Source organism: Anomaloglossus baeobatrachus, chromosome 4 (genome assembly GCF_048569485.1).
Source record: "Anomaloglossus baeobatrachus isolate aAnoBae1 chromosome 4, aAnoBae1.hap1, whole genome shotgun sequence".
Lineage (NCBI taxonomy): Eukaryota > Metazoa > Chordata > Amphibia > Anura > Aromobatidae > Anomaloglossus > Anomaloglossus baeobatrachus.
The window spans coordinates 637,105,745-637,171,530 of record NC_134356.1 but is presented as its reverse complement, the minus strand read 5'-3'; the positions used below and the strand labels follow the sequence as shown (position 1 = coordinate 637,171,530).

Below are 65,786 nucleotides of genomic sequence, written 5' to 3'. Positions count from 1 at the left end.
TTACAGCAGAATTTCTAAACTACTTAAAATTCGAGTGAGCCCTGTTGGGGCCATAACATGTTCAAATCTTATCTCACCACATGTGTGTCCGGCCAGGACACTGCCCACAATTTGTGAATATTCAACAAGGGGTCTACAGTGATACTAGGCCGCCTTTCTCTTTAATTACAGGAATATTCCAATGGGTCCATGTATGCATCTGACCTAATATTTATATAGTTTAGTGTTCAGCAACATTCTAAGTATAATTTTTAAGCACCATTGTGTGACTGTGGAGCTTGAGCCTCAATTCTGAATGTGCCACCTTACACAGTCAAAAGGGATGCCTATAGGGTGAAGGCTGTGGGTTGTGTGTGTTATTTTGGGAGGGAGAGCTTACATAGTGTTCATACTTTCTGCACATTTTTCTCATATAATGTAAGGAATAGTTAATGGTGCAATCAATGCCAAAATAGTTACACAGTGACAGCTATTATATTGTGCAAAAGCTAGGATATTCCACCCGACCTATGCATGGTCTCGTTCTGTATATACAGTGAGTGAAATAAGTATTAAACGCATCACCGATTTTCTAAGTAAATATCTTTCTAAAGGTGCTACCGACATGAATTTCTAACCAGTTGTCGGTAACAACCCATCCAATACACAAAGGCAAACCATTAATGTTCCTAAATTAAGTTATGTGTAATAATTATTATTATTATAGCGCCATTTATTTCAATGCGCTTTATATGTGAAAAGGGGTATACATAATAGGAGGACCCTGCCCCCGAGGGCTCACAGTCTGCAAATGTGGCGCCCTGGACAAGCCAGGTCGTCACAGGTACTGCAACAACACACCCCACACCCCGGCTAGGCACACCAAGGTCAAACACAAAGCCTTATTGCCTCCCTCCAGGCACTGATGTCCACACCAGGGGGTGGGCCAGGTGGTTGGCCCCGCCCACCGAGGAGTTCACAGTCCTGGAGGCGGGAAAAAGGGGTCAGATCAGTTTTGGAGTTAGAGAAGTGAAGTGGTAGTAGAGGAGACTGACCGTGTCCGGGTGCGTGGCCCTGGCACATACAGCAAGGTTTGCAGATGGTGGTGACCGTCTGCAGGAGAGGCTGATTGAAGTGAACCGTAAGGACCGGGGACGGGCGGTGGCCCGCCGGTACCGGATCGGGGAGTGAAGAGAAGCCAGCACCATTCGGCAGGGCCTACGGACCCCAACCAGGCTAGGAGTCGCCATAAAACCGGTCAAATCCGTTAGCGAAGGGAACCTCCGGGGTTTCCCAGCGGTCAAGACCCGATTAAAGGCAACCGCTCAAACCGTGAAGGGAAATACAGTCACCGCCAAGGCTACAGTTCCCAGGGCCAGAGCCTGCGGGCAAAAGGGGCTCCCTCAGCATCCATCCAAGCTGGGGAGCGGGTTACCGGTGGGAAGCCATTGGAACCGTGAACATAACACAGGTGCAGGGAAAGGCAGTCACCACCAACCTACCGGGAGAGCTACCGCAGCCGTCTGTGGGACCCGTCCATCCAGCCGTTTGTTTTACCGGAGACTTTGCATTCATCATTGGCTGAGTGAGTACCACCGTGCCGTGCGGCACAGCGCTGCCCCCGCGACCCTGCACCTCACCAGGCCCCGTAGCCCGCCTGCCATCCCTCCCTCACCGGACCCCGGGACAACCAACCCCCCTACCCACGGAGGGGAGAAACAACATCCAAGCTGCTCCCTATCATCGCTCCCGGGATCCCCGTCCAGAGCAGCGGTGGTGTCACAACCTCACCACAACCGTGGGTGGCGTCACGCACAATATCCCTAAACCAAACTACCCCCTTTCACTCACGGGCGAGTAGCGCCGCTCGAGTCCCCGGGATCCGGCCCACCGCTCGAGCCACCACCGAGCAGCAGCAGCCGGACCCGAGCAGTGGGTGAGCGCAGCGTCCCCTCCTCTGCCCGCGACAACTTGGCGTCACGAACAGGATCCCTAAACCAAACTACCCCCTTTCACTCACGGGCGAGGAGCGCCGCTCGAGTCCCCGGGATCCGGCCCACCGCTCGAGCCACCACCGAGCAGCAGCAGCCGGACCCGAGCAGTGGGTGAGCGCAGCGACCCCTCCTCCGCCCGCGACACAAGCGATGAGTGATTATACTGTAGGGGAGGGTAGAGATGGTCATGCAGCGGTAAAATAGGGTTACTGCAGGTTGTAGGTGTTGCGGGCGGAGGGGACGCGCTCGCCACGCTCGGGTCCGGGGCTTCTGCTGCTGCTGCTCGGTGGCTCGAGCGGTGGGCCGGACCCGGGGACTCGAGCAGCGCTCATCACCTGTGAGTGAAAAGGGATGGTTTGTTTGGGGAGAGAGTTTGTGGCGCCACCCACGGGACGTGGTGATGAGGGCACCACCGCTGCTGGTGACGGGGATTCCGGGAGAGATGGTAGGGAGCAGCAAGGATGTTGTCCCTTCATGGGTAGGGGTTGGTGATCCCAGGGCCCGGTGGTGTAACGGGGAGGCTGGATGGCTGGGATGCAGGGTTGCAGGGGCAGCGCGGCGCCGGATGGCACTGGTGTACTCACTCAGACAGTCAATGACAGAGTCTCTGGTAAACCAAACGGCCGGATGGACGGGTCCCGCAGCCGGCTGCAGTGTTGTTGTGCTCTCCCCGGACGGTTGATGGTGGCTGTCTTTCCCTGCACCTGTTAGAATGTTCTGACTCCTGTGGTTGCCCACCGGTAGTCCGCTCCCCGGCGTATAGGTGCCGTAGGAGCCCGTTTTGCCCGCAGGCGCTGGCCGTTGGATCTCTAGCCTGTGGTGGTGGCTGTATATATACATCGCTAGCGATGTCGCTTGCGAAAGCACCCGTCCCTGTCGTTTGTGCGCCACGGGCAAATCGTTGCCCGTGCTGAACAATATCGCTAGGACGCGTAAAACAGACTTACCTTCATAGCGAAATCGCTGTGGGCGGCGAACAACCTCTTTTTTAAGGGGGAGGTTCGTGCGCCGTCACAGCGACGTCACACAGCGGCCCTCCAATAGAAGCGGAGGGGAGGAGACCAGCCGCATTAACAACACGCCCACCTCATTGCCGGAGGACGCAGGTACGTTGTTGTTCGTCGTTCCTGGGGTGTCACACGTAGCGATGTGTGCTGCCTCAGGAATGACGAACAACCTGCGTCCAGCACCAGCAACGATCTTTTGAAAATGAATGACGTGTCAACGATCAACGATTAGGTGAGTATTTTTAATCGTTAGCGGTCGCTCGTAGGTGTTACACGCAACAACGTCGCTAACTATGCCGGATGTGCGTCACGAATTCCGTGACCCCGCGACGACATATCGTTAGATACGTTGTTGCATGTAAAGCGGCCTTTATTCTCATCTAGAGTCGCTTTGGTATCAGCAGATGAACCCAGACAATATAAACTAACTGCTATACTGCATATATATTTTATTTTTTATTTTATTTTTTTTGCATGATGGTCATTGCCTGACAAAGCCGTTTTATAGACTTAACAGTGACATGTTTTAGAGGCATACACTGGTGAACATGCATGAATCTGATGTATACATGTTATACCCTCTTAACAAATATCACAAACTATGGCTGTGTGAGCCCTGACTCTATGTGTTGAATTATCTCCAATTTTGCTAACACCACATTAATTCTAAGATCTGTTATAGTTATTACAATATTTTATCCAATCCAATGTGTTTATATATGTGCACTCCCCACTCCCTATGTGTGTGTATAGGTAGAGACCTGTCAGTCTAGCTGAGCAGGTGAGGAGAAGAAGATGAGAATTTGCCTCTTGGACTAGTCAACTCAACCGGGCTCGCCTAGAAACAGGAGAATTCCCCGGTGGACCCCTGTGTGGGAGTAGCGCCTGCCCCCGCAAGTCAGAAGTTACGTCACAAGAGCTCAATACAAGTCTATGAGAGCCAAAAGAAGGCTCTCATAGACTTTATTGAGTTGTGGCCTCCATAAAACACTGGCGGCGGCAATGATAGAAGATAAAGCTGCCGTAGGGTGAGTATAAGACAAGGGACTTAGATTTAAAGCACCACTCCAGAGGTGGAAAAAAATGCTGGAGTGGTGCTTTAACAGAAAGAAGAGACTGACTTCCTGTTTACACAGGAAAGCTTATACTGAAGCGGTGGTCAGACTGGAGATCACATGACACAGCCGCCTAGAAAGAAGAGTGGGGGAGGAAAATGAGACGGGATAAAATAAATTACACTGTTGGAATATTACTGCTGAGTTAGTATTATTTGTAAAAATTGTTAGAGTGCACTTTAATAATCCTATTTGTCACTAGCAAGAAATATGTGAAGAAATGTCATAATAAACACTCTGATACTAAGAATTTTTAAATATGCCTGAGGCAAACCCAGCCCATGTAAGTGTCACGATAGTTTTACGCATGCACCAAGAAGCCCATAATGATCGTGAATATAGGTGTATATCAGAAAAATGGGTGCTGCACCAGAAGAATCACTATGATAAGTAGAAGAGACAAGGGGGTCAACCAGTAATTAAGATTCAGACTAGAGAGGGGGTACTGCACCCAGAGGCTCATGATAATCCGAGGTAAAGATACACAATAGAGGCAGGGTGCTGCACCAGGGACTCAGGATGGTCAGGGGTGTACTGTAGATCCAAATTGGTGAGGGGGTTCTGCACTAGGAGGTTCATAATGATCAGGCATTTAAAGCCAAACTAACAAGGAAGCTCCTGATGATCCATACTGTAGATCCAAACTAACGAGGGGGTTCTGCACCAGGATGCTCATGATGGTCAGGTGTGTAGAACCAAACTGTAGCACCCAGGGATATGGGGTACTCGGTTCCAATCAGTGTGTCTTGGGAATTTCACGATGGTGGCCGTTACCCGGTTCCGTGCCCTGGGCCCTTTTTGTAATGGGAATATTTACAGGGGATTGGTGAATAAAGTTTATTCATGACGCCACTTGCAGTGTTGTGGCTATATGTAGGGAGCCACCGCTGCAGAATATCTCTACTGGGGCTGATGGTATTAGCAGCTAGTATGGTAGTCCCTCCGCAAGTAGGGCATTGCCCCAGCGGGTGTATGGTGCAGTGGGCGTCGGAAGAAGGAGTCCAGACAGGTATTCAGTGCAACTGGTTTACTCACTTAGGATGTTAACTGGTTGCCTGAGGCCGGCTGGTTTCGCCTCCAGGTCCCCTTCGTCCCAGTGCCAGTCTGGTTTCTCTGGTACCTTCTTCCCCTGCACCTGTCTCTGGTAAGTGGGTCCCCATGGTATGGAACACTGGGGGTCCCCGGTCTGTGGTTTCTCCACTTCTGTCCGCCTGACGGTAGCGTGAACCCTGTGGGGTTGGAGTCTCTGGTACTGTCCCCTACTGAGTCTTCGGATTCTTTAGGGTCAGCAAGGTACTTGATGGTCCCCTTTGCTGTGCAGGTGTTAACAGGTCGGCTTGAAGCTCTTTCCTGTCCTAGGGTCCTGTACCCCTTTGGTGCGTAGTTCCGGGAGTACTCCACCGTACTCCACCGGCAAACACCTCTCCTGGGTACAAGGTCACCGTCAACCCGAGTCAGGACGTTGCTAAGTCACACCTTCACATTTCCATTGTCAACTCTTGTCTCATTACTCTCCACAGTCTGCCCATCCCACCTGGTCAACTAGTGGACTGGAGTGGTTCCACCTCTAGGCAGCCATCCATTGGTCCCACCCTAGCTGGGTACCATTGTATGGGGGAATGTTGGGGAGAACTGGGATTACCTAGGTTTTTGGTGTTACCGGCACTGGGGTTCTGGGTCCCTAAGGGGGTAGGCCCTGCATCCTGGTGGGGATGCAGAACCTTGTAGCACCCTGAGGGCTTCAGGGGCGCAACAAAACTAGCAAAGGGGTTCTGCACCAGGAGACTCATGATGGTCGGGGTGTAGATGTAGACTAGCGAAGGAGTTCTGCACCAGGCAGCTCATGATGGTCAGGGGTGTAGATCCAAACCAGTGAAGGGGTTCTGCACCAGGAGATTCATGATGGTCAGGGGTGTAGATCCAAACTGGCGAGGGGGTTCTGCACCTGGAAGCTCATGATGATCAGGAGTGTAGATCTGGACTGGAGAGGGGGTTTTGCACCAAGAGGCTCATAATGATCATGGATATACAGCCAAACCAATGAGGTGGCTCCTGATGATCCAGAGTATAGATTCAGACTAGAGAGGGACTGCTGCACCAGGAGGCACATGATGGTCAGTAATATAGATTTAGACTGATGAGGTTGTGCTGCACTAGGAGGTTCATAATGATCAGGGATATAGAGACAAACTAATGAGGCAGTGATGTGTCGCGGGCGGAGGAGGGGATGCTGTGCTCTCCCACTGCTCGGGTCTGGCTGCCGCTGCTGCTGCGGCCTGCTGCTGCTCGGTGGCTCGAGCGATGGGCCGGATCCCGGGGACTCGAGCGGCGCTCCTCGCCCGTGAGTGAAAGGGGTTTGGTTTTTGGGATAGTTTATTGTCCGTGACGCCACCCACGGTTGTGGTGATTGTAGGAACACCACCGCTGCTCTGTATGGGGATCCCGGGAGCGGTGACAGGGAGCAGCAAAGTTGTTGTTTCTCCCCTCCGTGGGTAGGGGGTAGTTGTCCCGGAGCCCAGTGATGAGTTGGAGGATGAGGGATGGCGGGGCCGATGCAGGGCTTGGTGGGGTGCAGGGACGCAGGGTCAGCGCTGTGCCGCACGGCACGGTGGTACTCACTCAGCCAGAAATCAGGACACAGTTCTTGGTAAAACACTCGGCTGGATGGACGGGTCCCACAGACGCTGCGGTGTTTTCCCCTGACCCAGTTTGGTGGTGTAAGTCCTTTCCTGCACCCTCCGTACACTCCTCCTGTGCTCCGGCTTCCAGCTGGCTCCCCGATTCAGTACCGGTGGGCCACCGCCCAGCCCCGGCTACCTACGGTTCCACCAGCTGTCTCCCCGGCTCCCTGCAGACGGCCACTACCGTCTGCCGGACTCTCTGTACGAGGCCCTAGGCTCCAACCTAGGCCCCTGGCTATGTCTGCCTCTTTGCAGACCTTCTCTCTTCCTCTGCCTAAACTTGACTGGGCTTGTTTCCTGCCTCAGGCCAGCCAAACCCATGGGTGGGCGTCTCAATCTCCTGACTCCGCCCACCTGGTATGTCAGTCTGAGCCCGAGGCAGAAAGCAGGTCACTTTGGGGATGTCTGCTGTGAACTGCTGGGGGTGGGGGTGTGTGTGTGTTGTGATCGGTGGCCCCTGGCTTGTCCAGGGCGCCACATTCCCCCTTAGCAAAATGCAGACCATCCTCGGGCTGCCCGTCCATCACCGGTTTTATTTTTCTTTTAACCGCAAAAAGAATAAAACATCAAAACACAAGCATTCCCTTGCAAACCTCCCACAACGGGATGCACATTACTTCAACGTTGCAACAAAAATAAACACTGTTAATAATGGCAACGGAACGGGTCCTTTAGTCACCCACCCAAACAACCTGGCCCTAATGCTGCCCCTAAGAAATGGGCAGCACCCCTTGACCCCAGTCCAGAACCAGGCTGCCCAGATAGTTAACGGGGTGGGTGCTTCGCTGCCGTTGCGGCCGGGCGGACTGCCGGAGCCGTCGTCATCTCCGTCGCGGCCAGGCGGACTGCCAGGGCCGTCGTCATCGGCGGTGCCACTGGGATGGAAGCCGGGACCGGTGGCAGGGCGTTGACAAAGGTAAGACCTGGGGACCCCAGGTCTGGGCCCTCCCTCGCAGACGCTGCGAGCTCCGCTACCGATGATAGGGGTAACGGGTCGGTCGGGGCGTTGGCCGCGGGCACGGGCACCGAGGTTTCAGCGGTGCCGGACGGACGGGACATCTTGTGCAGCGGTGTTCCAGGAACCAAACACTGGCAGAGTCCTGGCGTCCCTGCTTCCACAGCCGCGGTTCACATGCGGCCGGACGCCATCCCGTCCCCCTTAGCCTCTTTTTAGCACTTCCTTCTTCAGGGAACGGGGCTCCACTTTCGCGCCTTTCCTGCTCGGGGAAGACGCTCGAGCGGGAAATTTTTCGCGCCCAAGATGGCGGCTTTGCAAAACTTTCGGCCGGACACCTCCGGCGGTAACAAGGCGCACCTCTACCAAACGGCAGAGCGGTAGGATCCTGTTCGTGACGCCAAGTTGTCGCGGGCAGAGGAGGGGACGCTGCGCTCTCCCACTGCTCGGGTCCGGCTGCCACTGCTGCTGCGGCCTGCTGCTGCTCGGTGGCTCGAGCGATGGGCCGGATCCCGGGGACTCGAGCGGCGCTCCTCGCCCGTGAGTGAAAGGGGTTTGGTTTTTGGGATAGTTTATTGTCCGTGACGCCACCCACGGTTGTGGTGATTGTAGGAACACCACCGCTGCTCTGTATGGGGATCCCGGGAGCGGTGACAGGGAGCAGCAAAGTTGTTGTTTCTCCCCTCTGTGGGTAGGGGGTAGTTGTCCCGGGGCCCAGTGATGAGTTGGAGGATGAGGGATGGCGGGGCCGATGCAGGGCTTGGTGGGGTGCAGGGACGCAGGGGCAGCGCTGTGCCACACGGCACGGTGGTACTCACTCAGCCAGAAATCAGGACACAGTTCTTGGTAAAACACTCGGCTGGATGGACGTGTCCCACAGACGCTGCAGTGTTTTCCCCTGACCCAGTTTGGTGGTGAAAGTCCGTTCCTGCACCCTCCGTACACTCCTCCTGCGCTCCGGCTTCCAGCTGGCTCCCCGATTCAGTACCGGTGGGCCACCGCCCAGCCCCGGCTACCTACGGTTCCACCAGCTGTCTCCCCGGCTCCCTGCAGACGGCCACTACCGTCTGCCGGACTCTCTGTACGAGGCCCTAGGCTCCAACCTAGGCCCCTGGCTATGTCTGCCTCTTTGCAGACCTTCTCTCTTCCTCTGCCTGAACTTGACTGGGCTTGTTTCCTGCCTCAGGCCAGCCAAACCCATGGGTGGGCGTCTCCATCTCCTGACTCCGCCCACCTGGTGTGTCAGTCTGAGCCCGAGGCAGAAAGCAGGTCACTTTGGGGATGTCTGCTGTGAACTGCTGGGGGTGGGGGTGTGTGTGTGTTGTGATCTGTGGCCCCTGGCTTGTCCAGGGCGCCACAGATGCACCAGGAGGCTCATGATGATCCAGACTATGGAGGAGGTGCTGCACAAACTACCTCATGATGATCAGAGGAATAGATTCAGACTAGAGAGGGGGTGCTGCACCAGGAGGATCATGATGATCAGTGGTGTAAATTCAGATTAGCGAGAGGGTTCTGCACCAGATACCTCATAAGAGGCAGACATTTCATTGGTGCAACCTGTGCAGCTGCACTGGGGCCCAAGAGGTAAGGTGACCCATTTCTTCCTCCAAAGCAGGAGGAATTACACATCACGATGAGCTCGTGAGCTGTAAAGGGTCCATATATTGTTCTTGCACAGGGGCCCCTTTCTGTCCGTGATCAGGCATACTGATCCAGACTAATCAGTGGGTGCTGTACCAGAAGGCTCTTCATGTTGATCTTTGGTAGATTTCCAGACCAGAAAGTTGGTGCTGCCGCTCTTTCACTTATATTTCTTTCATGTGCTCATGTTCATACAGACTCCATTATGCAAACTGAAACAGAAGAAGGAATTTGCTAGAGATTTTATAAAAATGAAAGTGCCCACAACCAAATTCTTCTGCTTGGCTAAACGCCTGGTAGCACTGATGCATTCACAAGCAAATCTCGACATTTCTGCAGTGTCCTGATTATTTACGACGTGTAAAGTCTAAAGGCTACTTTACACACTGCGATATCGGTCCTGATATCGCTAGTGTGGGTACCCGCCCCCATCTGTTGCGCGACACGGGCAAATCGCTGCCCGTGTCGCACAACAGCCGTCACACATACTTACCTGTCCAGCGACGTCGCTGTGACGGGCGAACCGCCTCCTTTCTAAGGGGGCGGTCCGTGCGGCGTCACAGCGACGTCACTGAAGCGTCACTGAACCGCCGCCCAATAGCAGCGGAGGGGCGGAGATGGGCGGGACGTAACATCCCGCCCACCTCCTTCCTTCCGCATAGCGGCCGGGAGGCAGGTAAGGGGAGCTTCCTCGTTCCTGCGGCGTCACACGCAGCGATGTGTGCTGCCGCAGGAACGAGGAACAACTTCGTTACTGCTGCAGTAACGATTTTTGAGAATGGACCCCCGTGTCGCCGATTAGCGATTTTGCACGTTTTTGCAACGATGCAAAATCGCTCATCGGTGTCACACGCAACGGCATCGCTAATGCGGCCGGATGTGCGTCACAAATTCCGTGACCCCAACGACTCCGCATTAGCGATGTCGCAGCGTGTAAAGCCCGCTTAAGGCTATGTTCACACTAGAAAAATGATTTTTCTTAAGAAATTTCTCAAGAGTGAAGGATTAGTGCACCTGCGTTAAAAACGCACCAAAAACGCACCTGCGGTTTTGCCGCGTTTTTGACGCGTTTTCGGTGCGTTTTTGGTGCGTTTTTACCGCTGGTTGCTCCCTGCGTTATTGTGCCAATTATCTATGGCAAATAACGCAGTTAGCTGCAGAAAAGAAGTGACATGCTCATTCTTTTTCTTAAGAAAATCTACTGAAAGAATTTTCTTAAGAAAAAAATGCAGTGTGCGCACAGCTAATTTTTTTTGCTGGGGAATGTCTGCAGAAAGGTTACAAGAATTTCTCAAGAAATTTCTGCAGCAAAAACGGACCACAAACGCAGGTAAAAAACGCAGTGTGTGAACATAGCCTAAGATTTGGAAAAAGGAATTATCATGCACCACATCCTCCTTATAAGAAAGTTCAAGTCCCTGCAAACTTTTCTCAATCTCCATTTACTAAGCAGATTCATCCCCTTAGAGAGAAGACGTCTGCGGTTTCCCATGTGTGACATTACATGAACACGTGTGGACCTCCTGCACCGTCCTCTAGATCATATATGGCCACCAATGTCTTCCTTTCTGCATAAAGTCTAGCAGCTTTCTCCTCCCCTGGCAGTCTCGGCCCCTTAGCCTGGCTGTCTCTCAGACTGACTCCTGTACTTTCTTAGTAATTTAACTAAAAGCAGATGTGAGAGGCTCCGATGTGGGGACCAAGAAACTGAGATGTGGGTGTTTGAGCAGTAACCCATCTCCAAAATGTCTGATTGCGTGTAAGAAGAGAGAGACTAAAGAGTGAGAAAGATCAAGACAAGAAGAGAGTGCTGTGGAACAGAGAAAGGTGAGAGTAAAGAGACAGAGGTGTGTCTGTGACAAGCAAGAGGTGGAGAGAGACAGGCGGGGACAGAGACAGGTGTGTCCTAAAGTCAGGAAGAAGAGACCGCAGTGACAGAAAAAGCAAAGACACCACAACTGTGAGGTGCAGACACGTTTTGGTGACCACAGGGCAAAGAGCCAAGAGAGAGGAGGACTGGCAGAAGGAAGGGGCATCACTGGCAGAAGAGACGTCTGGTTGACATGTGAGTCCATCTCTGACATAGACAGCCTAAGGGTAGGGAGGGGGACGAGAGGAAAATGAAAGACTGAAGACCGAAATATGGTCTGGAGGGTGGAGAGACGGGTGAGAATATATAAAGGAAGCTGCTGAGATATAGTGCAGATCAAGAAGCAGAAGAGTACGCCAGGCGGAAATCTGCACACAGGGCTCATTTAGACTAAAGAGGAAGCACATGCCGAAACAGACCAAATAGACCGAGAAGGGAAGAATTATCTCTTGTTGTCTCCAGAATTGTAAAAGGTTCTCTTGTTCTAGTGCAAGAAGTGGAAACGACAAGTTGTACAAGATGAGCTGGCTGCAGGAGGACTCCGAAGTCTACAAGATGCTTCATGGAAACCAAGAGACCAGGACATCTCCAAGACAATCCAGCAGCTTCAAGATACTGCAGGAGGCCCTGGAGAACAACCCCGATGGTACTTCTATTTGGACTGTGACATGTAGTCTGTAGAAATGGACGCTGACACTTACTAGAAATAGATTTCGACTATTTGGACTATTAATGACCCAACACCCATTATGGTACTAACACTGCTACTAGCCCAGTCACGTAATTAGGTCTAACCACCACGTGGATTATAGCCAACTCTTATACAACCAGCAACGCCACCTACTCATCCCGCCATATATCTCTTCCCATATAGCTGCCTCTACTATATAATGGTAGCACCACAGCCATTGCCAAAGAGTTCTGCCACCACTAACCACCTGCAGTAACAATATTAACCATTCCAAGCACTGCAAAAAGTACTGAAGTTCTGTCCTAGACTACCACCCCAAGGTTAGACATGTAACTGCTTCTGCTCTGGTCGGACTACCAGGCAGTGCACCCAGCAGACATGGCTTGGTAGGCAGTGACCCTTCTAAGGCACAGTCAACCCAACATTGATGCCTGCAGACATCGTCACCAGTAGGCACTCTGTCCTGCATGGCTACCACCATTGCAATTAGCACTGACCTTGACTTGGCAGATAAAACATTTTTAGGGTATTTGGTGGCACCGATGCCAGTAGATATTTCCATGAGCCCTGTACGGTAACTTTTGCTAACATAGCCAAATTTAGGACTAATAAACGGACACAGAGTTTGATTCTGGGTGGGCAACCACTGGGTGTAAAGGGCAGTGGTGTAACTTTAAGCTCTAAGGCCAAAAGTCAAAATTTGCAACTGGGACCCTAATTATTGCGAGTCTTTAATTATTTTGGTCTTCTCATATGAGCCAAAGGGACCTTTTTAGTCCCAGAGCCCGGATGTGACTGTAACTGCTGAATCCACTATATTGCGCTCCTGTGCCTAAGTGCTTTTTAGCATGCACATTTTTAGTCCCCCTGGGCTCCAGTACCTGAGTGTGACTGTAACTGCTCCACCTAGTATAGCTGCGCCCCTGTGAATTGGTGCCTTTAGCATGCACGTTTTTGGTCAATCTGGGCTCCATGACCTGAATGTGACTGTAACTGCTGCACCTGGTATAGTTGCATCCCTGTGTATTTTTGCCTTTAGCTTGCATGCTTTTGGTCCTCCTGGGCATGGGTGTGACTGTAACTGCTGCACCCACCATAGTTGTGCCCCTGTGCATAGGTGCCTGGAGCTTGCACCTTATGGGTTAACCGGGTCTCCAGGGCCCGAGTGTGACTGTAAGTGCTGCACCCACTATGGTTGCACCCCGGTGCCTAGTTGCGTTTAACTTGCACCTTTTTGATCCCCCTGGGCTGCAGGGCCCAGGTTTGACTGTAACTGCTGCACCCACTATAGTTGCAACCCTATGCCTAGTTGCCTTTATAGCTTGCACGCTTTTGATTCTCCTGGGCTTGAGTGTGACTGTAACTGCTGCACCCACTATAGTTGCACCCCTGTGTATTTTTGCCTTTAGCTTGCACGCATTGTGTCCTCCTGGGTTTGGGTGTGACTGTAACTGCTGCACCCACTATAGTTGCACCCCTGTGCCTAGGTGCCTGGAGCATGTACCTTTTTTGATCCCCCTGGGCTCCAGAGCCCGGGTGTGACTGCAACTGCTGCACCTGCTATAGTTGTGTGACTGTAACTGCTGCACCCACCATGGTTGCACCCCTGTGCCTTTTTGCCTTTAGCTTGCACCTTTTTGGTCCCCTTGGGCTCCAGGGTCCGGGTGTGACTGTAACTGCTGTACCCACCATGGTTGCACCCCTGTGCCTTTTTGCCTTTAGCTTGCACCTTTTTGGTCCCCTTGGGCTCCAGGGTCCGGGTGTGACTGTAACTGCTGTACCCACTATAGTTGCGCCCCTGTGCCGTTTTGCCTTTAGCTTTCACCTTTTTGGTCCCCCTGGGCTCCAGGGCCTGGGTGTGACTGTAACTACTGAACCCACTATTTTGCGCCCCTGTGCCTTTTTGCCTTTAGCTTTCACCTTTTTTGTCCCCCTGTTCTCCAGTGCCCGGGTGTAACTGTAACTGCTGAACCCACTATATTGCGCTCCTGTGCCTTTTTGCCTTTAGCTTTCACCTTTTTGGTCTCTCTGGGCTCCAGGGCCCGGTGTGACTGTAACTGCTGCACCCACTATAGTTGTGCCCCTGTGCCTAGGTGCCTGGAGCTTGTACCTTTGATCCCATTCTTGATGCCTAAACTAATGGTAAGGTAATCACAAAAGATTTGGCTAATTTATTAATAGGAAGGTTTTATTTGAGCTACTGTCTGACAATATTATTTGGGCGCTGTATTATTGTATCATTGTTTTAATTGCCAACCAATGCTGACACTGAATAATCCGCCCCTGGCACAGACATGACCATCATTGGCGGCGGAGTTAAGAGATCTTCCAGATCTAATTTTGGCATAGACTCTAAAATAATACATGGCGGTGGTTAATATACTGTTAATGACACCGGCGGCGTGCTTGTACTCGTAAAATGACCACATGTTGTCTTCTACCATGAGGAATGCTGAATATTTGCGGAGTCTGACAGCTGGGGGTCAGGCGGGAGACAGAGCTTGGCATTGGCGATGTTAATGTTGGGAATGGAACAATTGCTGAGATATTTCTAGATCTGGCATGAGTTGAAATAGACATACAAGGCAGTGAATTCACGATCGCACCCCGGGGCATCCATGTAACCCAGGTCCCTTTTTGTGGATGTCACTCTGCGATTAAAGGAGTTTGCCACCAATGGGGATAATTCATTTTTCTTACTTAAATGCATTTATTCAATCTTGCATTTACTGTATATATCATTAAAAATTTTGCACTGTTTGCCTTCTATATCATTTGTGTTACTGTCTATTGCCGTCTGCAAAATGAGTTAACTGAGAATTCGTCAGTGAGCTCGCTATGATGGTCTGACATGGACTTTGTAATTGTTTTATCTGTCATTTTCTGAACTCCTCTCAGCTACGTTTTGCCCAAAAGTCACATCGAAGTAGAATATGCAAGGAAACAGCCTGTAAAAGCAACTTTTTAATGAAACCCAAATGCAAAAATGATATTTAGCCCCAAATTCATGCATGCAAGTAAAAAAAAAAGTCCCAAACACTCAAAGGTGGAGAATGTTATGTACCGCAATTAGCTACCACTATCACACCTGACTCAGACATGTTGTCTGGACACGACTGACCTGAACATACCAGAGATCGCAGCTTCAAACCTGATTTAGAAGCTTTTCCTTCAGACTGACCTGCAATGCTATATGATTAATGAGCAAATCACATTTTCCTATCTACCTATGTATATGTATGTGTATATATATATATATATTATATATATATATATATTATATATATATATACATCTATATATATAATTGCCTTATTCTGTCTGTCTGTCTGTCTGTCTGTCTGTCTATCTGTCTGTCTGTCTGTCATGCTCCAAAATTGTGTCCTTACGGTGACACAAAGCTGATTGGCCGCTGGGCTCGCCATGGCCCCGCCCCCCCACACCGATTGGCCGCTCGCCCAGGCTGCGCCCCCACACGGATTGGCCAGCCGCTCGCCCAGGCTCCGCCCCCCCCACAGATTGGCCTCTCGCCCCGGCACCCTGCAGGCATTGGCAATTCGGCCACGCCCCGCCCCCCTCACGCAATGCACGCTAGCTCTGGCCCCGCCCCCTCCCTCACCCCGCGCATTCCCCGAAGTGACACGGCTGTCACGGAGGTGAGTACTGTACTCCCCCCCCCCTCCCCCCTGCGCATTCCCCGAACTGACACGGCTGTCACGGAGGTGAGTACTGTACTCCCACCCCCACCCCCACCTCCCCCCCGGCCCCCGCTCGCACGGGAGTGGTGTGGATACGTTGGTAACCATGCTCGCATGGTTACAAGCGTATCAAGGTCCTGCTGCGGCGGAAGATCCACGCGCACACACAAACATACACACACATCAGATCACACACACCTCACACACACCTCACACACACATCACATCGCATCCACATACTCACAACATCCTGGGATATCGCTTGCTTCTCGGCCTCGATACTGTGCTGTTGTGATCTTCCAGGACCTGCCGGAGGATCACATGGCCAGAAGCATGTGATATCCCCGGATGTTGTGAGTATCAGCGCGTATGTGCGATATCGTCAGTGTCTGTGTGTGTGAGTGTATGTCGGGTGTGTGTGAGTGGATGCGATCGGGTGTGTGTGAGTGGATGCGATCGGGTGTGTGTGAGTGGATGCGATCGGGTGTGTGTGAGTGGATGCGATCGGGTGTGTGTGAGTGGATGCGATCGGGTGTGTGTGAGTGGATGCGATCGGGTGTGTGAGTGTCGGCAGAGGAGCACGGCGTGCTGGAGGAGGCTGGGAGCAGAGAGGCTGATCATGGGGAAGGCTGGGAGGAGAGAGGCTGATGCTGGGGGAGGCTGATGCTGGGGGAGGCTGGGACGAGGGAGGCTGATGCTGGTGGAGGCTGATGCTTGGGGAGGCTGATGCTGGGGGAGGCTGGAAGGAGAGAGGCTAATGCTGGTGGAGGCTGATGCTTGGGGAGGCTGATGCTGGGGGAGACTGGGAGGGGAAGGCTGAAGATGAGGGAGGCTGGGAGGAGAGAGGCTGATCTGGGGAAGGCTGGGAACGGGAGGCTGCTGAGGGAGGCTGGAAGGAGAGAGGCTGATGCTGGGGGAGGCTGGAAGGAGAGAGGCTGATGCTGGTGGAGGCTGATGCTTGGGGAAGCTGATGCTGGGGGAGACTGGGAGCGGAAGGCTGATGCTGAGGGAGGCTGGGAAGGGGAGGCTGGGAGGAAGGAGGCTGGGAGGAGAGAGGCTGATCCTGGGGAAGGCTGGGAAAGGGAGGCTGATGCTGAGGGAGGCTGGAAGGAGAGAGGCTGATGCTGGGGGAGGCTGGAAGGAGAACGGCTGAGGCTGGGAGGAGAGAGGCTGATGCTGGGGAAGGCTGATGCTGAGGGAGGCTGGGAGGGGAAAGCTGATGCTGGGGAAGGCTGGGAGGACGGAGGCTGGGAGGAGAGAGGCTGGGGAAGGCTGGGAGAGGGAGGCTGATGCTGGAGGAGGCTGGAAGGAGAGAGGCTGATGCTGGCGGAGGCTGATGCTGGGGGAGGCTGGAAGGAGAGAGGCTGATGCTGGTGGAGGCTGATGCTTGGGGAGGCTGGGAGAGGGAGGCTGATGCTGAGGGAGGCTGGGAGGAGGGAGGCTGGGAGACGTAGGCTGAGAGAAGAGAGGCTGATGCACACACACACACACACACACACACACACACACGCGCGCGCGCACTGCACAACACACCACACACACACACTGGGAACCACAAACAACTGCCCTACACAGACACCCACACACACAGACAACGCTGGACACACACAACACCCAAACACCGCGGCACACACAAATATACGCACATACCGCACAACACACACATTGCACAAAACATACCTCCCCCCAAAACACACCACACACACACAAACCGCGCAACACACACACAACGCTACAGACACACAGCGCTCCACAAACAACGCAACACACGCAACACACATACAACACCGCTCTCACCCCCCGTCACACCCAGACAACACCCAGAACATGTACAGCGCCTACACAAACACTTGGTAACTACACACAACAACATCTCTCTCTATATATATATATATATATATATATATATATATAACAAAAATCATACATGAACTACACAATACGTAAATTCTAGAATACCCGATGCGTAGAATCGGGCCACCTTCTAGTATATATATATTTATACATATATATATATATATATATATATATATTTATTTATATATATATTTATTTATAGAAATATATATATATATTTTATATATATATATATATATATATATATATATATGTGTGTATATATATATGTATATATATGTATATATATATTATATATATATATTTATATACATATATATATATTTTTATATACATTTTTATATATATATATATATATATATATTTCCATATATATATATTTATATATATATATATATATATATATATATATTCCCCAGAAACAGCGCCACTCTTGCACATAGGCTGTAATTGGTATTGCACCTCAGACTTATTAAGGTGGGCTGCAATACCAGGCACAGACCATCGACAGGAGTGGCGCTGTTTCTGAAAAATAAGCTTACTATTTTTTATTTCTAATTTTTTAATCTCCTTTAAATCTAACTAATATATTTGTGTATTTATATCTGACTAATGAAACGATTCCTTATGTTGTTACAGGTATTTCCACATCTTTCCCCAGTCGATTGTCACCAAATGTTCAGAAACCTGTGAGCAGCATCCAGAAACCTATCAGTAATCCTGTGTCTACTCCGCTGCGGGTGTGCGAAAAGTGCAACTCAAGTATCCAGTAAGTGTACAAAACATACCCAAATTATCTAAAAAAAAACAGCAACCATGTCTATGCTGCCCACCACAACCAATCACAGCACAGCTTTCATGTTACTAGACAATGGCGTAACTAGAGTTCAATGGGCCCCGCTGTAAAATTGGACCTGGGCTCCCCTCCTCGCAGTACAGGAGAATTACACTAACACTTGGCTCTTTCCCTCAGCACCCAGCTTTCCCATACTTTGGTATCAAGATATAATATGCAATATTATCATGCAGCTCATAGTCCTTCATATAGTACAATGCCCCCATATATTATAATGCACCCCCATAGTCCTTCATATAAAATAATGCATCTCATAGTCCTCCACATATTATAATGCACTTCCCATAGTCCTCCACATATTATAATACACTCCCCATAGTCCTCCACATATTATAATACACTCCAAGGTCCTCGGGCCCCCGGCCCGGTCGCGATGGCGACCCCTGTGACCGGGACATTACTAGAGCTGTTTTAGAATGAAAGCTGAACTCTGATCGGTTGCTATGAGAAACAAAGACAAGTTTGGTAAAATGAAACCTACTATATGTATGATTTAATATGTTGAGGGGCAAAACAGACCACAGTTGTCTTTTATTTTTTTTAAAAACAAAATTAATTGGCTATGCCTATTATTTCTGTCCCTTGATTGATTTTTGTCTTGCCCATAGCAACCAATCACAGTGCAGCTTTCATTTTACCAAAGCAGTTTTTCAAATAAAAGCTGAGCACTGATTGGTTGCTGTGGGCAACAACAATATTTTTGAGAAATGAGGCCTACTAATGTTTAGATATGATTTAATATGTTGAAAGGGGGGACAAAAGCAATTTTTTCATGCGGTCCATCGATCAAGGTGGAAAATTGTATTGGCTATAATGGATCCGTGTGCGATCCGTGGGGTATACGGATTATACGCTCATCTGAATGAGCCCCAATAGCAAGGATATGGGTGATGACTGCTGGCCATGATGTGTCCTCAGGAATTTAGAATTCTAGGGCACCTTTTCTTATAACTCTGCATTATATTATTCCTCTGTTATTCCTCCTGTAAATGTATGAATTGGTTTCCACTAGGATAAGTGGCACCACAGATGTCCAGCAGCCACTTCTTCTCCATGGAAATTAAAATATATGTTCATTTAGCCATACTAATGGCGGCAATCAGTGGTGTAGATTGCTGGCCAAAACATTTTTCAGCTAGCCATTATCTACCGTATGTGTTTGGAAGAGAGATAATCCAGTCATCAGATAAGCGTCAGGTAGCTGCAGCGAAAGCCATAATGTACAGAAATTGCTTTGACCTGTGCTGGGTGTGCAGTGCCAATACATACCATGAGCGTGCGTCATGGAGTGTCACTTGTGCCGGGCACTCCCATGTTTAATATGGTGATATGTCATAGTGACAGTCCCGCTGTGTGTTAATAGCATTCCACATGGCGTGCCTGTGACTGATACCTATTCCTCTTTTGCTGGTAATGGAGGCTGAAGGTGATCTATATTTTATGGTGTTTGGTTGTTTTGAAGACATTGCACTCTGACCTGACCCTTATGAGTCACACGTGCCTTGCTGCTGTGGCACCCCTGACCTGGTCAGGCACCACTGAGTACTGCACCCATGCTGGGGACAGTACAAAACAGGTAATCCAGAAGGCTGACCGAGGTGTGACTACACAGGCGCATAGTGATCAGGTCTCACACATTTACCTTTGAGAGGACCCCTGGGGATCCCAGGAGGGGGCGAAGCCTCCATCTCCACTCGAGGGGTGTGGTAGAGAGCCTGGTTGCTAGGTGACGTAGGCAAGAACAGGAGAGGAGGGAAGAGTGAGCCGAAGACAGTTGAGTGGTGAAGTTCAGGGAGGGCAGAAGCAGACCCTGTAGCTCTACACAATTCTGACAACGTACGCGCAGTGACTACCGACGGGGGAGAACGGTCACCTGGTAGTGCTGCCCGAAATCCACACACGGCTAAAGAGAGAGCAACGGAGTGGAAAGTAAGGAGACTGTCAGGGAGATACCAGGCCCAAACGGGTAACAGGTCCCAGTGCAGGGATAGATCCACCTGTCCTTTGCCAAACCTGCATGAGGGGGCACTTTACACCCCCAAGACAACACCACAGAGTCCGCAGCCACGTAGCCAAAGTGAGGGCCCATAGCTCACAGGAGGCAAGCAGCCGGAGTGACCTGGTCCAGGCTACAAGCAAACGGGCCAAAAAGAAGGGGAGAGAGGCACCAGCAACTTCCCTGGGCGACCCCAGCAGGGCTTCAAGCAGGGGTTACCCCAAAACACAACGGGCTAAGGAAGGCGAGTTGGTAGCCACCCTCATAAGTCAGCCTGAAGGACACCTGGTTCCAGCCTGGTTCATCCCAGCTACGCCCGGGTTACTCACCCTGCCACCATCAGTGAGTAAAATCCCTGAAAGACATCCTGCTTGTGCGTGTGAGTCATTCTGCGACTTGTAGTTCCACACACCTACACGGGACCCTGGGGCCTGCCTCACTCTCAGGAGGCTATTACAACTGACTGCACCTACTATCAGCCCCAGGCACCCCTAACCTGCAGTGGCGGTCCCCACTGACCGCAATTCTGAGAGTGGCGTCACGACAATCAAAATAGAGGATTTCCTACCTGTGACGAGATCCAGCCGCGTGGAGTCCCTGAAGGTAATGCACCGCTGCACCGACACCGAGCCTCGGGGCCCCACACTGCCATCAAATTACTGCTGTAATAGCAACAGTTAACAGGTGGGGCGACAACATTTCCAACCACGGCTTACGGAGTCGCCATGTTATAATGTGTCTGTAGGACTTACTTGTGGATGCTATGCCTGATATTAGACTGAAAGAGTTGTGGGCCGCTTTCTTTGACAGCATTGGTGGTATATAATTCTTCTATTTCAGGAAAACACATTTTTTTGTTCCACGGGCCGCATTGCCATACTGAACCAATCCCAAGGGTCACAAAATAATTTAAAGAAGTACTTACATAAATACAGCACCAGAACCACCCTCTGCCAGTACATAAATACATCACCAGAACCACCCTCTGCCAGTACATAAATACATCACCAGAACCACCCTCTGCCAGTACATTAATACATCACCAGAAGCAAATTTTAAGGATTTGAGGAGGATTTGGAGAGTTGTTACTCAGTTTCTGCTCCAAAGAAATCAATGTGAACAGATGCTAATTTAAACTGAGTTTTTGGAACAGAAACTCAAGAAATCCTCCTCATAAAAATACTCAAAATTTTTAGATTTCCAATTAAGTTTCAACATAGCCATAGAGCACATATGGATTGGTAGATGTGTAGAGGATTAGAACCACTGTCAGTACATGAGTGCGGCACTAGAACTACCATCAGTACCAGAGTGCAGCATCACAACCACCATTCAGATACCTTTATAGGTGTGTACCGCCCCCATGCAAGCAGCCGGGCTGCTGCCGTTCGGATCCGGATCCACAGTGGCTCGAGGGGGTCTCCGGACCTGGGGGTCGCGCGACCACTTGATTAAAAGAAGGGGGGGGAGATATCTACAGGTGTTTTTTGAAAAGTTCGTGACGCCACCCACGATGCGTGGTAATGTGAGGGACCACTGCTGCCGTTAGGGAGCCCGGTGACGATGGTGTGGCAGCCTGATGTTTAACCCCTCCGTGGGTAGGGGGTTTGTGTCCCGGGGGCCCGTTGATGGTTGGGATGGTAGTTGGTTGCCGTAGGGAATAGGAACAGGGATCTTACAATGTACTCACTCAGTCCCAGAATAATTACACCGACAGCTTGTAAACCAGAATTCTGAGCACCACTGCAGCCTGCAGGGAGCACGCCTGGATCCGTGCCCTTGGTGTTGCTGTTAGCCTGTGGCCCTGTCCTTGGCACCTTCTTCTCTGTTGGACCCTTGGGTATAAAACTCTTCGGGTCCCGCTCACCCGTATGGCTAACGGAGTGAGCTTGCTCTCAGGGTTCATGCGTAGGATTTCTTTGGACTGTAGTGGGAAAGTCCTATCCCATTAGTGCGCCAGTACCCCGATTTTGGAGCGGGTTGGGGATGACACTTGAGGTCTTCACCGCCGTTGGGTAAATTACCGGAACGCGTGAAGCTACTTTCCGGCCTGGGGTCCACATACCCCGTCGTTCCCTGGCCCCTGCCCAGTGATTTCAAGGCCGCCGGCTGCCCTCCTCGGCAGTTCGTGCCCCTTGACACTGTCTCCTGCGACTGTGTTCCAGCTTCTACCGGTCCCAGACCAACGTCTGCCACCTAGTATACAGGAGCTCTCCTCTGTGGCCTCTCCTCACGAGAGCCACCTCACCTCCTCCTCCACTCTCCTCTCTACTCAACTCAACTCAACTGTCACTGTCCTCACTTTCTCCTCACCAACCCCCCATGTGGGTGGCCCTATTCCCTTCAGGCCCCCCAATGGTGTGTCTGGTAGGTAAAAGTGGGAAGTGTTCCTAGGATTTTGATTGGCTAAGCTGTTAGCAACACCAAAGGGCCAGGATCCGTAACCAAGGAGGGTAGATACTGTGTAGAAGAGCAGATTGCACAATACCCTGTGACGACCTGATAGGCCAGGGCGTCACAGGTGACACATTCTCTGATTGGAGCTGTTGTCATAACTTTTGTCTACACGTAGTACAGATGCCATGATGAGATTTCATGCCCAGAGCTCATCTCTGCAGATTAATCTCTTCTTCACCTTCAGCAGCACATCTCAACAAAATTCCCTTAAAAATAAAAGTAGCGTTATACCGCTCATATATAAAACTATCTCACATGCCGCAACCCCTAAATAGATAATTTCCCCTTACTGTGCTTCCTGCTCAAAATATCCCTCCCCCCGACTTCCCCCTCCATAATGTCGTCCCACCACACTGCACTTCTCCATAATATCATCCTCACACACGCTTCACTTCTCCATAATATTCCCCGACAATGCCCCTCTCAATAATATCTCCCCCAAACTGTCCCTCTCCATGATATCTCCCCCACACTCCCCCTGTCCATCATATTGCCCCCACACTGCCCCTGTCCCATAACCAAGAGGAAAGAGTATACTATAGAAGGGATCACTGACACTGCCCCTGTCCATAATATTCCTTCTCCACACTCCCCTTCTCCATTATATCCCCCACACTGTACCTCTCAATAATACCCCTCACACTGTCTCTGCATAATATTCCTCCCCCACACAGTCCCTCTCCATAATATCCACCTACACTGCTCCTCTACATACTGTCCCCGCCCACACTGAGCCACTCCATATTATCATCACCTTATACACACTTCCCATTTCCAAAATATCTCCTCAATCTGCTCCTTTCCATAATATTCTTTCCCAATGTCTCACTATATTGTGCCCGCTTTCACAGTATTACCCCATAGTGTTTGTGCCTTGACAGACATTTATTCTTCAGCTCCTCCATGGAGCACTTATTGGGGCTGACATGTCCAGCAGCGTGATGACGTTATTAGCTTGCTGACCTCATCACGCTGTGACCTCATCATGCTGCTGCACTTTGCAGCAGGGGATAACAAGCTCTCTGCTCTTCCCCAGTGTTGGTGCTCAGGTTTTCAAATGTATTTGCTTCTGAGAGACGTGAATACATCTGAATAGTAGAAGCAGAGTACGGCATCTGCCAGACAGTGACGCGGGCCGCAGCAAAGCCTCTGGTGGGCCGCATGCAGCCCGTGGGCCATAGGTTGTGTAGGTTTGTTCTATTGCAGTCTTGACAATGTGCTATTGGTTTGTATGGTTTTCTGAGTAGGGGTATAATTATTATTTAGTTATAGAGGATCAATGATTCCATGGTGCTGCACATGTGAGAAGGGGTTTACACACAAAATACAAACTACAGTGAACAAACTAACAATGACGGACTGGTACAGAGAAGAAAATCTGTGGAAAGAGAAGCGCAATAGGGTCTTACCCCGGTATATAAGGGGTCTTAAATGAGCAATCCTACTCACCAAAAGGGGTTGTGAAAGTCACAACTCCTATAAATGCTTGCAACTCCAGGTCACAGCTGCGGTCCCCAAATGGCAGATAACAGAGAGCGGTAGAGAAGGGTTTCAACGCCGCGCCAATGACCGACAGATCCTGAAGATTTCAGATTAATGTTGCTTTATTTTATGCACAGGTCAACGTGTTTCAAGAGACTCAGCTCTATTCCTCAGGACAAGCTGGCAAAGAACATCAAAGACTTGATGTTCTTTGCCAGCTTGTCCTGAGGAAGAGAGCTGAATCTCTTGAAACACGTTGACCTGTGCATAAAATAAAGCAACATTAATCTGAAATCTTCAGGATCTGTCGGTCATTGGCACGGCGTTGAAACCCTTCTCTACCGCTCTCTGTTAGACTGGTACAGAGGGGAGAGGGACCAGCTGCTTTGGGTTTACAGTCCACAGAATAATACGGAAGGAGAGAGTAGGTTGGGGGGGGTTATGGCATCTCCAGTGATGATGAGGTGACAGTGAGGACATTGCAGGCTGTAGCTTTCTTGAAAAGATGGGTTTTCAAGTTCTGTATTGAAATTCCAAGTGTCGTGGATAACTGGACATGTTGGGGGACGGAATTCCAGAGGATTGGGGATACTTGGGAGAAGTCTTGGATGCGATTGAGTGCAGAAAGTATGCGTGTGGAGTAGAGAAGGAGGTCTTGGGAGGAGCATAGATGACGTGGGGAGAGATATCGGGAGATTAGTACAGAGATATATGACGGGGTCAGATTATGGATGGCTTTGTAGGTCAATATTAGTAGTTCGAACTGGATATATTGAGGAATTGGGAGCCAATAAAGGGATTTGCTGCAATGCTGCACTACAACACACAGCAATGCAACTAAACTAGGTATGTGTGTGAGGATATGCATGACAGTGTAACTATATGTATATATCAGCTCTACTGACATGTCTGTTTTAATAAATACTTTTGATTTCTCATTAAAGGGTTTTTCTGGTTTCGGAAATCCTCAGTCCCCCGGATGCAGTTTGTTTTAAAAAAGAGACAAAAAAATAATTGCATTACTCACCCACCTCACGGAAAGCCCTGAATCTCCACCACTGGTTTCGGTATCTGTTACTGTTTGCAGCGCTGATGTCAGGTTGACAGTGCTGCAGCCAACCAGTGAGCTCAGATTGGCTGCAGCACTTTCAACATGACATCAGCGCTGCAAGCAATAACAGATACCGGAAGCAGTGGTGCAGATTCAGACCGGGGAGGACGAGTAAGGCATTGTCTGTATTGTTTAAAACAAACTGCAGCTTGAAGATGCGGGTTTTCTGAAACTGGAAATCCCCTTCAAAGTACTTTACTACATAAATGGGGCATGTCCCTACACTATTTAATCAATGATAAGGCCCTGGTTTTTTTGAGGAATGGTACCGCCTTGTTGTCAATTTACTCTTTAAGAGGAATAACAGAGGATCGATACAACCTAGGGCTCCTCAGAAATGTTTTACACGTTTTGGGTACAGGAGAAATGATAGGTCCTCTTTAACCCTAGAACGCATACCTGGGGCCTCGCAGGCCTGCTAGGTCATTTGTTTTCTATGGTAGATTGTTATGCTTGCGTGTTCTAGGGTTAATTTGCAGGAGTATAGCGGGCTCAAGGTGCAGTAGTAGTATCTCTATAAGACTATAGTTGTCATATAAAGTGTAACCCATATTTGCTAGGTTCCATTCACACTAATAATTTGCATTTTTATCCTTAGTGATGTAGCAGTAAGGATCTCAGAAGGCCACTACCGTCATCCAGCGTGCTATGTGTGTGCAGACTGTGGCCTCAACCTACGCATGAGAGGACACTTTTGGGCCGGAGAGGTGCTGGTGTGTGAGAAGCATGCCCGTGCCAGGCATCAACCCGGATCACCACGCACATGAACAGAACATTGTATTTTAAGGAGTGTATCCCTCGTCTCCCATTAATGACCCATTTTGCTGACCTCCCTCTGTAATATGCACCTTGAAACTTTTCTTGCCGATGTGCACACATGGTGAAGCCTGAATACCATGTCCATAACACAAAAAAGTCATGTGTATAATAGTTTACAGGATTGAAGACTGTATTTTGTAGATTGGTGTACCCATGTACTTCCGATATTGTATTGGGTGGTTATTCGGGGGCATAATTAGGGGCATGTAGCCTGTGTGTGGGTTGCCCCTTGCTAGGGATACCCAAATGAGGGAAAGTCCTCGCGTAATAAGTATTATATTAATCTGCAGAATTATATTTTGTTTTTTATGCTCCCGTCCACCCAATGCAATTTACACTGCAGGGTGCATTTATAGGTTGTCAAAACCATTTATTTTCATGCAAAAAAAGCAGTGACAAAAAATTCTGTCTTCTATACAATAGGTTGACCCACCAGTCTACACATACTTGTTTTAGGCTTTTCCGACTCAATTTAACATATAACTTGTGTGGATCTGATCATAGGCCTAATTAAAGTCCCTGGGCCTTGATGAAGAATCTCACAACCCAATAGGTTCTCATCTAAGGCCTTTTTAACCCTTATGCGGGCGTCACACGATACGATCTATCATGTGATCGCACAAGCGATCGTACCCGCCCCCGTGGATTGTGCGTCACGGGCAATTAGTTGCTCGTGGCGTACAAAGTCATTAAACCCCCATCACACGCACTTACCTGCTGAGCGACGTCGCTGTGGGCGGCGAACATCCACTTCCTGAAGGGGGTGGGACGTTCGTCGTCACAGCGACGTCACACAGCAGCCGCCCAATAGAAGCGGAGGGGCGGAGATGAGCAGGATGTAAACATCCCGCCCACCTTCTTCCTTCCGCATTGCCGGCGGGACGCAGGTAAGCTGCAGTTCATCATTCCCGGGGTGTCACACGGAGCGATGTGTGCTACCTCGGGTACGATGAACAACCGGCGCAGAGAAGAAGAAACGACTTTTTGAAAATGAGCGACGTGTCAACGAGCAACGATAAGGCGAGTATTTTTGCTCGTTCACCGTCGCTCGTAGCTGTCACACGCTACGATATATCAAACGATGCCGGATGTGCGTCACTTACGACGTGACCCTGCCGTCATATCGCACGATATATCGTCTCGTGTGACGCCCGCAATTAGTCTCCTACCCTTACTCACAGTGTAAATGCAAAACATTTTTATAAGTCAAACACTTATTATTTGTAAAATGTCATGCATGATAAAGGTTACCTGTATCAATTTACCGAATGTTGTGGTGGTCACAATTGATTGGCCAAGATTTCTATAAAGCCCTCCTGTCCTCGTATTAATTGTCTATGTAAATGCCATGTCAATTTTAGAGCACAGTCTATACAAAAAAATGTACATATTTCACAGAAACTGATGTGATTTTAGATCCCTGCTCCTCATGGTAATGTGTGGCCATTGTAACCCTATCTATTGGTGTCCATCTTTTTTATGCACCCAAAATGGCTTTTTGTGTTTATATTTGATATGCTATTAAACTATTAATGTATTAAATAAGCTTTATACTGTTCATGTTCATTTATTTTATGCATTTTAATAAAATATTAGAATATTGAAATTCTTCTGATTAAGGGGCCCCTAACGATCCTTAGAATAGAGGAGCTTCGGCCATTGTGCAGGAGAGATGCTAAAAAGACCTGCGTCTCTTTGTTCCCATAAGTCAGCCCTTAACCAATTGATGTGCTAAGTCATGTAACTTATTTTCCAATAATAGACTAACTTTTTAATATCAATTAAAATGAGTAACTAGTCATGCAAAACTCCAAAATGTGTTAGTAGATAAGAGGTATAGAGATGGTGGTAAGGGAGTACAAATTTGAAAACCCGTGGAAGAAGTTAGCAAAGGTGTGACAGGAGTATGGAGGTTCACACGACATTTTTCCCCAGTTGCTGGGTTCTGGGTGGGGAGAAGCAAACCATCCCTTTCCTGGAGTAAAATATAGCCTAGTTACAACTTTGGATTTAGGGAATTACACTACTTTTGGTGTGTTCATCTAGAGATATTAAAAGTAATACAATAATACTCCAAGTATGATGGATTAACTACTGAAAGTTAAGATATTTTATAGATCTGACAAGTCCTGAACTGTAATATCATGTAAATGACGCACAAGGATTATGGATCGGTCCGTGTATTGTTCAATAAAATCATGTAAATTTTGAAAATGATTATAACTAAGTCACTTGGAACGTTCTACAATACACCAGAGTTTCATTTTTAAACTTTATCCCAGACAATAATGATAAAGCTGGAACAATAATGGGGTCCACAACTACTCTCTCAGAGATATACTTATGATATTGACAAGCCATAATGATAGCTCAGAAATATTTTGTACGTATTTTGTATTTTTTTTCAGGATGTTTTAATTTAATGTATTTCATTAATCACTTTAATGTGTTGTTTGGTTTGTATTTTATTTGAAATAGCATTTCTTCCTCACAATAATGATAAAACTGGAACAATAATGGGATCCACAACTACTCCATTTAATCTCAGAGATATACTTATCATATTGACAAGCCATAATCATAGGTCAGAAACATTTTCTACAAATTATGTATAGTTTGTTTCAGAATGTTATAATTTAATGTATTTCATTGATCACTTTAATGTGTTGTTTGGTCAACTATGAGGACCCAAGACTTTCTAGATGTTGTATTATAATTGAAATAGCATTTCTTCTACACAATTATGATAAAACTGGAACAATAATGGGGTTCACAACTACTCCATTTAATCTCAGAGAAATACTTATGATATTGACAAGCCATAGTGATACCTTCAAAACATTTTCTACATATTTTGTATAGTTTTTTTTTTTCAGGATGTTCCAATTGAATGTATTTTATGAATCGTTTTAATGTGTTGTTAGGCCAACTGTGAGGGCCCAAAACTTTCTAGATGTTATATTATAGTTCAAATAGCAAGGGGTCATTGGAGTAAAACAAAATTTGTATGCAAATCATTTATTGCACGCTATTTTAGTAGATCATGTGCACGTTTAAAGAATGATCTACTGCTGGATCCTCAATTTGCTCTATAGGCAAGAATTTCCTCCAATAATGGGAATTCAAGCATCGTTCCACTCATAGACAAATGGCTTTTGTGCAAAGAATTGAGGCCGTAATGGTGAGAACTTTACAAGTGACACAAATAATAACATTGTAGAATGAAAATTGACCTCTACAGATCCCAGAATAGTCATGAACAGCTTCTGTAGGTTGCCTTTGTTGTGCTGGAACGTACAGAAGCTGGTAGCCCCTGAGACTTCACAGGCTTATTCTTAAAAGTTGACACTTATTTTCCAAATTGTTGACCAATTACATGCCTATTCAACATTTATTATCTCTAGGAGTAGTAGGAATAACAAGATGTCGGATTAGCAAAAACCATAGGATCAAATAAGTATAAATTCATTAGGGAAAATTCATATTTTCCCTATCATCTTGAATTATCTGCAGAAACCATTGGGGCATTAAGGTATGGTGGGCATAAGGAAATTAGTAAAGGCTAAAACAGGACATTTAAAGGAAAATCATTTAGAGGGAACTATTCAGCTCTTCCTTCTGGGATTTGTAGTTGAACGAGCTGTTTGTTTCAGCGGTTAATGATGTTGCGTCTGATAAGCGCTGGCTCACATCTGTATTTAGTTTCATGAACGCCTGGAATGCTGCGGCAAGAATGTTTTGTATGGAGAGTATCACAGAGTAATAATAGCTAAGCAGTAAATGGTTTCCTGTGTAATTTTTTTTGCATGACCTTACCTCCTACTTTCCTACTTGTATGTCTGCAGGGATAATGGAGATGTCTCATATTTACTCACTTTATCTTACAATTACTGTGATTTCACAAGGTTTTGTTCTTTATATGTTTTCACAATGTACTCAATATGTACTCGAAGAGAGCTGAAGCTCAATGTCAGGCAGGGGACAACAAGCATAAGCAAGAAAAAAAGCTACCTCCACCCAAAACAAGAAAAAAAATGTAGTAAAATATGCAAACATTACTCATTTGCCCTACCATGATCCTCTATTTTGATATCTAAAGACTTTGAGATTTGAGCAATAATAATTGTTACAGATATAAATTGGGTCATGAAGCTTCTAACTCCCAATACAAAATTTCTAATAGGGACCCTCAACGTCGCCTTTTATAGCAGCTACTTATCAAGAGTTAATAGAGGGTAAGGATCCTTACCTTAAGAAAGAAAGAAGTAAAATTTACCTCTAGATTTCCCGCCTATTTTTGCAAACATGGACAGCACTCTCACTGAGGCCTTGAAGGTTTTTTTTTTCCGATTTTCAGCCTCTTTTACTACTTCATAGTGGCGGTGTTGAAATAATAAAATCTGCAGTGCCACAGAGTTTAGTGATTGGCTGCTGTACTTTTGAGGAGACATCACCGCTGCAGATTGTACACAATCAACGCATCCGGAGGATATGCAACGCTAGACCCTGGTGGGGAGGTGAATACCAGCTGATTTTATTATTTTTACCTTGGACAATACAAATTAATTAAAAAAAAGTTGAAAATCCCTTTAAAGCACCACTTTAGTTTTTTTGTTTTCAGTGCTGAAGTGGGGCTTTAAATCTGAGCCCTATGCCCCTTGTTATATACTCACCTTCCAGCAGCTTCACCTTTTATCGATGCAGCGCCAGTTCTGTGCCATCTTGTGACAGTAACTTCTGACTGGTTGGAAGTCAGAAGTTACAGCACAAGCGCCCAATGCAAGAGTATGAGAGCCAGAACGAGGCTCTCATATAGTTGTACTGAAGAGTGACCTCTGGCACGCTCTATGAACCACTGGAGCACGCTGGCAGGTCACAGATCGCCAGAGCCCAACCGAGAGGCGGCAATAGAGGGTGAAGCTACCGGAAGGTAAGTATCAGACAAGGTTTAGGGAACTTGCATTTAAAGCAGCACCCTAGTGGTGAAATAAGAAAAATGTTGGAGTGGTGATTTAAAAATTTTCTGCTGCCTTCCAAAATTCCCCTGAGAATAAAGTCACTTTGATGGAGCTGGGCGAAAATGGTGTGACTTTTGAAAGCTTTTTATGCCCTTTTCGACCAGCTCCATCAACGTGAGTGGAGATGGACCATGTTGGGTTGTGGAGACCCCTACTCATAAAACCCTTGATGAATTGGGGTCTATGTACCTGTGTATACAGTAAATCTGTGTATACAAATTCACAGTATACACTAATCTGATCGTTTTACAGATCACAGCTACACTGGATGGACCTGCACATGGAGACAGTCATTTCCCCTCAGTTTTAACAACGGCCTTCTAAATTCGGCCTAAAGAAGGGAATTTTGTTTACTTACCGTAAATTCCTTTTCTTCTAGCTCCAATTGGGAGACCCAGACAATTGACAATTGGGTGTATAGGCTATGCCTCCGGAGGCCGCACAAAGTATTACACTAAAAGTGTAAAGCCCCTCCCCTTCTGCCTATACACCCCCCGTGCTCCCACGGGCTCCTCAGTTTTGGTGCAAAAGCAAGAAGGAGGAAAAAAATTAGAAACTGGTTTAAAGTAAATTCAATCCGAAGGAATATCGGAGAACTGAAACCATTCAACATGAACAACATGTGTACACAAAAAAACAGGGGCGGGTGCTGGGTCTCCCAATTGGAGCTAGAAGAAAAGGAATTTACGGTAAGTAAACAAAATTCCCTTCTTCTTTGTCGCTCCATTGGGAGACCCAGACAATTGGGACGTCCAAAAGCAGTCCCTGGGTGGGTAAATAATACCTCATAATAGAGCCGGAACGGCTCCGTCCTACAGGTGGGCAACCGCCGCCTGAAGGACTCGCCTACCTAGGCTGGCATCTGCCGAAGCATAGGTATGCACCTGATAGTGTTTCGTGAAAGTGTGCAGGCTCGACCAGGTAGCCGCCTGACACACCTGCTGAGCCGTAGCCTGGTGCCTCAAAGCCCAGGACGCACCCACGGCTCTGGTAGAATGGGCTTTCAGCCCTGAGGGAACCGGAAGCCCAGCAGAACGGTAAGCTTCGAGAATTGGTTCCTTGATCCACCGAGCCAGGGTTGATTTGGAAGCCTGTGACCCTTTACGCTGGCCAGCGACAAGGACAAAGAGTGCATCCGAGCGGCGCAGGGGCGCCGTACGAGAAATGTAGAGTCTGAGTGCTCTCACCAGATCTAACAAGTGCAAATCCTTTTCACATTGGTGAACTGGATGAGGACAAAAAGAGGGTAAGGAGATATCCTGATTGAGATGAAAGGGGGATACCACCTTAGGGAGAAATTCCGGAACCGGACGCAGAACCACCTTGTCCTGGTGAAACACCAGGAAGGGGGCTTTGCATGACAGAGCTACCAGCTCAGACACTCTCCGAAGTGAAGTGACTGCTACTAGGAAAACCACTTTCTGCGAAAGGCGTGCGAGAGAAATATCCCTCATTGGCTCGAACGGTGGTTTCTGAAGAACCATCAGCACCCTGTTCAGATCCCAGGGTTCCAACGGACGTTTGTAAGGAGGGACGATGTGACAAACCCCCTGCAGGAACGTACGTACCTGTGGAAGTCTGGCTAGGCGCTTCTGAAAAAAACACAGAGAGCGCAGAGACTTGTCCCTTAAGGGAGCCGAGTGACAAACCCTTTTCCAATCCGGACTGAAGAAAGGACAGAAAAGTGGGCAATGCAAATGGCCAGGGAGAAAAACCCCTAGCAGAGCACCACGACAGGAATATTTTCCACGTCCTGTGGTAGATCTTGGCGGACGTTGGTTTCCTGGCCTGTCTCATAGTGGCAATGACCTCTTGAGATAATCCTGGAGACGCTAGGATCCAGGACTCAATGGCCACACAGTCAGGTTGAGGGCCGCAGAATTCAGATGGAAAAACGGCCCTTGAGACAGCAAGTCTGGTCGGTCTGGTAGTGTGCACGGTTGGCCGACCGTGAGATGCCACAGATCAGGGTACCACGACCTCCTCGGCCAGTCTGGAGCGACGAGGATGGCGCGGCGGCAGTCGGCCCTGATCTTGCGTAACACTCTGGGCAACAGTGCCAGCGGAGGAAACACATAAGGGAGATGAAACTGCGACCAATCTTGAACTAAGGCGTCTGCCGCCAGAGCTCTGTGATCGTGAGAACGTGCCATGAATGCCGTGACCTTGTTGTTGTGCCGGGACGCCATTAGGTCGACGTCTGGCATCCCCCAGCGGCGACAGATCTCCTGAAACACGTCCGGTGAAGGGACCATTCCCCTGCGTCCATGCCCTGGCGACTGAGAAAATCTGCTTCCCAGTTTTCCACGCCTGGGATGTGAACTGCGGAGATGGTGGAGGCCGTGGCTTCCACCCACATCAAAATCCGCCGGACTTCCTGGAAGGCTTGCCGACTGCGTGTTCCCCCTTGGTGGTTGATGTAAGCCACCGCTGTGGAGTTGTCCAATTGAATTCGGATCTGCTTGCCTTCCAGCCACTGCTGGAACGCTTTCAGGGCAAGATACACTGCCCTGATCTCCAGAACATTGATCTGAAGTGAGGACTCTTGCTGAACCACGTACCCTGAGCCCTGTGGTGGAGAAAGACTGCTCCCCACCCTGACAGACTCGCGTCCGTCGTGACCACCGCCCAGGATGGGGGTAGGAAGGATTTCCCCTTCGATAATGAAGTGGGAAGAAGCCACCACCGAAGGGAAGCTTTGGTCGCCTGAGAGAGGGAGACGTTCCTGTCGAGGGACGTCGGCTTCCTGTCCCATTTGCGTAGGATGTCCCATTGAAGAGGATGCAGGTGAAACTGCGCGAAAGGAACTGCCTCCATTGCTGCCACCATCTTCCCCAGGAAGTGCATGAGGCGCCTCAAGGGGTGTGACTGACCTTGAAGGAGAGATTGCACCCCCGTCTGTAGTGAGCGCTGCTTGTTCAGCGGAAGCTTCACTATCGCTGAGAGGGTATGAAACTCCATGCCAAGATATGTCAGCGATTGGGCCGGTGTCAGATTTGACTTTGGAAAATTGATGATCCACCCGAAACTCTGGAGAGTCTCCAGAGTAGCGGTGAGGCTGTGCTGGCATGCCTCTTGAGAGGGAGCCTTGACCAGCAGATCGTCTAAGTAAGGGATCACCGAGTGACCCTGAGAGTGGAGGACCGCGACTACTGTAGCCATGACCTTGGTGAAAACCCGTGGGGCTGTTGCCAGGCCGAACGGCAGTGCCACGAACTGAAGGTGTTCGTCTCCTATGGCGAAGCGCAGAAAGCGCTGATGCTCTGGAGCAATCGGAACGTGGAGATAGGCATCTTTGATATCGATCGATGCAAGGAAATCTCCTTGAGACATTGAGGCGATGAAGGAGCGGAGGGATTCCATCCGGAACCGCCTGGTCTTTACGTGTTTGTTGAGCAGTTTTAGGTCCAGGACAGGACGGAAAGACCCGTACTTCTTTGGAACCACAAACAGGTTGGAGTAAAAACCGTAACCCTGTTGCTGAAGAGGAACAGGGACCACCACTCCTTCTGCCTTCAGAGTGCCCAGCGCCTGCAGAAGAGCATCGGCTCGCTCGGGAGGCGGAGATGTCCTGAAGAATCGAGTCGGAGGATGAGAGCTGAACTCTATCCTGTAACCGTGAGACAGAATGTCTCTCACCCAACGGTCTTTTACCTGTGGCAGCCAGGTGTCGCAAAAGCGGGAGAGCCTGCCACCGACCGAGGATGCGTTGTGAAGCGGCCGTAAGTCATAAGGAAGCCGCCTTGGTAGCGGCACCTCCGGCGGTCTTTTTAGGGCGTGACTTAGACCGCCATGAATCGGAGTTCCTCTGATCCTTCTGAGGCCTTTTGGACGAGGAGAATTGGGACCTGCCCGCACCCCGAAAGGACCGAAACCTCGACTGTCCCCTCCTTTGTTGGAGCAAGTTTGGTTTGGCCTGGGGTAAGGATGTTTCCTTTCCCTTGGATTGCTTGATGATTTCATCCAATCTCTCACCAAACAAACGGTCGCCAGAAAATGGCAAACCGGTTAAGCACTTTTTGGAAGCCGAATCTGCCTTCCATTCCCGTAGCCACAAGGCCCTGCGTATTGCCACCGAATTGTCGGCTGCAACCGCCGTACGGCTCGCAGAGTCCAGGACAGCATTAATAGCGTAGGACGCAAATGCCGACGTTTGAGATGTTATGGAAGCCACTTGCGGCGCAGACGTACGTGTGAGTGCGTCAATTTGCGCTTGACCCGCTGAGATAGCTTGGAGTGCCCATACGGCTGCGAATGCTGGAGCAAAAGACGCGCCGATAGCTTCATAGATGGATTTCAACCAGAGCTCCATCTGTCTGTCAGTGGCATCCTTGAGTGAAGCCCCATCTTCCACAGCAACTATGGATCTAGCCGCCAGTCTGGAGATTGGAGGATCCACCTTGGGACACTGAGTCCAGCCCTTGACCACGTCAGGGGGGAAGGGATAACGTGTATCCTTAAGGCGCTTAGAAAAACGCTTATCTGGACAGGCCCGGTGTTTCTGGACTGCCTCTCTGAAGTCAGAGTGGTCCAGAAACATACTCGTTGTACGCTTGGGGAACCTGAAACGGAATTTCTCCTGCTGAGAAGCTGACTCCTCTACTGGAGGAGCTGAGGGAGAAATATCCAACATTTGATTTATGGACGCGATAAGATCATTCACTATGGCGTCCCCATCAGGAGTATCAAGGTTGAGAGCGGCCTCAGGATCAGAATCCTGATCAGCTACCTCCGGTTCATCATACAGAGAGTCCTCCCGCTGAGACCCTGAACAATGTGATGATGTCGAGGGAATTTCCCAGCGAGCTCGCTTAGGCGGTCTGGGACTGCGGTCCGTGTCAGAGACCTCACCCTGGGATCTATGAGACACCCCGGGGGGACATGGTTGTTCCGACTGAGGGGAACCAGGTGGCAATGATTCCACAGTGCCCATGGTCTGAGATACCGGTCTGGACTGCAAAGCTTCTAGTATCTTAGCCATAGTCTCAGAAAGCCTTTCAGTAAAAGCTGTAAACTCCGTCCCTGTCACCTGGACAGTGTTAGCAGGTGGTTCCCCCTGGGCCACCCTTAGCAGAGGCTCCGGCTGAGTAAGTGCCACAGGGGCCGAGCAGTGCACACAATGAGGGTCAGTGGAACCTGCCGGCAGTATAGCCGTACATGCGGCGCAGGCAGCATAGTAAGCCTGTGTTTTGGCACCCCTGCTTCTTGTGGGCGCCATGCTGTTGTCTCCCCTGAGCAACCCAGGAGGGTATATAGCCAAAAATCAACCGTGCACTATACAGTGTAAAATATAGCCTATAATCATATAATCTATAAGTACACTTCTGCACAAGTGGGGCCAGCACCAGAGGTGCTGCTTACCGGCCGCTCAAAGCGGTTGTGTGGCCACCAGAATCCCTGCCTGGGTCTCCCAGAGCCTGTCTTCCCCCTCCATCGTCAGAAGAGCTGACAGGAATGGCTGCCGGCGTCCTGAGGAGAGGAGGGGGCTGTGGGCGTGCCCTAGAAAGTGCGGGAAACTGGTGCCCCACTGTGCACAGTGAGGGGGGTGGAGTATGCAAAGCATGCTCCAGCCCTCAGTGCTGACATTCTGTACAGCGTCCCGCCCTTCCCCTGACTGGCAGGCCTGGGGCGGGAAGAAAATGAGACTAGGCCGCAAAAGCCGGGGACTATAGTTATAAGCGCGGCCGCCGTATAAGTGCGGTCGGCGCGGATGTCCCCGGCGCACTAACAGTCCCAGCCGCGCCGCATGTATAACAATGGCAGCGGTGGTCAGCGCGGTAGTCCCCAATACACTAACACACCCAGCCACGCTGCAGCGTGTGATGGCACAAATGCGGTCAGCGCCGCGGTCCCCGGCGCACTAACACACCCAGCAATGCTGGAGTGTTTCTGTGCGCGGTCCCCACGGGGACACAGAGTACCTCAAAGTAGCAGGGCCATGTCCCTGACGATACTCGGCTCCTTATCCAGCAGAGTCCCCAGGGGCTGTGGACGGAGCACGGTCTCAGTGCCTGGAGACCGATTAGGATCCCACTTCACCCAGAGCCCTAAATGGGATGGGGAAGGAAAACAGCATGTGGGCTCCAGCCTCCGTACCCGCAATGGATACCTCAACCTTAACAACACCGCCGACAAGAGTGGGGTGAGAAGGGAGCATGCTGGGGGCCCCGTTAAGGGCCCTCTTTTCTTCCATCCGACATAGTCAGCAGCTGCTGCTGACTAATCTGTGGAGCTATGCGTGCATGTCTGCCTCCTTCGCACAAAGCAAAAAACTGAGGAGCCCGTGGGAGCACGGGGGGTGTATAGGCAGAAGGGGAGGGGCTTTACACTTTTAGTGTAATACTTTGTGCGGCCTCCGGAGGCATAGCCTATACACCCAATTGTCAATTTTCTGGGTCTCCCAATGGAGCGACAAAGAAACAGACTTTTATCCTGGCACTATTGCTTAGGTGCAGCTGCCCTCTGTGCCCCATAGCTGCATTTCTGAGTTGGGTGGAGATATCTTCGTGCAGTATATTGTATGTTAAAGGTCTGGACATGGACCTGTATGCTAAAAATAAGATGAACCCAGAACCTAGCATGTAATGAGAAAGGACAGGTACCACCATTAATAGATAAAACGGTATCCCCCAAAATGTCTGGAATAGGTTATGCTCATCAGGGTACCTCATTACCAGGGAACATTCCATAGGTTCCATGTGTAAATGCCCTTGACTCATCCTACATTCTGCTTTACCGGACACCACTATGGGCCTTATGGAGAGCAGACAGATATATTTGAAACAAGATGTTAATTCAACCCAGAACATTTATAGTCCCAGAGCTAATTCCAGTGAAAATGAGAATTTGGAGACAGTTCAATCAAAGACAGATCGGCATCGCTCATACCTTATAACAAGTTGCAGGTGATAAGATGAATATTTATGGATAATATATGATGTGGAGGCACCGAGAGAGCAGCATCTGCCGACCATTCTCCAGTTATGGCCATATAGAAGTAAGTGTACCTTCAACAGTAATGTTTTGGAGGTTACATTCCTTCACAACTTTGGGATCCTTGCCTAGCACCTTAATGACCACCCTATTGATAATCTGAGGGGTTAGCCTGGTTTCCTTTACCTCCCCAATGCTTAGTGTTTAAAAGGGTGAGGAGATTGGATAGGATTTAGGTCAAATAAAACTTCCAATTTTGCCTCTTTGACTCATTTTCCCCCCAGGTAAGCTCAAGAGTTCCCCATTATGTTCTCAGAGGTAGCAACCGCTCCTCAACCTTGGTGCCTCTGGAGGCTCAAAGGCTTTGTATTATATAAAAAGAAACCAGTGTCATGAAGGGCACATGGTAGGTGAGGGCCTTGTTACAAATTCTACATTGGGCAGTTCACTCTTGTACCAGACACAGTGGTACTTCTGTAGAGTCGGGATAATATTAGTATACTGGATACACCATTATTGGAAATATACATGTCAAATACTGTATAACGCCAAGGTTATAGGTGTACACTAACAAGCACTGTGCAATATCCTTGGTCTACATATACAGATCATAAGGGTTATACAGTGGGGAAAAAAAAGTATTGTCAGCCACCAATTTTGCAAGCTCTCCCACTTAAAAATATGAGATTTGCCTGTAATTGACATCATAGGGGACCACAACTTTGAGAGACAAAATGAGAAAACAAATCCAGAAAATCTCCTGGTCTGATTTGGCAAGACTTTTTGCACATTATGGTGGAAAATAAGTATTTAGTCACTTAAAAACATGCAAGATTTCTGGCTCTTACAGAGCTCTGACTTATTCTTTAAGAGGCTCCTCTGTCCTCCACTCATTACCTGTAGTAATGGCACCGGTTTGAACTTATCAGTATAGAAGACACTGGTACACAACCTCAAACAGTCACACTACAAACTCCACTATGGTGGAGACATCTAAGCCACATGTCCATATCATGGCCTGCCTAAACCATTGGAGATCATTGTTTTTACAGTTTCTATAAGAATCTGCTTTACTTTGTATTTGATGAAGCTCCCTTAAATGGATTGAGACGTCTGGAAGAATGATTGTTTAGAGAAGAAAAGGTGAGCGCTAGCTACCATGAGTTCTGCGCTATGCCAACAGTAAAACATCTTGAGGCCACTCTTGTGTTGGGGCTTTTCATCCATGGAGTGGGGTAATGTATGATTTTGCCAAAGAACACTGCCAGAAAATAGAGAATAGTATCTAATCATCGTCTAATGCAGGCGTCACACGAGACGATCTATCGTGTGATATGTCGTCGGGGTCACGGTTTTCGTGACGCACATCCGGCATCATTTTACGACATCGTCCCATGTGACACCTACGAGCGACGCAGAACGTTCGCAAATCATGTATCGTTGACACGTTGCTCATTTTTAAAAAGTCGTTTATTTTTCTTTGCGCCGGTTGTTCATTGTACCCGAAGCAGCACACATCGCTCCGTGTGACACCCCGGGAACGATGAACACAGCTTACCTGCGACCTGCGGCTCCCGCCGGCTATGCTGAAGGAAGGAGGTGGGCGGGATGTTTACGTCCCGCTCATCTCCGCCCCTCCGCTTCTATTGGCCGGCCGCTGTGTGACGTCGATGTGACGCCGAACGTCCCACCCCCTTCAGGAAGAGGATGTTTGCCGCCCACAGCGACGTCGCTCAGCAGGTAAGTACGTGTGACGGCGGTTTAACGACTTTGTGCGCCACGGGCAACTAATTGAACAAAAATTGGTGATGGAGAATGCTCTTGCTCTTTCCTGCATGATAGAGACCATCCATGTCACAAGGCAGAAGTGACAATTAAGTGGCTCATTGAAGACAACATTGAAATTTTAGGCTAAGTTCATACAGGGCCTCTTTTGCTGCATTTTTGGTACGTTTTTGAGGTCACAAAGATGGACCTAAATACATGCATTTCCTTCCTCCAGCAAAGCCTGTGAGATTTCGATTTTACTGTCCACACTGGGCATCTTTTTTTGGCTGCGTTTTGCCATATGTCAATTCTTTCTGCGTTTTTGCATGCATTTTTGACCCTTCCAGTCAATAGATTTGACTTAAAAAAACGCATTGGGCAAAACGTGGTAAAAACACGGTACATAACATGGTAAAAACGCATCAAAAACGAATTGCTTTTTTGTAGCGCTACTTTTTTTTTTGGGACAAAAACGCTGCATCTATTTTGGTAAAAAAAAAAAGAAGCTGGTGCGAACATATCCTTAAAGTTTCAGAGCGGATTTAGAATGGGGGTCATAAAAGGTCCTTTAGGTGGGGCATAAGAATTATGTCCATATAGTGCTCAGTCAGGGCCAAAAGTTTTGGGACATGCAGCCCTCTTTGAACACCACTAGTTATTTATTACACTGATGGCTGGATCAGGGGTGGACTTACCATTGGTGCCCTGTTTATAGATGCATAGGAGTCCAGGCGGCATTGTGCCCACTAATACCTCCAAAGCAAGTGGAATTGTGCATTATGATGAGCTAATAGACTGCAAATGGCCCATATATTGTTTTTGCGGAGGAGGCTCTTCTGTCTGTGTCCACAAGTGGGCTGGACAAAACATCACAAGCACTCTTTACCTTTTGTGTCACCCTTATTTCCTGATATATTGTACGTTCTTATTCCTCTTGGTAATTGTTTTTTCCAATTTAAAATTTTATTGATTTTCAAAGGAATACAATATTAGCACACTCAACCATGTTATATCAATGATGCTAATCAAAAGTCAATACAACACCAAGCCCTCACGGGTTTGGGAATATTCCATGGATGGTAAAGATGGTACATAGATACTCATTTAAGACCCTAAATAATGGTAAAACAACAAAAGGAGGTAAAGGCATAGGATCCAGAGAAGAAAGATTAGGTCAGAGAAGGAGAAGAAGAGATAAAAAGCAGAATGAGAGTAGGGTGAGGCGGCCGGGACTGATACCATGCTTATTAAGCTAAGATTTGTTGAAAGTGTGGCATATGCTGATCGACAAAGAAGACACCAGAGTGTCCCTGATTCGGAGGTTAGAGTAGGTCCAGAAATTTTTTGCTAGATAGGAAAGATTCCCACTGGAACCACTTAGTGGCTGACTCCACTGTTTGCCCACGTGACTGGGCCATCACCCTTTCCATGCGGTGAATTACATTTACCTCAGTTACCCATTCGTCGAACGTCGGAGGGTTAGAGTCTTTCCAACGCCGAGGAATCACTGTCTTAGCGGCCTGAAGAAGGTGGCCCAAGATAGATTTCTTAAAAACCTTTTCCGCTATGTTACAGATATACAATAAAACTGCCTCCGGGCGACTGGGGACTACGATTCCCGTGGCCTCTCGTATAGCTGCCAGTACTTTGTTCCAAAAGGCCGACAGGCCCGGGCAATGCCACCAGATGTGGGACATGGTGCCACCTTGGGCTCCACATCGCCAGCAAGTGTCAGGTATTTCGGGGCACCATGCATGGAGGGTCGCCGGCACCCTGTACCACCTGGAAAGTATTTTATAGCTGGTTTCTTGCATCCTAGTGGCAACCACGGACCTGTGGGTCAGGCGAAAACAACGCTTCCATTGACTCTCGGAAATCATTTGATTAAGCTCTGACTCCCATGCTTTACAAAAGCGAGGAGGTGACGCCTCTGCTGCATTCGTCATAATCCTATACACTTTTGAAATTGCATGGCGCGTATCCGAGGGGCCAATGCACAGGTCTTCAAAGGGCGTTTGGGGTGAGGGATGGGCTATAACAGTGTCTTGTGAGTTCAAGAAGTGTTTGAGTTGGGCATATTCGAAATGAAATCGCAGTTTGAAATTAAGGCTCTCTGTCAACTCCCGTAGTGGGAGGAGGGACCCCCTTGGGGCCACCCGATTTAGTCTCAAAGGATTCAGTTTCGTGCTTCCCAGAAAATTGTTTGATGATGCTCCCGGCAAAAACTCCGGGTTATCGGTCAGTGGCATAAGAGGCCCTCTAGGCCGGATCAGGAGATTGCGTGATATCCCAGAGTGGACCGTTTTCAATGTTTGTTTAGTACTATATGACATCTCAATCCTATGCTTGGTGAGGGACGGCCAGGTCCAGGGCAACGTCAGTAATGATAAAGGGCACATACTCTGTGCCAGGCTAACCCAAAGCTTAGAACCAGAGTTATGTAAAAAGTCAAGGACCCTGGCGTGGGCGGCTGCCAGGTAGTACCTTCTGCAGTCGGGCAATCCCGTTCCTCCCGCACCCTTAGTCCTAGTCAAGATGCCACCCCCTATACGGGCCCGCTTTCCTGACCAAACAAAGCGACTGAGTAAGCGTTGCATCTTGGCCCAGTAGGTCGCCGGAACGTAGACCGGGACCGTCTGTATCAAATATAACAGTCTTGGCAGAGCCGTCATTCTAAGTGCACTAATCCTGCCAAACCATGAGAGGGTGCCCCTATGCCACAGAGCGAAATCCCCCTCGAGCCGTGCCAGGAAACTTTGGTAGTTTAGTTGAAAGAGCCTAGACAAGTCGGAAGGGATTTTGATGCCTAAATATCCAATACTACCGTGAGGTGGCCATCTGAAAGAAAAGTTTGGCTTTATAACATTCACAGTTGATTGGGGTAAGGATATATTTAGAGCCTCTGATTTATCAAAATTGATTTTAAAATTGGACCACTTGCTAAAACGGTCTAACACCTTCATTAAGGACGGGAGGGATGTGGTGGGGTTACACAGGTATAAGAGAAGATCGTCAGCGAAGGCAGCGCACTTATGCTCCCGGTTGGCGATCTTGATGCCCTGTATGTCCGGGTCCGCTCGGATGGCCGACAACAAATGCTCCATAACTAGAACATATAGTAGCGGGGACAGGGGACATCCATGACGGGTCCCGTTTCGAATGGAGAAGGGTCTCGACAGAGTGCCATTAATCTTAAGGTGGGCAGTCGGAGAATTATATAAAGTCATAATTTTAGACGAAAAAACCGGTCCCAGGCCTATATGTTCTAGGGTCTGAGAAAGTGACTGCCAGGACACTCTGTCAAAAGCCTTCTCAGCATCCAAAGACAGCAACATCAAGGGGAGTTTCTTAGTGTGTGCGTGTTGAATTAAATCCAGAGTTTTTATGGTGTTGTCTCTTGCCTCTCTTCCAGGGACAAACCCGACCTGATCCAGATGGATCAAGTCAGGGAGCAGGGGGCCAAGTCTGTTAGCCAAAAGCTTGGCATAGATTTTTAAATCTACATTAAGAAGCGATATCGGTCTAAAGCTACTACACGCCATGGGGTCTTTTCCGGCCTTACGGAGCAGTGAAATATGAGCCGTGGTGGACTGGGGCGGAAAGGGGACAGATTCCGAAATTGAGTTAAAGGAAAGGAGCATCAAGGGCGCTAATTGTTCTGCAAAGGATTTATAAAATTTAGCAGGGAGCCCATCAGGGCCAGGGCTTTTATTGCCAGGAGTGTCACGAATCACCGCCAATAAGTCCTCCAGTAGAAACGGGCTCTCCAAGTTATTGATTACGGAGCTATCGAGACATCTAAAGGGTGTGGGCATTGAAGGACACCCATCCCCCGACTTAGAGGGTTCAGCAGGTATATTATATAACTTGGAGTAATATTTGTGGAATGTGTTTGAGATGTCTGGGGTGGCGTAAAGTAATTCGTCGCGTGAGTTCTTAATGCAGGGAATGAGGGTATGAGCTCTCTCCTCCCTCAGCGCGTTTGCCAACAGTTTACCGGGTTTATCCCCAAACTCATAAAACCTCCCCTTTCCCACCTGCATTAGGCGTTGATATGAGGAATCCAGTAATTTCTTAACCTCGAACCTAGCTTGTAAGAGGGCTTGTAGATTTGTGGCCGATAAGGCTCGCTTGTGGATGAGCTCTAGTTCAGAGACCCTATGTAGGGCTTTTACCATATCCTGGGCTTTCCCTTTCTTGATTCGGGACCCATGCTTAATAAAAATACCTCTTAGGACACATTTCAATGCTTCCCACTTATAAGTGGGGGCTGTGTCATCCGCCGAGTGGTCTTCCATGAACCCCACAATAGAGGTCTGGACATCAGAAACACAAAGCTCATCCAGTAGCAACGACTCATTCAGCCGCCATGACCCCCTAGGGGTCGAAAGAGAGGGGATCTCGATTGTGCAATAAACCGGTGCATGATCTGACCACAATATGTTATCCATTATAGTGTGTCGGACCCAAGGGAGCGCGTTGTGCTGTATCAGTATGTAATCAAGACGACTATAGGAATCCTGGGTGTGGGAATAGAAACTATAGTCTCTATCTGATGGGTGCTGTATTCTCCAGGTGTCGAACAATTGAATGCGCAATAACGCTTTTTTAATACGTTTAATGGTAGTGTATGCAATGCTAGATTTCCCCTTCGAGTTATCTAAGGTAGGATCTAGGGTGACATTAAGGTCACCGCACAAAATCACCGTGCCCTGTATCAGGGGAATTGCGACGTCGATCAGACGGGAAATAAAAGTGTCCTGTCTTTGATTTGGGGCGTATGCATTAATTATTGTGAAGATATGGGTCCCCACCCTCAGCGAAAGGATTATGTATCTTCCCAGACTATCTGTCGTGCACTTTAGGATCTGATGTGGGAGGGATTTATGGATGGCTATCGCCACCCCTTTAGAGCGAGATTCAGGGTTGTCCGAGGACACCCACGTCTGGTAATATTTATTTTTAAGGGCAGGGGTATGCCCTTGTTTGAAGTGTGTCTCCTGGAGACACGCTATCCTCACCTTCCTTTTATGAAGATGATACAGTATCTGTGACCTTTTCTCCGGGACATTGAGGCCTCTGGTGTTGAAAGAAGCGATGGTTAGGTCTGCCATCTATATAGAAAAAATAAGATATTAGAAATATATAAGAAAGTGAGTCGCACATGATCATCCCAGCCGCAGAAGATAAAGGGATAGAAAGATTCAGGAGATACACAATGTAACGGGTATAGAAGGAAGAGAACAAGAAGAACAACAGGCAAAAAAAGCCTAGCACAACAGACTAAATCTGAACAACCGTTCCTAGGGAACATATCCGCCTCATCTAGGCAGGACAGGGGATCCCAACCTATTTGGGGATAGAGGATGTCAGACATGACAAAGCCAAGCTCCATGTAAACTCAAATACATTAAAGATAACCATAAACACCGGTAGAAGTGACAAATGCTTCTGTAATACGGGCTATGAATAGACTGGAATGTAGCATGTGGAAGTCCAACAACCAAAAATACTGTAAAAAGTAGATCATATGGATGCATCCAGCTATTGGTTTCCAGCTATTAGTTTCCTCCATTTTAGTTACCGCAGACGGCCAGCCCTGCGGCCCCGTTCTCCTCTTGGAGGTAGCCCCCTGTTGGACTCGGACGGGGGAGAAGGTCCGGAAGAGACCAATCGTTCCCTGGGCACCCAAGGCTGGAGTAGGGTGGTTGGCCATGCTGCAATGGAGATTGTAGGCAAGTTCAGACTGTCAGTAAAAGCCGGGAGGTCTTCTGGGGAACGTAAGACCATCCATCGGGAGTCCTTCTGCACCGAGAGGGAGAATGGGAATCCCCACCGGAACGGTAGACCCCTCTCTTTTAGGACATCCAGAAGGGGCTTAAGAGTCGCACGTTGGGCTAGAGTGTGTCGTGAAAGGTCCGGCATTATGCGGATGGTATAGCCATTGTATGACAGATTCTTCTTCCTCCTGGCTGCTTGTAGAATGGCCTCTTTGATAGCGAAAAAATGAACTCTGCATACAATGTCTCTCGGGCGGGAGTCATTTGGATCTGGCGGGCGTAAAGCCCTGTGGGCTCTATCAAGTTCAAGGGTAGCTCCCGGTGGTCTCTTCAACAGGTCGTTAAAAATGACACGGAGAGCAGCAGGAATATCAGGGGCAGCAATAGATTCCGGGAGCCCTCTAACTCGTAAATTGTTACGTCTATTTCTGTTTTCTAGGTCGTCCACATGTTGTTGAAGGGCAAATAATTGCTTGGATTGGTTTGCTACAGTCTCCTGAATAGATTGAATGGACATCTGGGAATTTGATTGTTGCTCCTCCAGGGTGTCAACTCTGTTAGTAAGTGATGAGAGATCCTGCCGCATCTGGATAAATTCCTGCTTACACTCCGCCACTACTTGATTGGCCAGTGCTGCGATGTCTTTCTTGGTGGGGATTGCTTGCAACAATGCCCTCAGGTCTGCCAGGGTTGCCGGGCGGTCCTCGTCTCTTGAGGCAGTAGCGTGAGGAGTAGTGGGGTATGTATAGATAGAATCTTGCAAGGCTGGACCATAAGTTAGCGTTTGTGAGTTTTGGGGGTTCTTTATATTGTCCCATACTTGTGGCAGAGATGTATGGCAGATTGGTGGCGACCCCAGCACCCTGGAGCCCCCAGTCACGGGGAGCAATGGGCCCACATCCTGGTCCCTGCCTGCGGTCGGTGGGCTCTCTGCCCAGGAGGATCCAGTGGACCACCGATCCGGGGATGGAGGGGACATTTCCCTCTGGGGTATCCCCCAGGACTCATTGGCAGCCACACACAGGCCATGGGTTTCTCCTCTATATCCAGGTCCTCCTGGGGGTCGTGTGGTTCCCAAAAAGAGACTGTTATCGCTGCTCCCCCCTCTGGCTCTGGCCCCACTCCCCAGCTCTCCCTGAAGCCCCTGCACCTGGGCCTTGCAGACCAACAGGTCACCAGCACCTGCTCCCATTCTCCTCTCACCTCCGGTCACTGTGTCTGTGTGTGAGGACGGGGCTGCTGGTGCCGGCGGTATAGCTTCTCCCTGCCGCGCCTGTGTCTTCTGCGCTCGGGCTCGCAGCGGTGACTCATCTTCTGAGCCCGAGCACACGTGCGCCTCACACGCCACTCTTCCTCCAGCTCCATCGGTGGCAGCCGCAGGCAGGATGGCAGGACTCCTTGGCTCCATCAGTGGCGTCTCGGCGGGCGAGGTGAGTGAAGCTGCGCTCGTGGACGGCCCGGCCTCCAGCCCTGCCAGCGTCCCCTGGTCGCGGCCGCCATCTTGGCATGGCGCCGCCGGCGGCACCGCATCGGCCGTCGTGGAGGATCCGCCGGCTGCCTCCGCTGTCATGATGCCCTTGGGGGGTCTTCACGGGTCGTGGGTGGCCCCTGCTGTCTCCTGTCTCACCTGGGACTCCTGGCTCGTCGCCCCTCCGAGCACCGGGGTGGCGCTGCCTTCCAGTCCTGCAGGCCGCAGTTCTCTTCCCGGCTGTGACAAGGTCCCAGGCTCCGTAGCACGGGTGAGATATGCCCCTATTTTGCCCTGGGATGCAGGGGGTTGACCTGAGGTGCTGGGCTTTTTCTTCTTTGGGGCAGATTTGCCCATTATAGATAGAATACCGGTGGTATGGAAGGTTATTTTGAGGAGCTCCAGCAAAAAGCGTCCTCACTCGGCCATGTCTAGCTCCGCCCCCCGGTAATTGTTAACTTATGTGATAGTGTCGCGGGCGGGGAGGAGGGTGTCAGCACACCGCGCTCACCCCTTCTGCTCGGGTCCGGCAGTTGCTCCTGGTGGCTCGAGCCGTGGGCCGGATCCCGGGGTGTCTCGAGCGACACTCCTCGCCCGTGAGTGAAAGGGGGTGTTTGTTGGGTGTGGGGATTGCTATAGTTCGTGACGCCACCCACGGTTGTGGTGATTGCACCACCGCTGCTCAGTGTGGGGGTCCCAGGGATGGTGATGCGGAGCAGCCAGGTGTTGTGTTGCCCCTCCGTGGGTAGGGGTTGGTGATCCCGGGGCCCGGTGATGAGATGTGAAGTGTAGGGCCTGGAGGGCGCAGGGGCGCGGGGGCAGCGCTGTGCCTTGCGGCACTATGGTACTCACTCAGCCTGACACACGGACACAGTTTGTACGGTAAACCAACGGCTGGTAGTACGGTCCCACAGACGGCTGCACCTGCACTCCCGGTAGGTAACGGTGACGTTTCTCTTCCTTGCACCTGTGTTGTCTGATGGTAGCGGTGGATTCCCTCCGGTTACCCGCTCCCCGACTGCAATCTGGGCCGGAGGAGCTCTACACTTTGCCCGCAGGCGCTGGCCCTGGGGAAACTTGTGCCTTGGCGGTGGCGGTGTCTCCCCGGTAATGGTCGGGCTGTTGCCGTCAATCGGGACTTGGTTGCTGGGGGATCTGCGTCCCCGTCACTGACGGATTTGGCAAATCTGGCGACTCCTAGCCTTGCCGGGGTCCGAGAGGCCCCTGCCCTGGTGCTGACTGTCCTTCGGAACACTGCTCCAGACCACCGGGCACACAGCCAACGGGGTCCTTCCAGGAACTTCCAAACTGTCCCCCTCCAAACAGTCACCGCCGTCGCTGACCTTGCTGTTCTAGCCCTACACACAGCTGGGCTCTCAGGCTTTCTTTCCTTCTGTCACTTTACTTGCTTCTCTCCTTTACACTTCTCTTACTTTCACTGCTTGTTTACTCTCTCTTTAGCTCCTCACACTTGCCCTGCCTGGGCTTTCTGCCTGGTTACTTCCTGCCTCCAGAGTTGTGAGCTCCTTGGTGGGCGGAGCCAACCGCCTGGCCCACCCCCTGGTGTGCATCATCAACCTCTGGAGGAAGGCAACAAGCATTTCTGGTTAGCAGGTGTGCCTACCTGGAGTGTGGGGTGTGGTGGTGTTGTGACCTGTGTCCCCTGGCTTGCCCAGGGCGACACATTCCCCCTTAGCAAAATGCAGACCGTCCGCGGGCTGCCGTCCTACACCGGTTTTATTTTTCTGTAAAAGGGGGTAACAAGGGTTAATCAAACATCAATAACATTTTTAATCAAAAACTCTTCCCAAACGGGAGGCACATTTTCTTAAACGTTGCAACGGTATACGGTCACGGTTTCCGCTCTCTCCCACTCAAGCAACCTGGCCCTGATGCTGCCCCTAAAACCCAGGCAGCACCCCTTGACCCACAGTCCAGCACAAGTCACCCGAGCGGGATCTGTCCTTCCCCTCCAGAGGGTGGCCACCGGTTCCTTTGGTGGCTGGGCCCTGGCCTGCTCTGCTCAGGGCCCTCCCTCCAACCTGCCTCTCCGGAGGCGGTATTGCGGAAACGGTAACGGTACCCAACATATTTACAAGCCACTTAACGTTTGTGGTTGCCCTGCAGAGTTCACGGGCTTGTCCATGGATAGTTCCCATGCTTAACTTTAAACGGTCCCCACGGGGACAACGGTGCCGGCTCCAGCCGGTTGCAAATCACACGGTGAATCAGGTGAAGTACTCGGTCATTTTCATTTTCATCATTTCAAACTTTCAAACTACACACAACACTCTTTGACATTTGCGGACCCCTTTCATTCATAGAACGGTCTCCCTGTACCTAAGTGGGGGTCTACCTAGGTTGGAACGGGTGGACCTTCGGGGCCCGGTGTCAGTGGTACTAGACAGTGGGGTAGAGGGAACAATCGGTTCCTCCTCCCGGCTATAGTGTGGAGCAGGCGGAGGTGCAGGGGGGTTGGGTACAGGTTCATCCCTGGGCACTGGCACGGGTTCTGGCTCACGGTTAACCGCTTCCACTACTTCTTCATCCACGGGTTGTGGGAACAGTATCACTGGAAGGATCACCGCGCCGTTCTGTGTAGGCCAGTTTGCTGGGAAGTCACCCATTACAGTGTGGATTACCTCTGCTGCCTTTTCCACTGGTGGAGAAACCGGTACTTCAGCTTCTGCTTTCAATACTGGGGGGCATTTTTTTAGATGGTCCCGAGAAACTGTGGCCAGGGTGCCCCCTTGGTCACGACTGATCTGGTAGGTTTTCCCATTGTCCCACTCGGTGGGTTGTACGACGTAAGGGACTTGCTCCCACTGGTCATCCAGTTTGTGGGCTTTTCTCTTCCGTTTCAGCACCACATCTCCTGGCTGGAAAGGACCTGCAGGCGCCTTCTGGTTGAACCGGTGCTCTTGCTGTTCTCGACTTCGACTGAGGTTTTTCTCTACATACTCCTGGATTTGCCGGTACTGGGCCCTCCTCCGACTCTCCCACTCTGCCGTCGAAGGGAGTGCTTCCGGAGCTTCCAACCCCATCTCCAGATCCACCGGCAGGCGGCCAGGCCGAGCCCTCATCAGATACGCTGGGGTGCACTTTGTCGAGCTGGTTGGGATATTATTGTACATGTCGACCAAGTCGGGTAACTTTTCCGGCCACATGTTCCGTTCTTCCAGCGGTAGCGTCTTGAGGAGCCCCAGGACCAAGTGATTCATTTTCTCGCACATGCCGTTGGTTTGGGCGTGGTACGGAGTGGTCCGGATCTTCTTGCAGCCGTACAACTGGCAGAATTCGTGAAACACCTCTGCTTCAAAAGCCGGGCCTTGGTCAGTCAGCACCTTCTCGGGGTACCCATGAGATCGGCAGAAATAAGCCTGGAACGCACGAGCAGCAGTTCGACCAGTCAGGTCCTTGACGGGGACTACCACCATAAATCTTGAGTAGTGGTCTACCATGGTCAATGCGTAGGTGTACCCACTTCGGCTAGGGGTGAGCTTAACATGGTCTAGGGCGACCAGTTCCAGCGGCTGATGGGTGACGATGGGATGTAACGGTGCCCTCTGGCTAGTCTCGTCCTTTCTCCTCAGCGTACAAGGACCGCACTCTCGGCACCAGGCTTCCACCGATTCACGCATCCCACTCCAATAGAACCGCTCCCTCAACAGCATCTCCAGCGTCTTCCACCCGAAGTGGCCAGCACCATCATGGTATGCCCGCAGTACAGTAGCGACATCAGCCTGAGGAACGATCAACTGGCATATTTTCTCATGGGTCTTCGGGTTGATCAGCTCACGGTACAGCCTCCCTTGGTGTAGGTAAAGCCGTTTCCGTTCTTTCCACAAGCGTTGGGCTTCGGCTGGAGCGCTAGGGTCCATTCCCATGGCGCCTTGTTCCACCAGAGTCTTGACAAGGCGGACAGCCGGCGCTTGGTCCTGGGCGTCCTGCCACTCTTGACTGGGCCGCGGGTCCAGATCCACCCTTTGCTGATATACCTGTACCCTCTCAGTAGGCGGCTGGTGAAACGCAGGCAGCTCAATCTCCTCGAGGTCGTCGTCCTCACACCCCTCTTCTGACAAATGGGGCATCCGGGAGAGTGCATCTGCATTGATGTTGACACGACCAGCTCGGTACTTTATGGTGAAATCATAGTTGGCTAACCGGGCTACCCACCGCTGCTCCAGCGCGCCCAACTTGGCCGTGTTCAGGTGAGTTAACGGATTGTTGTCCGTAAACGCGGTGAATTTTGCTGCCGCCAGGTAGTGGCGGAACCGCTCTGTGATAGCCCACACCAACGCCAATAGCTCGAGCTTGAAGGAGCTATAGTTCTCAGGGTTCCTTTCGGTCGGCCGGAGTTTTCGGCTGGCGTAGGCAATCACCTTCTCCTTTCCATCCTGGACCTGGGACAAGACCGCTCCTAGCCCCACGTTACTGGCGTCCGTGTGGAGAATGAACGGGCGCCCATAGTCAGGGTACGCCAAGACCTCTTCTCCGGTCAAGGCCGCCTTCAACTGGCCAAAGGACTCCTCATGCTTGTCCTCCCACAACAGTGGGGCTCCAATGGGTCTACCACCTTTGGTCTGTCCCACGAGGAGATCTTGCATGGGGGCAGCCATCTTCGTGTACCCCTTGATAAAACGCCGATAGTACCCTACCAGACCCAGGAACTGCCTTACTTCCCTCACTGTGGTTGGTCTCGGCCAGCTCTGGATGGCAGTGATCTTCTCAGGGTCGGGGGCAACACCATCCGCACTCACCACATGTCCTAGATACTGCACCCTGGGTTTCAGCAGATGGCACTTCGAGGGCTTCAACTTCATCCCGAACTTGGCAAGGGACGCGAACACCTCGGCCAGGTGCTCCAGATGGGCTTCATACGTCTGGGAATAAACAATCACATCATCCAAATACAGCAGGACGGTCTCGAAGTTTAAATGTCCCAAACAGCACTCCATCAACCGTTGGAAGGTCCCGGGGGCATTGCACAGCCCAAACGGCATGCTATTGAATTCGCAGAGCCCCATCGGGGTGGTGAAGGCGGTCTTCTCCCGGTCCTCGGGGGCCACGGCCACTTGCCAGTATCCGCTGGTGAGGTCAAGGGTCGAGAAGTAGTTTGCAGTTCTCAGTGCAGCCAAAGATTCTTCAATACGAGGCAATGGATAGGCATCTTTATGGGTTATCTGGTTGATCTTCCGGTAGTCCACACACATCCGCATGGTACCATCCTTCTTCTTGACCAGTACCAACGGAGCGGCCCAGGGACTACAACTGTCCCGAATAACCCCTGCCTCCTTCATATTCTTCAACATATCTTTGGCACACTGGTAATGTGCAGGGGGAATAGGTCTATACCTCTCTTTGATAGGGGGATGTTCACTCGTGGGAATGTGGTGTTGGACCCCCTTGATCTGCCCAAAGTCTAGGGGGTGCTTACTGAAAACCTGTTCGTACTCCTGCACTACCCGGTGTACCCCTGCCCTGTGATGTGTAGGGGTATCATCAGTGCCCACATGTAGCTGTTGGTGCCACTCCTTGGTGTCCCCCTGGGGTGGGGAAGTGCTGGTGGTAGGTGGGAGTGTGGATGGACGGGCTTCCTGGATAGTGTGAGGGTCCAGGGTGAGCAGTTTGGCAATGGTGGCATACCGGGGGAGCCTGACTTCTTCCTCCCCACAGTTCAACACTCTCACAGGCACTCTCCCTTTCTTCACATCTACCACCCCTCGGGCGGCCACTACAGTGGGCCAGTGCTCGGAAGGCATGGGCTCCATCATCGCAGGGTAGTCACGCCCCTGAGGCCCTACTGCTGCCCTACACCAGATCATCATCTCACTCCTAGGGGGCACAGTCAATGGAGCAACATCCATCACTCGCACTCCACCAATCTCCCCTCCGGTTGAGCTTACATGCTGGCGGTACATCAGGGCGCGGATCTCACGCTGCACAGCCCTCTGCCGGCTCCCCGCCGCCGTGGCGGCTAGCCGCTGCAAAAGGTTCAACACATCAGCCATGCAGTGTTCCATCACATTGGTTCCCAGCACTATTTTCGGGTTATGATCACTGGGTTCATTCATGATCACAATCATGCCCTGATGTTGCAGTTCAGCTTGCCCCACTGTCATAGCCACTTCTTTATACCCCACCTGGGTCAATGGAAGTCCATTAGCGGCAATCAAATTTATACTAGGGTCTGGAGGCGCCAGCTCGTCTGTGGCCCAATACTGCTGATACAACGTGTACGGTATGGTAGTTACCTGCGATCCAGTGTCCAAGAGAGCCATCACTGGTATGCCGTCCACAGCCACGGGGATGATAGGGCGGGCCCCGACATATCGGTCTCGCCAGTCCGGGGGGCCACGGTGTTCTACTCCTGAGGATTGGCCCGGGGCCCCAGGGGTTGCTCGTTTAACGGGCACTGTCGGTAATAATGGCCCGGCTCACGGCACTTGTAGCAGATTGGAGGTCTGCTCCGCGGGTTGTTAACGCTTCTCCGCTGCATCCAGGGAACATCTTCGGGACTGTCAGCGAGCTGTATCTGCGCTGGGGGCTGGGATCTGGTCAGAGGTTGCAGTGCAGCAAGGATTTTGGCAAGGTCTCCGTCCAGGCGACGGACCTGGGCGGCCAACTCTTCGACGGTGCTGCTCATGGCTGCAGGCATTACAGAGGTTGGTTTGGCTGAGGCCGCCATAACAGGAGCTGTCTCGACTGGCCACGGGACGGGTTCCAGAACTTCAGCAGCTAGGGGCTGTAGTGCTTTAATAGCCCGCTCCTTTACCACAGCGAAGTCCACATCAGGGTGTTCTAGGGCCCACAGCCGGAGTTGTTTACGATCCTCAGGGGACCTCATCCCCTGCGCAAATTGCTCCACTAACATCTTGTTGCTATCCGCCTCATTAATAGAGTTCACCCGCTTCAGCGTGCGGAGGGCGGTCTGCAGACGTAGAGCATAGTCCCGAATGCTATCCCCAGCTCGTTGCCGGCACTGGTAAAACTGCATCCTCAGCTCAGCTTCGGTCCGGGTCTCGAAGGCAGTCTGTAGCCTCTCGAAGATGGCGGCTACAGAGAGCCGGTCCCCCTCGGCCCAGGTCTCCGCTTCCTGCTCCGCCGCACCGGTTAACTGGCCCAGCACTATCGCCGCACGTTGCTTATCAGTCAGGGGATACAGCTCTAGCAACGGGTTAAGCTTCTTCCGGAAAGGCTGTAGGGCATCCGGTTTCCCGTCATACTGCGGTAGCCAGGCAGCTCCGGGTGCATAGGGCAAGGAAAACGGCATGACCTGAGCAAGCGCGGGGGCTGCGGCACCTCCCGCCGGTACAACCGGGACTTGGGCAGGCCCATTCCCATCCGCGTGTGCCGCTGCGGCTGCGACCACCGCTCCTCCAGCGGCTCCGTCGGGCGCAGACATCTTGTTTCCGTCCCCCTTAGCTCTTTCCGGCCCCTCCTCTCTCGGGGCGGGGTTTTGGCCTTCGCGCTTCTACTGCTCGAGAAGACGCTCGAGCGGGAACTTTTCGCGCCAAAGATGGCGGCTTCTGAAATTTTTCTGCCGGCTGCCTCCGGCGGTAACAAGGCGCACCTCTACCTGACGGCAGAGCGGTAAGATCCTGTTCGTGACGCCAAGTTGTCGCGGGCGGGGAGGAGGGTGTCAGCACACCGCGCTCACCCCTTCTGCTTGGGTCCGGCAGTTGCTCCTGGTGGCTCGAGCCGTGGGCCGGATCCCGGGGTGTCTCGAGCGACACTCCTCGCCCGTGAGTGAAAGGGGGTGTTTGTTGGGTGTGGGGATTGCTATAGTTCGTGACGCCACCCACGGTTGTGGTGATTGCACCACCGCTGCTCAGTGTGGGGGTCCCGGGGATGGTGATGCGGAGCAGCCAGGTGTTGTGTTGCCCCTCCGTGGGTAGGGGTTGGTGATCCCGGGGCCCGGTGATGAGATGTGAAGTGTAGGGCCTGGAGGGCGCAGGGGCGCGGGGGCAGCGCTGTGCCTTGCGGCACTATGGTACTCACTCAGCCTGACACACGGACACAGTTTGTACGGTAAACCAACGGCTGGTAGGACGGTCCCACAGACGGCTGCACCTGCACTCCCGGTAGGTAACGGTGACGTTTCTCTTCCTTGCACCTGTGTTGTCTGATGGTAGCGGTGGATTCCCTCCGGTTACCCGCTCCCCGACTGCAATCTGGGCCGGAGGAGCTCTACACTTTGCCCGCAGGCGCTGGCCCTGGGGAAACTTGTGCCTTGGCGGTGGCGGTGTCTCCCCGGTAATGGTCGGGCTGTTGCCGTCAATCGGGACTTGGTTGCTGGGGGATCTGCGTCCCCGTCACTGACGGATTTGGCAAATCTGGCGACTCCTAGCCTTGCCGGGGTCCTAGAGGCCCCTGCCCTGGTGCTGACTGTCCTTCGGAACACTGCTCCAGACCACCGGGCACACAGCCAACGGGGTCCTTCCAGGAACTTCCAAACTGTCCCCCTCCAAACAGTCACCGCCGTCGCTGACCTTGCTGTTCTAGCTCTACACACAGCTGGGCTCTCAGGCTTTCTTTCCTTCTGTCACTTTACTTGCTTCTCTCCTTTACACTTCTCTTACTTTCACTGCTTGTTTACTCTCTCTTTAGCTCCTCACACTTGCCCTGCCTGGGCTTTCTGCCTGGTTACTTCCTGCCTCCAGAGTTGTGAGCTCCTTGGTGGGCGGAGCCAACCGCCTGGCCCACCCCCTGGTGTGCATCATCAACCTCTGGAGGAAGGCAACAAGGATTTCTGGTTAGCAGGTGTGCCTACCTGGAGTGTGGGGTGTGGTGGTGTTGTGACCTGTGTCCCCTGGCTTGCCCAGGGCGACACAATAGCCTATAATTAGAGATGAGCGAGTACCTAACTATTCGTACTCGCTATACTCGTAACGAGTAATGTCTAATACTTGTGTTTTCGTTCCGAATAGTGTGTGCAATGCAAGTCAATGGTGAATACTCACAATGTAACAAGTAACCCGAGTTCCGGACTATTCTCTACTCACAACGGCATTCGGGTTACTCTTTACATTGTGAGTATGTAACGGGGGTGCCGGGGGTGCCTCGGGGGTTGTAGTCGTGGCCCCTTTTTCTATCAGGCTAACCCCCGGCTCAGCCGTCACTATTGGGACAGGGGATTGTTTTGTGGGGCAGAGTGTGGATGAAGGAAGCACGTTGACAGACGCAGGAAGATTCTGCAGGCGGGCATCAGTTGAACCAAACGGCATTTTATTGCACATAGTTTCACAACAGGCTCAATGCATGAATCTTGTAACAAGCAATCACAATTCCTGCAGGGAAAAACACTGCTCCTGTCCTCTCTTCTCAGGGGACCTTGCCCGGCTACTTCTAGTCTTCTTCACTCGGGCTCCCGCTCCGGCTACCACAGATTTGACCCACACAACTCTGCTTCACCGACTAGGATGCTTTCTTTCTCCTTTCTTTTGCTAGCTGCCACCATAGCTCCCACACTCTGCCCCCGTTGCTCTTGCTCCCCCGTCCCGGAATCAACTCACTCAAACCCAAACTTTTTCCCCTACAGCACTCTCTCCCCCTCCCCTAAGCTGCCGGCTCCTCCTCTCTCCTGCACTGTTTCTATGGGGACAGCCGTCCCACCCGGCCACTAGGGGAAATCATTAGTACAGTAAAAACACAATTAATCATTATCATGAACAGCTTTAGCTACCCCAGTGTGGGGTATCTTCAGGGGGGAAAACTGCGCCTCCTTGTAAGGGGTCCGTCCACTCCTTACATTCCTCCCCTCTTTTTGCCTTAGCCTCTCGGCAAGGCTCGCATCTGGAAAACAAAATCTTAGCAGCAAGGCAATCTTTTTTTTTTTTAAAAACTTTAAAACTTTCATGTAAAAACACAATCAATGGGCGCACAAGTCCGGCGCCCGGAGTCCCTCCAAGGGAGCTCCCGGTCTTTGTCGGTAGTTTGCCCGGAGGCCCTCAACAGGCGCTCCCGGTCTTGGCTGGTCTTCTGCCCGGAGGCTCTCACAGCACTCCCGGTCTTTGTAGGTAGGAAACCACAGACAAGAAAAGTTTCTCTCACAATCATGGAGGGAGTCCTTCCACAGTCCGGCATCAGGCTCCTTCCAGGCTCGGTAGCTTAAACGTTGCTACAACCACAAACCTTCACCGTTTTTTTTCTTTAACAATACCGGCTCTTGACACAGATATGTCCATCATCTCCGATCGTTAGGATTCACATGGGATGATAGGCACGTTGCCATTCGGCTCGCTGGGCCCTCACGTAATCGGAGAGGGACTGGCCTGGCAAGCGGCGCAGCCTCCGGAACGGTTCATAGTTAGCCGGTGTCTCCGATTCCTCTGTCTCCGGTTTTGGCCCCTCGGCTCCCGGCGGAGGTGACGGGGTAGCTGGACGGGACGGCTGTGGACTTCCAACGACGACCACCGGGTGCGTCACCATACTTTGACGAATCGCCAATACCGCCGGCGTCTCCTTTTCCGGCTCAGCTATCAGTCCTGTAATGACTTCTGGCGACACCGCCAGCGTGTTTCTCGGCCGGCAAGTCTCAGCCAGCACCGGTCTCTGTTGTGTACGTCTCTGGTACTGACATTCTTCCCATTCAATCTCTTGTTGCCACTGTGCGGCCTCTTGAGCAGTGGGCATCCGGGTCACTCCCACGGCAAATAGGCCCCGGCATCCTACTTCTCTCCGGAACTTCACTTTCTTCCCCGGGTACAGTGTATGGAGGCGTTGGGGTAACCCTTCAATGTCCAAATTGACCCGGTTATAAAAAAAGTGATCCCCGGTCTCATCGTCTTCAATGAACCCGTAGCCTTCGGCCTGATTGAACTTGACCACGGTGCCAACGGTACACTGCCGATCAAACTCTTCATTAAGGGGACCGGCCATCATCTCCCGGGCCACGGTCTCGGCCAGTAACCTTTCTTGCACCGGATCTGTTTCAGACGGTGGGGACTGTCGTCGGGTCAGGGGCGCCGGCTTCACCGGCTCCCAGAAAAATCCCCACTCATCTTCCTCTAACTCCGGGGCATGTTGCTCTCCCGGGGCCGGAACTGCTGTGGGGGCTGGAGGTCCCACCTTGACTGGCGTAACCACCTCCGAACTCTGGAGGGGTGTTTACAGGGTTTCGCTTCCCGGCTGTAGTTGCGTCTTGTAGGTGGCCCGGACTTCAGTGGATGTTTCACCGGTCACGGCATCCCATGAAGTGACCCACGTTACTTTTGTGGGCCGCTCCGGACCTCCTGGCACAGCCGGTAGCTTAATGGTAAGTGCCTCCTCGGCTGCAGTCTGCCTCGGGCGTCCTCTTCCCAGGCTGGTTGCCACCAGCGCGCCCGCTGCAGCTCGCTGCTTTATCTGGGTCTCCATCTCACTCAGAGTCAGTTGCTGAGTTGGCGTCTCTTGCAGCTCTTCCTGTAATGGCGCCGGGGACGGTGGAGATGCTGGGGAAGGTGGAGGCGGGCCTTCTTTTCCCACTCTTGTATACACTCCACCCCCAGTCTCGCACATCAAATCGACCCAGCACAGGCGACACCTCTTTTTTTCTGTAACGCCGCCATCTTCACATGTCTTCAGCAACATCTTGGGGCCAGCACCTCCCCTCTTTGGGCGGCGCACTCTGTACTTCTTTTTCTTCGCCGGCCAGCTCAGGGTTCTTCGCTTGGCGCCAATTCTTCGCGCGCTCGCTGTATTCGTGAAGACGGCGGCCATCTTAGCGCCATCTTGTGCCTGGTCCAACGCCTTAGGCACCATTTGGTCTTCACCTTCAGGGATCGGGGTCCCCCGCAGATAGTCCGTATCCTGCCGACTATGCCACATGTAACGGGGTGCCGGGGGTGCCTCGGGGGTTGTAGTCGTGGCCCCTTTTTCTATCAGGCTAACCCCCGGCTCAGCCGTCACTATTGGGACAGGGGATTGTTTTGTGGGGCAGAGTGTGGATGAAGGAAGCACGTTGACAGACGCAGGAAGATTCTGCAGGCGGGCATCAGTTGAACCAAACGGCATTTTATTGCACATAGTTTCACATCAGGCTCAATGCACGAATCTTGTAACAAGCAATCACAATTCCTGCCGGGAAAAACACTGCTCCTGTCCTCTCTTCTCAGGGGACCTTGCCCGGCTACTTCTAGTCTTCTTCACTCGGGCTCCCGCTCCGGCTACCACAGATTTGACCCACACAACTCTGCTTCACCGACTAGGATGCTTTCTTTCTCCTTTCTTTTGCTAGCTGCCACCATAGCTCCCACACCCTGCCCCCGTTGCTCTTGCTCCCCCGTCCCAGAATCAACTAACTCAAACATTTTCCCCTACAGCACTCTCTCCCCCTCCCCTAAGCTGCCGGCTCCTCCTCTCTCCTGCACTGTTTCTATGGGGACAGCCGTCCCACCCGGCCACTAGGGGAAATCATTAGTACAGTAAAAACACAATTAATCATTATCATGAACAGCTTTAGCTACCCCAGCGTGGGGTATCTTCAGGGGGGAAAACTGCGTCTCCTTGTAAGGGGTCCGTCCACCCCTTACAAGTATTCCCCATTGACTTGCATTGCACACACTATTCGGAACAAATACGCGAGTGTGTCGCCCTGGACAAGCCAGGGGCCACAGGTAACACCACCACACCCCACACTCCCTGTAGGCACATCGAGGTCAAAACACAAAATCCTTGTTGCCCTCCCCAGGGGCTGATGTGCACACCAGGGGGTGGAGCCAGACGGTTGGTCTCCACCCACCAAGGAGTTCACAGTCCTGGAGGAGGGAGAACACAGGCAGTTAGAGTTTAGAGGAGCAAGTGAGAGGAGAAAAGTGACAGAGAAAGAGCCTGAAGTGAGTCCGGGTGTGTGGCCCGGACAGAGCAGCAAGGTTGGCAGACGGTGGTGACCGTCTGCAGTGGAGGCCAATTGGAGTCTGCCGTAAGGACCGTGGACAGGTGGTGACCCGGCGGTACCGGACCGGCATACAAAGAGAAGCCAGCACCATTGGCAGGGGCCTTTCGGATCCCGGCAAGGCTTGGAGTCGCCGTGAATTTGCCAAATCCGTTAGTGAAGGGGACCTCCGGGTTTCCAAACAGCCAAGTCCCGATAGAAGGCAACCGTCTAACCGTGAAGGGGAGACACCGCCACCGCCAAAGGCAACCGTTTCCCAGGGCCAGCGCCTGCGGGCAAAAGGGGCTCCTCCGGCCTACATCCAAGTCGGGGAGCGGGTTACCGGTGGGAACCCATCGCTACCAACATTACACTTAGGTGCAGGGAGAGACAGTCATCACCAACCTACAGGGAACAAGCAACCGCAGCCGTCTGGGGGACCCGTCCATCCAGCCGTGTGTTTTACCGAGAACTGTGTCATCGTCTCATGCTGAGTGAGTACCCCCCGTGCCGTACGGCACAGCGCTGCCCCTGCGACCCTGCCCCTCAGCAGGCCCCGCAACCCGCCTGCCATCCACTCCTACCCCATCACTGGGCCCCGGGACAACCAAACCCCTACCCACGGAGGGGAGAAATAACAACAAGGCTGCTCCCTGTCACCGCTCCCGGGATCCCCGTCCAGAGCAGCGGTGGTTTCCACACAATCACCACAACCGTGGGTGGCGTCACGGACAATATCCCCAAAACCAAAACCACCCCTTTTCACTTACGGGCGAGGAGCGCCGCTCGAGTCCCCGGGATCCGGCCCATCGCTAGAGCCACCGAGCAGCAGCGGCCGCAGCAGCAGCGGCAGCCGGACCCGAGCAGTGGGAGAGCACAGTGTCCCCTCCTCCGCCCGCGACAACTTGGCGCTGTGAACAGGATCTTACCACTCTGCCGTTGGGTAGAGGTGCGACTTGTTACCGCCGGAGGTGTCCGGCCGGAAAATTTCAGAAGCCGCCATCTTTGGCGCGAAAAGTTCCCGCTCGAGCGTCTCCTCGAGTAGTGGAGGCGCGAAGGCCAAAATCCCGCCCCGATAGAGGAGGAGCTGGAAAGAGGCTAAGGGGGACGGAAACAAGATGTCTGCGCCCGACGGAGCTGCTGGAGGAGCGGCGGTCGCAGCCGCGGTGGCACCTGTGGATGGGAATGGGCCTGCCCAGGTCCCGGCCGCGCTGGCGGGGGGTGCCGCGGTCCCAGCTCTCGCTCAGGTGATGCCGTTCTCCTTGCCCTATGTGCCCGGAGCTACCTGGCTGCCGCAGTACGACGGGAAACCTGATGCGTTACAGGTCTTCCGGAAGAAGCTTAGCCCGCTCCTAGAATTGTACCCCCTGACTGATAAGCAACGTGCAGCGGTAGTGCTGGGGCAGCTAACCGGCGCGGATGAGCAGGAGGCGGAGACCTGGGCCGAGGGGGACCGGTTCTCTGTAGCCACCATCTTTGAGAAACTACAGACCGCCTTTGAGACTCGTACCGAAGCCGAGCTGAGGATGCAGTTTTACCAATGTCGGCAACGGCCTGTGGACAGCATTCGGGACTACGCTTTACGTCTGCAAACCGCCCTCCGCACACTGAAGCGGGTGGACACCATCAATGAGGCGGACAGCAACAAAATGTTAATAGAGCAATTTGTGCAGGGGATGAGGTCCTCCGAGGATCTCAAACAACTCCGGCTGTGGGCCCTAGAACACCCTGATGTGGACTTTGCTGTGTTAAAGGAACGGGCCATTAAAGCTCTGCAACCCCCGGCTTCGGAAGTCTTGGAACCAGCCCCGTGGCCAGTTGAGATGGCCCCCGTCGTGGTGGCCCCTGCCCTACCAGCATCTCCAGTACCTACAGCTCCAAGCAGCACGATGGAAGAACTGGCTGCCCAGGTCCGCCGCATGGATGGAGACCTCGCCAAGATCCTCGCCGCACTCCAGCCTCAGACCAGATCCCAGCCTCCGGCAAAGATACAGCTCGCTGACCATTCCGAGGACGTCCCCTGGATGCAGCGGAGAAGAACCAATGACTCACGGTATGGACCCCCGATTTGTTACAGGTGCAGCAAACCCGGCCACTACTCCCGACGGTGTCCGTTAAACGAGCAACCCCTGGGGCCATGGGCCAATCCTCAGGAGTAGAACCCCATGGCCCCCCAGACTGGCGGGACCGGTACATCAGGGCCCGGCCTATCATTCCCGTGGCTGTGGACGGCATACCGGTGATGGCTCTCCTGGACACTGGATCACAGGTAACCACTATACCATACACACTGTATCAACGGTATTGGGGGAAAGACGAGCTGGCTCCCCCAGATGCTAGTATAACACTGATTGCTGCTGATGGACTCCCACTGACCCAAGTGGGATATAAACAAGTGGCCATGACTGTGGGGCGAGCTGAACTACAACACCAGGGTATGATTGTGATAATGAATGAACCCAGTGATCATTACCCGAAGATAGTGCTAGGAACCAATGTGATGGAGCACTGTATGAGCGATGTGTTGACCCTACTGCAGCAGCTGGCCGCCACGGCGGCGGGGAGCCGACAAAGAGCTGTGCAGCGTGAGATCCGAGCCTTGATGTACCGCCAGCATGTAAACTCGACGGGAGGAGAGACTGGTGGGGTGAGTGTGATGGATGTTGCCCCGTTGACTGTGCCCCCTAGGAGTGAGATGATGATTTGGTGTAGGGCAGCAGTAGGGCCTCAGGGGCGTGACTACCCTGCCATGATAGAGCCCATGCCCTCCAAGCACTGGCCCACAGTAATGGCCGCCCGAGGGGTGGTAGGTGTAAAGAAGGGGAGAGTGCCCGTGAGGGTGCTGAACTGTGGGGAGGAAGAAGTCAGGCTTCCCCGGTATGCCACACTTGCCAAGTTGCTCACCCTAGATCCCCACACCATCCACGAAGCAGCTCCTCCAGTTTCACTACCTACTGCCAGCACTCACCCGCCCCAAGGGGAGTTAGACGAGTGGCACCAACAGCTACACGTGGGCACTGACGATACCCCTACACATCACAAAGAAGGGGTATACAGGGTGTTACGGGAGTACGAGCAAGTTTTTAGCAAACATCCCCTAGACTTTGGGCAGATTAAAGGGGTCCAACACCATATCCCTACCGGTGAACATCCCCCTATCAAAGAGAGGTACAGGCCCATTCCCCCTGCACACTACCAGTGCGCCAAGGACATGTTGAGGAACATGAGGGAGGCAGGGGTTATCAGGGACAGCTGTAGTCCCTGGGCCGCCCCGTTGGTGCTGGTTAAGAAGAAGGTCGGCACCATGCGGATGTGCATGGATTACCGGAAGATTAACCAGATAACGCATAAAGATGCCTACCCTCTGCCCCATATCGAGGAGTCCTTGTCCGCGCTGAGAACCGCAAACTACTTCTCCACCCTTGACCTCACCAGTGGGTACTGGCAGGTGGCCGTGGCGCCTGAAGACCGAGAGAAAACTGCCTTTACCACCCCTATGGTGGTAAATGCCCCTGGTACCTTCCAACGGTTGATGGAGTGCTGTTTGGGGCACCTGAATTTTGAGACCGTCCTGTTGTATCTGGATGATGTAATTGTGTATTCACAGACATATGAAGCCCATCTGGAACACCTAGCCGAGGTGTTCGCGTCCCTTGCCAAGTACGGGATGAAGTTGAAGCCCTCCAAGTGTCATCTGCTGAAACCCCGAGTGCAGTACCTGGGGCATGTAGTGGGAGCAGAAGGTGTCGCCCCCGACCCCGAGAAGGTCACTGCCATCCAAGACTGGCCGAGGCCAACCACAGTGAGGGAAGTAAGGCAGTTTCTGGGTCTGGTAGGCTACTACCGTCGCTTCATCAAGGGATACACGAAGATGGCTGCCCCCATGCAAGACCTCCTCGTGGGACAGACCAAAGGTGGTAGACCCCTCGGAGCCCCACTGGTGTGGGAAGAGAGGCATGAGGAATCCTTCCGCCAGCTGAAAGCGGCCTTGACCGGAGAGGAGATCCTAGCGTACCCTGATTACAGCCGCCCATTCATCCTCTACACTGATGCCAGCAATGTGGGTTTGGGGGCAGTCCTATCCCAGGTCCAGGACTGGAAGGAAAAAGTGATTGCTTATGCTAGCCGAAAGCTCCGACCGACTGAAAGGAACCCTGAGAACTACAGCTCTTTCAAGCTCGAACTCCTGGCGCTGGTGTGGGCTATCACCGAGCGGTTCCGCCATTACCTGGCCGCAGCAAAGTTCACCGCTTTCACGGATAATAATCCGCTGACTCACCTGGACACGGCCAAGTTGGGCGCGCTGGAACAGCGGTGGGTGGCCAGGCTAGCCAACTACGATTTCACCATCAAATACAGGGCCGGTCGTGCCAACGTTAATGCTGATGCACTCTCTCGGATGCCCCACTTGTCAGAAGAGGGGTGCGAGGATGACGATCTCGAAGAGATCGAGTTGCCTGCATTTCACCAGCCACCAACTGAGAAGGTGCACGTCTACCAGCAACGGGCGAATCTGGACCCGCTGCAAAGTCAGGAGTGGCAGGAAGCTCAAAACCAGGCGCCCGCTGTCCGCCTAGTTAAGACCTTGGTGGAGCAAGATGCTGCTGGGATAGACCCTGCCGCCCCAGCTGAAGCCCAGCGCCTGTGGCGAGAACGGACCCGGTTGTATCTACACCAGGGGAAGTTGTACCGTGAGCTGATTAACCCGAAGACTCATGAGAAAATCCGCCAGTTGGTGATTCACCAAGCTAATGTGCCCACCGTTTTACAAGCATACCATGATGGTGCCGGACACTTCGGATGGAAGAAGCTGGAAATGCTGTTGAGAGAGCGGTTCTATTGGAGTGGGATGCGGGAGTCTGTAGAGGCCTGGTGCCGAGATTGCGGTCCTTGCACGCTGAGGAGGAAGGACGAGGCCAGCCAGAAGGCGCCCCTACACCCGATCATTACACATCAACCGCTGGAGCCGGTCGCCCTGGACCATGTAAAGCTCACCCCCAGCCGAAGTGGGTACACCTACGCTCTAACCATAGTAGACCACTATTCGAGGTTCATGGTGGTTGTCCCAGTCAAGGACCTAACTGGTCGTACTGCCGCTAGAGCGTTCCAGGCTTATTTCTGCCGACCACATGGGTACCCTGAGAAGGTGCTTACTGACCAAGGCCCGGCCTTTGAAGCAGAGGTGTTTCATGAGTTTTGCCAGTTGTACGGCTGCAAGAAGATCCGGACCACGCCTTACCATGCCCAGACCAACGGCATGTGTGAGAAGATGAACCACTTGGTCCTGGGCCTCCTCAAGACGTTGCCGCTGGAAGAGCGGAATCTGTGGCCGGAGAAGCTACCTGACTTGGTCGATATGTACAACAATATCCCTTCCAGTTCAACGAAGTGCACCCCAGCATACCTGATGAGGGCTCGCCCCGGTCGGCTACCGGTGGATCTAGACATGGGACTGGAAGCCCCAGAAGCACTCCCTTCGACAGCTGAATGGGAAACTCGAAGGAGGGTACAATACCGACAGATTCAAGAATATGTTGAGAAAAACTTGAGTCAGAGTCGGGAACAGCAGGAGCAGCGCTTCAACCAAAAGGCGTCTGCTGGCCCTTTCCAGCCTGGAGATGTAGTGCTGAAGCGGAAGAGGAGAATCCACAAGCTGGATGATCAATGGGAACAAACCCCATACGTCATACAGCCCACAGGATGGGAAGATGGGAAGGCCTACCAGATCAGCCGTGACCAAGGGGGCACTTTGGCC

At 51.3% G+C, this 65,786-nt stretch overlaps 1 protein-coding gene across 1 annotated transcript; it reads left to right on the top strand.

Moving 5' to 3' along the window:
* Nucleotides 1-11,291: 11,291 nt before the first annotated feature.
* PDLIM2 (PDZ and LIM domain 2) lies at nt 11,292-27,758 on the top strand. The gene is made up of 4 exons (XM_075346428.1): nt 11,292-11,440; nt 11,734-11,891; nt 18,131-18,260; nt 25,992-27,758. The coding sequence occupies exons 2-4, from the start codon at nt 11,765-11,767 to the stop codon at nt 26,158-26,160; spliced, it is 426 nt and encodes a 141-aa protein (XP_075202543.1). The 5' UTR covers nt 11,292-11,440; nt 11,734-11,764; the 3' UTR covers nt 26,161-27,758.
* The last annotated feature ends 38,028 nt before the right edge of the window (nt 27,759-65,786 follow it).

Excerpts from the sequence above, each read along its gene's own strand:
- PDLIM2 (XM_075346428.1), top strand. The coding sequence starts at position 11,765 with ATGAGCTGGCTGCAGGAGGACTCCGAAGTCTACAAGATGCTTCATGGA. Across the intron at positions 11,892-18,130 it reads CCTGGAGAACAACCCCGATG|GTATTTCCACATCTTTCCCC; the intron begins GTACTTCTATTT and ends ATGTTGTTACAG. Across the intron at positions 18,261-25,991 it reads AAGTGCAACTCAAGTATCCA|TGATGTAGCAGTAAGGATCT; the intron begins GTAAGTGTACAA and ends TTTTATCCTTAG.